The sequence below is a fragment of the Oryctolagus cuniculus genome, chromosome 21 (assembly GCF_051225735.1).
Source record: "Oryctolagus cuniculus isolate XC-2025 breed Fujian yellow rabbit chromosome 21, ASM5122573v1, whole genome shotgun sequence".
NCBI lineage: Eukaryota > Metazoa > Chordata > Mammalia > Lagomorpha > Leporidae > Oryctolagus > Oryctolagus cuniculus.
In genome coordinates this window covers 49,104,416-49,176,504 of record NC_142887.1, presented here as the reverse complement: position 1 = coordinate 49,176,504, position 72,089 = coordinate 49,104,416, and positions in this window count along the sequence as shown.

Genomic DNA, 72,089 nt, shown 5'->3' with positions numbered 1-72,089 from the left:
TGTTCAACACTCATCTTCACTGCATATGAACCACATAAATTATCTGTACAGTCCTCACTGTGAGCATGGTTCCCACTGATATTAGCTGCTCCCAGAAATCAAGGAACTCCAAGAGTGTGCTGCGGTACCCAGTGATTGCCAGAAACCCAACCATACCTTTTCTCCACTCATGCATTCACAGTGCTTTCTCAGTCTCAGTACCCAGGGCTCCCATGGCCAAGGAGTGCAAGAAGGTCCTCTCTGCCCTGCTAGCCTGTCCCATTTACAAAGAGGCTGAGGAGTTCCCAGAGTCACTGTCAATGTGTGTTCCACCCCAGCAGATTGAGCCTGATCCTCCTAGCCAGACACAAAGTCAGTAGGGAACATGAGTTTTTCATCCTGGTAAAATTTCTGGATCACACAGATACACAATACCTGCTGGCCCCAGCCCCACCGGCTTCACAATTGTGCTGCGCATGTACAAGAGTCCCCATAGGTGGCACTTCTTTTCCATCAGGATGGCTCAGCCTCCCTACCCATTGCCAGGTAGTTGCAGCTGGCAGGGTGGAGGCCATATCCAGCAGTTGCTCTTGAACTGTTGATTGGTTAGAGTATCCCCACTAGGAGCTCTGTGTGCACACAAGATCTGGAGCATCTGCTACCTGCTTATGTCCAAAAATGATTCCAGCCCTACTACAGCTTGCCACAGGTCTCTGTTTTATGTGTAGGAGGGAGATGGGGAGAGAGAGATGTGCTGCTTTTTTTCCTCCTCTCTGGGTGAGCAGTTGCCCTGTTCCCCTCAATTTTTTGGGCTGGACTCAAACATGGTGTAGTCCACTAGGCTTTCCCTGTAGCTGTATCAACAGTGGCCTGGGCTTCTGCAGTCAGTAGGTATTTTTCTAGATCCAACTGCTGGGCCCTTTGTTGTGTCCTTACTCATTGTTGTGTGTCTGCACCATCCACACAGGTCCAGGCTGTTTCCACTACTTTCACGGGACCTCCTACTGCAGTTTCCCCTGCAAATTTACCTTAGGAGTGTACTTTCTCTACTTTTCTCCTACCAATTTTGCTTAACCTAGATCAGACTGTCCTGTCACTATTCTGCCACCTTGGAGTCTCCTCCCCTTTGCCTTTAAACCCCCAAAAGAGCCCCTTTCAGACCTTTGTTCCTCTTGGGTGGCTTCAGTAGATTCTGTTGTGGGTCCAATGGAAACTACAGAGACCTAGTACTGACTGAGTGTGACATTTACAAGTGCAAAACTTCATCAGGTTAATAAAGGGCAAGACAAGTTCAGGAGATTATGGAAAGGCACCAGTTTTTGTGAGGTGTCCCATCTGGAAGTCTCAGGATGGTGGGAGACATCCTGTTGACCCTCTACAGACTGAGGGAAAACCTGAAGATGCCTACAGCTGGTCTTTCTTGTCTTGTAGATGGGAAACATTTCCTCAACTATTCTAACTCTGTTGGAATGCATTCTCAACAACTGATCAAAATTTGATCCACAGAACTTGAAAAGGAAGAAGCGAGTCTTCTTTGGCACCTGAGCCTGGCCCAACTACCCACTAAAAGATGGGGAGCAGTGGCTTAAAAGAGAGAGAATATAAATGTTAATACTATTCATCACTAGATTTTTTTTGTAAATGGGAGGGCAAGTGGTCAGAGATCCCATATGTTCAGGCTTTCTTTGCACTAATGAGACTCTATGCAAACAATACTTATGAGACTCATCTCTCCTGACAGTGGTTCAAAAGCAAGAAAAAAGGAGGGGGGTTGATACAGTGGCATGATGGGAAAAAGCTGCAGCCTGCAGTGTCAGCATTACATATTGCTGCTGGTTTGAGTCCCGGGTGATCTACTTCCAATCCTGCTCCCTGAATATTTGCTTGAGAAAGCAGCAAAAGATGGCCCAAGTGTTTTGGTCTTGGTCATCCACATGGGGGACCTAGAAGAAGTTCCTATCACCTGATTTTAGCCTGGCCCAACCTTGGTCTTTGTGGTCATTTGGGGAGTGAACCAGCAGATAGCAGACCTCTCTCTCTCTCTCTCCCTTTCATCACTCCCTTCTCTCTCTCTGTAACTCTGATTTCAAGTAAATAAATCTTTAAAAAGAAAATGAAAATAGGTAAATATACCTTCAAAAATTCTAAAAAGCCAAATTGCCCCATTTTTTTAGTTCCTAAACCTACCTCTTCTGCTGCCACCCCAATGCACCACCCCATTGAGGAAGGAGGGGACACCTGCAAGTGGAAATCCTATCAGGGTCTACTACCCTTTCTCTCTCCAAGACTTAAATCAAAATAGACATGGGAAAATTCTTGATGAACCAGATAAGTATATTGAAACTTTTATGAAAGTTAGCCAGGTGTTCAACCTCACTTGAAAAGATATAATGTTCCTTCTTAAACAGACTCTGACAGCCTCAGAGAAGAAGGCAGTCATAAAGGCAGCTGTAGCCTATGGAGGTGAATAATACAGCCTACACTAGAGGAAAACAGATGAGCCACAGCCCAGAAATCTGACCTGCCCCACTCACAGGAAAAGACAGAAAGCCAGAGGCAAAACTGCAAGAGCTGCAGACTCTTCTGATATAACTGAGAAAGTAGAGGAAATGGGGGCCTGAGGACTGGGGACCTGGAGCTCTATTTCCTTACCCCACTGGGAATCAGAGGTACTACTTGGGACACTGGATGGTCTTCTATGTCCAAAAAAAGAGGCAGTGGAGAGCCCAATATTTTTATTATGCATCATTGAAGGCTTAAAGCGTTGATGCAAGAAGCCTCTTAACTATGTTCCTCTGTCACAGAAAACAGAGGTGAAGAGTTCTCTTTTGAGTTTCTAGAGCAATTCAGAGAGGGTCTCTCCAAACGTACCATCTTAGACTCTGACATTTACAGAGACAAATTAATTCTTAAAGATAAAAACAGAAAAAAATTACAAAAGTCTCCAGACTTTTGAGGGCCAAAAGACACCCTAGATAACCTTGTTTGTATGGCCACTAAAATTTATACAATAAAGAAGAGGAGAAATATAAATTTAAAAAACCTAAATTTAAAAAAAAGACCATTGCCCTAGTAACAGAGGGTAGGGAGGCCATGTTGAGAGAACAAAAGAAAGAACTAGTGCTATATGCTACTTCTGCAGGAGGGATACTTTAAAAAGAACTGTCCTCAAAGAAAGAGGCCACTCAACCCTGTGTGCCAAGGAGACCACTAAAAGGCAGACTGTGTGTGGAGACAAATGTCCTGGGCACGGGTCATGACAGATGGCCTTGCAACAACAGGATTAAAGGGGACTAAAGACCCTCTTATCAGACAACTATCTCTTAAGGGGCACCTCTGGTGGCCCTGATGGTTGAAGGGAAAGAGTCAACTTCTTTTTAGATGCAGGGGCAGCATATTCAGTCCTCATCTCCTGCCATGGACTTTTCCCATCCCATTCAGTAACTGTTAAAGGGGTCTCAGGTCAGGCCCTTACTGCTGCTTCATGCCCCCACTCTAATGCAAATAGGTGAAGTCTTATTCTCCCATTCTTTCCTGGTCATTCCTGAAAGCCCAATCTACTTATTGGAAAGAGACATTTTATACCACCTGTGCACATGTGTCCTAGTGGGGCCTGGCCAGACTTTAATCCTCCCCTGGTGGAAACAGACATTAACCCATCACTATGGACTAAACAAGAACAAACTGAGTGTACAATTGAATAAGAGCCTATAAAGATTCACTTAAAACTTTCCTTAGGGTTTCCCAACCAAAGACAATATCTCTTAAGACTCAAAACTAGACAGGAGCTACAAGTCATTGTAAAAAACTTAAAATGTCAAGGCCTTTTGATCCCCTGTATTAGTCCCTATAACACTTCTATCTTGGGAGTCCAAATGCCTAATGGAGACTAGAGACTGGTTACAGGGCCTACGATTAATAAATGAGATAGGGGCCAGCTCTGTGATGTATTAGATAAAGCCACTGCCTGCAGTGCCTGCATCCCATATAGGCACCAGTTCAAGTGCTGGCTGCTCCTCTTCCAATACAGCTCTCTGCTATGGCCTGGGAAAGCAGTAGAAGATGGCCCAAGTCTCTGGGCTCCTGTACCCACATGGAAGACCTGGAGGAAGCTCCTGACTCCTGGCTTCAGATCAGCTCAGCAGTAGCCATTGCAGCCAATTGTGGAGTGAACCAGCAGATGGAAGACCTCTCTCTTTCTCTCTCTCTCTCTCTCTCTCTGCCTCTCCTTTTCTCTGTGTGTAACTCTACCTTTAAAATAAATAAATAAATCTTTAAAAAAATAAATGAGATAGTCATTCTTACACATCCTATGATGCTCAATCTCTATACTCTACTGTCTAAAATCCCTAAAAGTCAAACTGGCTTACTGTCTCTACTTTAAAAAAACATTTCTCCTATATTCCTTTACACTGAAAGATCTGTTTTTATTTGCTTTTCAGGATCTGACCATCCAGTCCTCCCAAGTCACTTAGTCCTCCCACAATTGTTTCAAGACAGTCCACACCTGTTTGGACAGGCTATATCCAAGGACCTAAGCCTCTTTACATTTCCTTATATTAAGGTTATCCAATATGTGGATGACTTTTTTATATGCTCCCCAATGAAGAAAAACTTACAAAAATGAACCTCTGCTATGCTTAAGTTTGTGTCATCCAAGGGATATAAAGAATCTAGACCAAAAGCTCAACTTAGCCAAAGAATGGTTAGTAAGTACCTAAGCATCAATCTTAACAAGGAAACCTGTACCCTGGAAAAGGAGACTAAAGCCCATCGTCTTTTCTGAGATTGAGGATCCTCAGACAGATTATTAGATTTTGTAGACTCTGGATTTTATATTACAGAGAACTGGGCAAACAACTATGTCAATCCATTAAAGATGTCTGAATGACTGGGACAATTCATGTGGTCTGGGTGCTAAGATACAATATGCATGTGAGTCCTTAAAACAGGTTATGTTACAAACTCTGACTGGAAAAACCTGTAACCTATATATACATAAAAAATGGGATGACTTTATAACTCTGGGAAAGGAACTAATTGTACACTCTCCATGCAATGTATCAAGTCTCCTCACAGCTAAGGGAAGCCTTTCAATCTTTGATAATAGGCTCCTCAGATACAAAATGCTATTATTAGAAGGACCTGTTATCCACCATAAAACCTGCTCCATGTTAAACCCTGCTACCTACTTGCCTTTTTTGTTTGAGATTTTTTGACTTCTTTATTTGCAAGTAGCAAAGACAGAATATGAATATAAATTTCCAAAGTACAGAATATGGATTACAATGGCTTCCCCCCCATAACGTCCCTCCAACCCACAACCCTCCCCTTATCCACTCCCTCTCCCCTTCCATTCACATCAAGATTCATTTTTGATTCTCTTTATATACAGAAGATCAGTTTAGCATACATTAAGTAAAGATTTCAACAGTCTGCTCCCACACAGAAGCATAAAGTGAAAAATACTGTTTGAGTACTAATTATAGCATTAAATCACAATGTACAGCACACTAAGGACAAAGATCCTACATGAGGAGTAAGTGCACAGTGACTCCTGTTGTTGACTTAACAAATTGACACTCTTGTTTATGGCATCAGTAATCACCCTAGGCTCTTGTCATGAGCTGCCAAGGCTATGGAAGCCCCCTGAGTTCACTGACTCTGATCATATTTAGACAAGACCATGGTCAAAGTGGAAGTTCTCTCCTCCCTTCAGAGAAAGGTACCTCCTTCTTTGATGACCCATTCTTTCCACTGGGATCTCACTCATGGAGATCTTTCATTTAGGTTTTTTTTTCCCCCAGAGTGTCTTGGCTTTCCATGCCTGAAATACTCTCATGGGCTTTTCAGCCAGATCCGCATGCCTTAAGGGCTGATTATGAGGCCAGAGTGCTGTTAGTGCCTTTTAAAAAGTAATAAAACATGACTGTAAACAGGTGATAATACATACCTATGCAACTGAAAAATAAAAAACTTAAAAAAAAATTCCCTACTCCTCAATCCTGACCTAATGTTACTTACTGATGGTACTTATTTTGTAAAATGGGATTCCCAGGGCAAGTCATGCTGCTATGCATTGACCTCCCCTTTGGAGATCTTACTGAGTTTATCTCTTTTGGGACATCAAAACTCAGCTGGTGGAACTAATTGCCTTAACTGAAGTTCTGAAGATCAGTAAGAATAAGGAAGTAAACATATATATGGACTTGAAGTATGTTTTTCTGGTATTACATGTACATGCAGACATTTGGAAGGAAAGACATTTTTTGACAGCCAAAGAGTCACCTATTACATATAACAAGAAAATTGACCAACTGCTTTTAGCTGTTCAACTCCCTTCAGAGGTGGCTGTCATCACTGTCAGGGATATTAAAAGGGACATGATGAGGTTGCTCATGAAAATAAGACAGCTGATCAAGTGGCTAGAAAGACAGCTAGAGAAAACCCAGTACAGTAGCCCCTCTTCAAATATAAAAGGTGAAGACCCCATTATGGGTCTAGGGAAAGAGATGAGGCACTAACAGAGGGATTCTCTCTAAAGCCCTCTGGATGGATGCAAAATGAAGAAGACAGGTTACTACTTCCAAAAAATGACTTGGAAAGTGCTTAAAGCTTTACACCTTGCAACCAAAAAAACCCACCAGTGGGCCCAAAGGTTGTTGCTAGCCCTAACTTATCAAAGCCCATCAAATAAATAGTTTACACCTATGAAGTCTGTCAATACAACAACCCTCCCAACAGGAGAATAGCTCCCTCTGAGCCCCAGAGAAAGAGAGGCTATCTTGGAGAAGATTGGCAACTTGACCTCACCCACATGCCTAAGTGCAAAGGATACCATTTATTACTGGTAAGGGTGGATACCTTCACTAACTGGGTAAAGGCATTCCCTTGCAAAATTGAGTGAGCTATAGAAGTATCCAAAACCCTTACTGAAAAGATTATTTCTAGATTTAGATTCCCCAGAACTTTACAAAGTAAAAATAATTTCTCATTTAAGGCTGCTGTTACACAAGGATTGTCTAAAGTCTTGAAAATTTAATATCACTTCCACAGCTCATTGAAGCCACAGATAATATATTTAAGAGACACCTCAAAAAATTCACCCAGGAAGTACAATTTTCTTGGACTTCTCCTCTTCCTACGGCTTTGTTTAAAAATACTCCCCAAAATATAGGGCTAAGCCCTGATGAGACGATATATGGGTGGTCTTTCCTTAGCAATAACCTCCTCATTGATTAAAAAAAATCTTATTTCATCTCTGACATTGTTTCCCTCACCACATTCCAAGAAACTATCCAAACAACTAACTCTAAGCCTCAAAAAATCCACTCTTTAACCCAGGAGATAATGTACTGGGGAAGACTTTGCCCTCTGTATCCCCTTCCTTAAAACTGATCTGAAAGGGACCATATATCATGATCCTGTCTTTACCCATATTGTCAAGGTGAATGGGACCAACTCCTGGACCTACCACTCCAGAATCAAACATGGATGTCTTAACACAAAAAGCCAGATGAAGAAAAGACAACCCACCCAGACACCTACACCCTTGAGCCCATTGAGGACCCAATTCCTCTTCAAAAAAATTACATCTGATGATCAGTCAAGACCAGTGTCTTCCTCTGCTAATATTACTAACAAGAGTGACAGTGTTGACTCTGTTGGTGAAACTGGGAGTAACATCCCCTTCTGATTAGACAGCTGACAAATGGATCTTAATAGTTCTGCTTTTCTTCCATTTGGTATTTTTTCCTTGTTGTGTATAACATTGATGGGCTCAGAAATTGGTTCTTTTCACATTAACAGATTTAAACACAACTCCCTTGTCCTCCTGGCAAATGTAATCACCAACTTAAATAATTACTGGATGTGTTTTTTCTCTTTAAAAACAGCCACTGAACCTCAGTGGTTTAACATCCAAATTAAAAATGGGTTGACAGCAATAGTAACAGGATCAAACCAATCCTTCTCTAACTCTACAATACCCATAGATCAACTCTCATGAGAGGGTCAGGTAACTTTTTATGTAAATGATGGAGGATTTTATTGCTACACTTCAATTCTTGACTTGGGCTCAGTCTGCAGGAGCATCTGTGAAAATAAGACTCATATTACTCTATCTGTTGGCATGATAAACCATACTATAAGAGAGTGAGGTTAAAATGAATAAAGGTAAGGTCAAGAAAACCCAAGGTATCCAAAATCTTAAAAACACTCTAGGACATAATTCACCACTAAATAACAATGTTACTCAAGTCCTTAACATTACTGGAGATTTAAATTTAACAGTATGGCCACAAAAAGGCTTCTTTGTCTTCCATGAGGGATGCTCTTTATAGGTTACAATAACCACTCTAAAAAGGCATGGGATATAAGATGCCTCCATTCAGTTAAAATCTGAGGATGTTCAACACTGGGCCAATTGGTTCCAGGTCTGAAAGAATCTTCTTTTCCAACTAGACATTGATTGAGAGAAGACATACCAGGCCCCCTCAACAACTGACCATAAAGTCAAAACAAAACAAAAAGTAGTAATCTTGATTACACTGGATGTCCATGCCCTAGTGACATCCCTGGCTGGGGTAACATATGGAGTAGTTAGTACTCATCTACAATTCTCTAACATCACCAAAATTGTGGGTGACATAGCTCAGAAAGATGGCCTTAACTTCAAAGACATACAAAAATCTCAACTCACTAATACAGATATTCTTAGACCACAGACTTGCTTTGGTATATATGGTAGCTGAACAAAGAAGAGTATGTACAGAGGCAAACACCTCTTGCTGCTTCTCTATCAGTGACTCAGGAACTGTAGAAATCCAAATAAGTCAAATCCTACAAAAGGCCATGTGGTTAACAAAACTATGTGGAGAAAAAATTACTGGTCAATTCTAGGAAAAAATAATCTTGGTTGCCATCCATGATGTGGATACTTCTCTACTGGGCTCATTGTCTATGATAATGCTTACTCTCATTTTTGAGTCCTGCATTTTAACCTGCTTGTTAGATTTGTTTCTTCCAGACTTGAAGCAAAGACCAGACATTTATGCAAATGGAAACCCAAATGGAAACACATCGGTTCTGCACATTGGTTCTGAGGTGCTCTGGAAAGGCCACATTCTTCTGGAGCCCTAGTCTGACTGAAGAACCCTATTTTGCCCCTACTTGGCTTAAAAAAGCTGGAGCAGTCATCACCCTAACCCCTGTTGGTCCCAGGGTTTCTATAAGCAGAAGTGGGAATGAAGGGGCCTGGGACTGGAAGCAGGGCAGACTGCTCCATCCAGGAAGCTCCTTGACGGCATGTACACTGCTGCTTCTTACCAGCACATACATGCTACACAAAATAGGATAGAATCCCCTTTGTACAAATATTTGCCTTTGAAGAAGATTTAGGTTTTGAAAAAAAAAACAAGTTAGAAAGGGCACCACTAAAATTGCACCTGTGTTCAGAGTAGCTCATGTATAACCAGAACAATTGTTCCTTGGAGATAACATGCTAAAGACATACAAATACCCCTAGAGTGCAAGCCCCTGTGGATTGATTTCTCTTTCTACCAGTCATTCCATTTGTTCAGACCCTCTTTTGTTCTTAAATAAAGCTTCATTTCTACTCTCACCATTATGCCTGGTCTTATAAATTGTCATCGACACCAGGACACAAACCTGGACTCATCTCACCTGTTTTCCCACAATATAGTTATAGCTGGACCCATCTACCTCCAGATACTAATTCCTTAGCAATGAGGAGGTCACCAGCAATGGTTATGTCTGCAAACCCCTGCACAAACTTCTTCTAGTCAAAAGGATATAAATATGAAGGCAACTGTGGAACTTTCCTTTACTTCAATAAAACTTTGGGTTTTTTTAATTCTTTTTGCTTAATAAACATTTACATTTTGTTCACTCTCCTTTGTCTTCCTCAATATTCTAGGTCATGGGACACCCACCTGAATTTCTGGAACTAGACTCCTTCAACAATATGACCCATAGTTGTGAACCATAGCCACCTGCACTGTGTTATGGAACATTCAGGATTGTTATTTCTCTCTGACTGGTGCCTATTCCTCAGCCTCTTTCTAATCCCCACCCCAAGATTTGCATATTTAATGAGAGAAAGTATAAAATAGAGGATGTTGCTATGGTGCAGCAAGTTAAGCCACAGTCTGCAGTGCCAGTATCCCATATGGGCACCAGTTCAAATTCTGGTTGCTCCACTTCCAATCCAGCTCTCTGCTAATGCACTTGGGAAAGCAGTGGATGATGGCCCAAGTGCTTGGGCTCCTGCACACATATGAGAGATCTGGATGAAACTCCTGGCTCCTGACATCAGCCTGGCCCAACTTCAGCCATTGCAGCCATTTGGGGAGAGAACCAGCAGATGGAATATCTCTCTGTCTCTCCTATTTCTCTGTAATTATGCCTTTTGAATAATTAAATAAATATTTTTAAAAAGCAAAGTAAAAAATAAATACTAGATTTTAATAGTTCTGATTTGACCAAATAGATATGAAATGTTTCAACATGCTATCCATATTACAGAAATTAATGACTTATTTTCCACTCATTTTGGAAGATGGATTTGGATCCTCTGTGTAGTTTATACTCATATCACATCTTAGTTTAGATGAAGCACATTTCATATATTTGACAGCTGTGTGGGGCCAGTCATCATCACATTGGACAGTACAACACTAAGTGTCATAGAATCTAGTGTAGATCAACCATTTTCTATTCCAACACATCTGAAGGATCAAATCACATTCCCAACCAGGGTACAGCCTCACCAGACAACATATAGGCAGTCCAGCTCCTTCCCCACTGTATTAGGTATGGATAGAGCAACTATGAGAACATGGAGTAGTTATAACACATTTGACCCAGAATGTATTGCTGTATTTTGGGCAGGAGGGTCAATTCCAAGTACAGCTCAATGATCTTTGTCCAGTTGTAGAGTGTGGCATCATAGGAGACAAGGGAAGGACAAAAATGTTAGAAGAAAGAACTGTTGGGGCTGGTGTTTTGGCACAGCAGGGTAAGCTACAACAGCAGAATCTGATATCAAAGCTTAAATTTGAGCCCAGATTGTTCCACTTCTGGTTCAGCTCCATGCTAATGTGCCTGGAAAAGCAGCAGAAAATGACCCAAGTGGCACCTGAACATGACACAGTTCTGGCCATTGTGGCCATTTGAGAAGTGAACCAGTGTATAGAAGATGTCTCTGTTACTTTGCCTTTCAAAAAATTTTTGAAAAGCTTTCTTTAAAAAAAGAAAGCACTATTTAATGGTGCCTTAAAGACACTTAAAGCATTTTTTGGGATCGTGTCTATTAGAGTGGATTCCAACTCTTCAGCAAGAAAGAATGATCTATTTACTTTACATTTTCTGTTGCTGTAACAAACAAAATACATTTGACTGCGCTATTTATAAAGAATACAAGTCGATTTAGCTCATGGTTCTGCATCCAGGAAGTCCAAGAATGTGGCATTGGTATTGCTTTCTGGTTACATCACACATGGCAGAAGACAGAGCAGGGGCCAGCATTGTGACATAGTAGGTTAAGTCATTACCTGCAATGCCAGCACCCCATAATGCACCAATTTGAGTCCTGGTTGTTCCACTTCTGATCTTGTTCCCTGCTAATGGCCTGGAAAAGCAGCAGAGGATGGCCTAAGTGCTTGGATGTCTGAACCCATGTGGGAGACCTAGAGGAAGCTCCTGGCTCCTGCATTCAGCCTGATTCAACCTTAGCCATTGCAGGCACCTGGGGAATGAACCAGTGTTTGGAAGATCTCTCTATCTTTCTCTATCCTCTCTCTCTCTCTTTGTAACTCTGACTTTCAAGTAAATAATTAAATCTTGTAGAAGGAGGAGGAAGAGGAGAAGGAGGAGGAAGAGAAAGAGAAGGAAAAGAAGGGGACAGAGCAGGCTTATGTCAGCTCATGTCCTTTATCATCCTCTTAGAAGGTCACAAGTCTCATCACTCATTCTGAAAACATTTTCCAATCCTAAAAGCTCCCAAAATCCCACCTCCAAATACCACTGATATTGAAGCAACACCTTGATAGTAGGGACTCCATTTTAGAGAACCTAAGACTCCATCTTGAGAAAGCACCCCCCACCATGAGACTCTGGTCTGAGGCTATGATCTAAAACTCAGACAATAACAGTGCACTGCATCCCACTTGTAAGAGTATAGAAACTCCCTAGCATGATTGCTCAAGCTTAAGACAGATAGGGTACACCTGGATTAATATTAAGATTGTAATTTGTCTATTGTCAAGATTGCAATTGATATTAGTTTAGCATTGGCATTGGGTCAGCTTGACCATAGTAACCACGTATTCCCTCCATCCTAACAACCAGGTATTCCCCCTCCCTTTCTTGTAGTTTTTGCCTTTATAAACCCTGTTGCTTTGAGCTTCAGGGTTGAGAGTTCTTTAGGGTGTGAGCTCGTTCTCTACTACCAGAAATAATGAGCCATCAGATTTTATCATGTGTGGTCCTTCTCTGTTTGCACTTGCTCAGGCACAACAATATATGCATTTGTGGGACTGAGTTTCCAGCTCATAGTGTTAGATAGGAAGTTAGAAACCAGCCTATGTGGTGTGAGGGGCCTAAGGAAAACAAAATTTCTGTGGAAAGTAATGTAGCATACTGAGAAGTGCACTTTGGTAGCAGCCCAGTATTTTATACTACAAAATCCTGTCAGTTCCTCCAATACCTTTACAACTGGTCCCAGCCATCCCCTCCAAGGAAAGGTTCCCAGGAGAATCCTCTCTGCCCAGGCTTAAAAGACCACTCTGATAACCCTAGGTAATAATACTTTGGGAGAAATTTTGCTTACTTCACACAGCCAGCAAACACTTTTTTGGGAAAGAACTAAACCACATTCCCTTATAAGCCCCAGTCTGGATATAGACTGTGTCTCTGTTCTTTATCAAGATGCCTACCTTGTCAGGTGTATTCTCCTCATTACTTTTTTTTTATTAAACTTGGGAGCATGTATGAATTCTTGTATGACATAAGAATCCCTAAATAGCCAATCTCTGGTAGCATATTCAACATCCAATGTGGGGTTAAAAGGAGAACAGCATAGGTCATGGACAATCTCACACAGAGGAGTGCTCCATTTCTAGCCTTCTATCCTTTCCCCAGCCCTGTCTAGTCATAACAAGTCTCTGACAGTTCTTGGAGACAGAAGCGTGACCATTTTCTTCTAACCTGACACCTGGTTTTTTCCCTGCTCTGCCTCTTTCAGCCAAATTCTCTTTGCTGCACTCACACAGGGTATCTTGTGGGATCCTGAGGCCAACCTGCCATTATTTGAACTCTCCACCTGAGCCATCTTGCCCCTCATTGTCTTGTTTGACCTGCCCAGGGCCTGGTCATCTTCACCTCAAATGTTGGGAAGTAGGAAGAATGTTGCATCTACTCAGCAGTCAGGGCTCAGTACCTGGTCTCAGTCATTCCTTTTTGGTGAAGGATACCATGTACCTCATTTCCACTACTCTTTGCAAGGTATCAGGCTGGAGAGCTACCTCATGGACAACTGTTCCTATTCTACTTACATGAGTTAGGCTTTTGAGAGGGAGCTTCTCAGTTATTTTTTCCATTGCCCTCTGCAAGAATTGCTCCCTTAGCATTACTGAGACATAAAGGAGGGTAATTCCTTTTTTTTTTTTTGACAGGCAGAGTTAGACAGTGAGAGAGGGAGAGATAGAGAGAAAGGTCTTCCTTCCATTGGTTCATCCCTCAAAATGGCCATTATGGCCAATGTGCTGCACTGATCCGAAGCCAGGAGCCAGGTGCTTCCTCCTGGTCTCCCAAGGGGGTGCAGGACTCAAGAGCTTGGGCCATCCTCCACTGCCTTCCCAGACCACAGCAGAGAGCTGGACTGGAAGAGGAGCAACTGTGACAGAATCTGGTGCCCCAACCAGGACTAGAACCCAGGGTGCTGGTGCCACAGGTGGAGGATTAGCCTAGTGAGCCGTGGCGCTGGCCGGGTAATTCATTTTTGATTCTTCAACATTGTCTAGTCAAAGAAACATATTTTATAAGTACTCTTTCTGTGTACAAAATGTTAAGCCAAGTAACAACCTCCTCAGCAGGGCTCAAACATCCTGGGGACAGAGGCAAGGGGTGGCTGAGTATAGGTAAGTGAGTCTACTATTTGCCAACCTCTCCTTACTGTGGGCTCTGTGATATGCTCACACAGCCCAGGGTTTGAAAGACATTTCAAACAAGGAACAGAGAAGGAGACTTGGGGACACTCTAGTCTCTACATCTCTCATTTCAAAAGGTATCCATAGTGGGCTGCTACGATGTGAATTCTGAGAATTCCTTTGACCCTCAAATCTTGACTTCCTTAAAAATGCCAACCTACTTATCTGAAGATCAAGCCAGGGAGAGATCAGGAGAATTAAATCTTAAGAAAATTACCCTCCAACTGGATCCCTGAAACTCTCAAATGGTAAGACTCAGACACAGCTCAGGATTGGCATCTTTTTCCATGGCCTAAAAATCCATTATGGTATTGTGGAAGTAGTGCCAAGGTTATGTTGTGCTTATATAAAGGTCTAAAGGGTTTAAATTCTACTCATAGGCTTCAGAAAATCTGTAATTACTGATTTAAACTCTTTTTATTTACTTTAAAACTGGCTTGCAGCTTTTTGGCTCCACCATTTTGCCTGGTGGGAGAGGAAAGAGGGAAATTGGTTATCTCTCAATCTGGGGCAGCCATGTATCTCTCAATCATGTGGCAGCAGAGGTATTTGGCAGGAATCTCCCTTGAACAATTCTTTTTTCCACTCTCTAAAATTTGGATGTAAGTTAACAATGTCCTATAGGCAACTCATCCATGGCACAGCAGTCCCTAGTCCACAGTCACTCTTGAGAACTGTCCTGTAGTTTCCTGAGCACTTGCTTGTCTCAGAGACAGCATCAGATTAGCTGATTGTTCACCAGGCATTGTTGACCTAAAGCAATTATAGGGTGAAGAAAAATAAAAACTATGTCCAAATTCTTTTAAAATAATTTTAGTTTTTAAAAAAGATTTGTTTTATTTATTTGAAAGACATAGTTACAGAAAAAGAGAGAGAGAGAGAGAGAGAGAGAGAGAGAGAGAAAGTCTTCCATCAGCTGGGTCACTACCCAAATGGCCACAACTTCCAGAACAGGGCCAATCAAAAGTCAGGAGCCAGGAGTTTCTTCTGAGTCTCCCACATGGATGCAGGGGCCCAAATACTTGGGCCATCCTCTGCTGCATTCCTGGGGAAATTAGCAGAGAACTGGATCAAAAATGGAGCAGCTGAGCCTCTAGCTGGCACTCATATGGGATGCTGTTGCTGCAGGTGGTGGTTTTATCTGCTACACCACAATGTCAGCTGCCCAAATCCATTTTAAAATCTATGTAGATATTTTTGGTAAATGATAGACTCATACATGATGACGCCAGGGTACTATCTCTCATGCTAATTTGGTTTAGTTGTAAATAGATATTGGATTTAAAGAGATTTAGCCCTTTGGGAGCTAAGAAGGTCCCTGCCTTAAAAATAGCTTTATAACTTGCTAAGCTTGTATGTCACTCTTTTCTAGTTAGAGTTGCTTTATTTTTTTATTTTTTAAAGATTTATTTATTAGGCAGAGTTACAGAGAGGGAGAGGCAGAAGGAGGTCTTCCATTTGTTGGTTCACTGCCTAAATCACCCCAATGGCCAGAGCTCAGCTGATTGAAGCAAGGATCCTGGAGCTTCTTCCAGGTCTCCTACATGGGTGTAGAGGCCCTAGGACTTGGGCCTTCTATTGCTTTCCCAGGCCATGGCAAAGAGCTTGTTTGGAAGTGGAACAGCCAGGACTTGAACAGGCACCTATTAGAGATGTCAGCACTGTGGGTGGTGGCTTTACCCAGTATGCCACAGTGCTAGCTCCTAAAGTTGTTTTATGAAAAATATTGGAGTACATTTCATATATGCAAGCTATTATGTTGCTATATCAAAGTAAACCTATAGATATTGGTTCCAAAAATATTAATTCAAATGCCTGTCAGTTCACATGACTTGCATGGATTTTTATTTGCTTTAAGTTTATTCTTTCAAGAGATAAATACATTTTCAAAGTTATTAACAAATATTTGAGCAAATTTGCTAGTTGGAAAGTGTTACACTTACTATTATAATTTATTTAAAAATCATGAAAATATAATTTGACCTTAATTATATTTCAGATAAAGGTATTGTATCATTGATGTTGGTATTCATGGTAATCATTGACATCTTAGTGTCTTAATACACCAATTAAGGTTAAAATTTGATAAGTTCCTTTTTTAGGAAAATCCTTGTCTTAGTAGATTTTAAGGAATATTTCAAAAAGCAAATTATGAAAATCAGAAGATAAGGAACAAGGAAATACTGAAAAATTCTTAAGCATGTGAAAAATTCTTAGCAGGTTTAACTAAGTTGTAGAATCAGATTTTTCAAAGGGATTGAAGTCTTGATCTTGAATGAGACAGGTATATCCTGGAAAGGTGGATGCATCAAGATAACAGTTAAAGAGATAGTTACATTGGAAAGTTGAAAGAATTCCAACTCATCTAAACTTTAACAGTCCTATTGCACCATAATGATGTCACAATATAACCATCTCTTTGCTCTTCCCCAAATTTCCAGGTCCCAAACTCTTCTGAAGAAAATGAAAATCAATTAAAGAAAATTAGCACAAAATTTTCTTCCTCAGAAACTCAGCCCACAAATCTCTAGTTAAGGAAGACTTCTTTTTACTATATAAAGAGGAAGTTCACATCCTTTTCTAACAACTATCTCTATTTAAACTTAGCCTGGTATTATCTCAGAGAAAGAATTACAAAGTTCTTCAAAGTCTCCCTAATACAAAGGCATTTTCTTATAAAGATTGGTCAATGATCTCCCTTGAGTAGCAGTCACAATCCCCTCTGAAGTATTTGCTTCTCTGCCACATGAATCCTTACAGCCATTTACAAAAGATTGTTTCCCAAACTGGTTAATCCAGGCAGCCAACTTGTTGGTTTATGCAACTTTATTGAAGAGAAATAAATCAATTACTAGCAGATATATAAGTTGATCTCTTATCCATTGACAACTTGCATCATTTATTCAGTGTTATCTTAAACAATGTATTATAAGATAGATTAACTAATAGCTCCAAGCCTCCTAACAATTTAAATGAAAATCGCAAAATTTTTGAGACCCTATTTTGGAATACAAAGGTGTTTGACCTCCAATTTCCATTCTCTGTAGAACAAGCACAGGTCGTTCCTTTATTGACATGAATAAAATACATCACCATTTTATGTTCTGCTGGTGCTATAAATTCAACACCAAATCTCCAGCCACATCAGTTATGAGCATAAAGTACATCATGTAACCTCAAATCTCTAACAGTGGAAGTCTTAAACATAATGGATGCTGCTAGAATAATGCTGCTTCCTGTGCTGTGACAACTGAGCATCCATCTCCCTCACCCTCAGATGATTTCTTCAGCATATTAGAGCAGTGAGGAATTGTTTTAGTCTCATAACCAAGTTAGAGTGAAGACATTGGCCTCATACTACACATGCTCCATTTAAAAAAAAATCTCAATCTTGGGCAACTGTTCTCTTGTAACTACTTTACAGGTTTCCTTTTAAGACTTATTTATTTGGGGGCCAGTGCTGAGGTATAGAGGGTCAAGCCACCACCTGCAGTGCTGGCATTTTCTGGGTGCTGGTTTGAGTCTCAGCTGCTCTACTTCTGATTCAGCTCTCTGCTGTGGCCTGAGAAAGCAGTAGAAGATGGCCCAAGTCCTTGGGCCCCTGCACCCATGTGGGAGACCCAGAGGAAGCTCCTGGCTCCTGGCTTCAGATCGGCTCAGCTCCAGCCATTGCAGCCAACTGGGGAGAGAACCAGCAGGTGGGAGACCTCTCTCTCTCTCTCTGCCTCTGCCTCTCTGTAACTCTGTCTTTCAAATAAATTAATTGATTAAAAAAAGAAATGCCTTATATCTTATCCCAGTTTCCATCATATTTTGATTTATTATTATTTACTCAGTAGCCACACATCTACAAAGCAGTGAAAATCTATCCAACAGATATTAAGACCTAGGTGCTCCTGTGCCTCTCCTTCCTTCCCATCTCACAGCAATATATCTCCAAGTTTTTTTCTACAACTCCAAAACAGATTTGGTGTCCACACACTTGCCTCCATTTTTACAACCACCATTCATGCTTGCTAAACTTTCCACAAGCCTTATAGGATTTCTGTTCTCCTCCCACCACATACCTGCAACAAGTCTCCACCACAGCCATAACAGGGGTGATAGATTTCACAAACAGAATACAGGACATTCAGCTAACTTTGAATTTCAGATTAACAAATAATGTGTTAATAAGTAAAACATGAATAGCATTTTGCTTGATTTTGCCCCAAATTATTCACTGTTAAGCACAATTTGTAGGCGGCCATTGTGTAAGGCTGAGCTCCTATACTGAACTCAACATACCAGACCAAACCAGAGTGGAGTTGATTGCTGCCTGTTATATGCTCAAATACAACTGTGAAATGGGCCATTTTCAAACAACCAAGGAAATTGGCAGCAGCAGGCAGAAAGGGCCCAGGTTTCCTGAGCCTGCAAAGGAAAGAAAGTCCCCTTAGTCCTAATTCTATCAGGAAAGTAAATTTGAAAGAGTCCAATGTACTCTGATCATTTTCTACTCTCTTTAGTGGATTTCCTCCATAAAACCAGCATGCTTGTGTGTTGTTTTCCAGCGAGGTTTGGAACTGTAAGTTGAAGGTTGGGCAGGGACTACTGTCAGAGCAATAGTCTAATTTTATTAGTTTTACAAGGAATTTTATACTCACACAATCACAGCATGCTTCTTTATCCAGGGGGTTAGTACAAGATTAGTTCCAGGAAATATGTTTTCTGTCAAAAGAGATAATATTCATGTTTTGCATAATCTGAAGGAACTATCCATATTAAAAGGGCTGGCCAAAATATTTGACTTCAAGTACAGATATAGCCTGAAGCTGCATGAGAAAGGCTGCTTGTGGTATCCGACCAAGGAACATTCTCAGATTAGTATATGGTTCACAGTGACTTTTGCCCCAGTTCCCTGAAGTGTCCTTTAGGCTTCTAATGTACATCTCAGATTTGACTTAACCCAGTCTCCACATACACACACACACCCTTTTTTATTTTTTAAGCACAAAACTGCTAAGGCAGTGGCCGTTAGTTTCATTTGGTGTTTGATGATTTGTGGAGACAGACATAACCTGAACATAACAATAAATGTGCCCAGAAAGGGAAGATTGTATTATACTCTGAAACCAAGAGTGAGAGTCCATTCCCTGTAATGCCTCAGCAATTCCAGTAGCTAATCCTTCATAAGAAATACTGTGCAATTTGAGGCCGGCGCCGCGGCTCACTAGGCTAATCCTCCGCCTAGCGGCGCCGGCACACCGGGTTCTAGTCCCGGTCGGGGCGCCGGATTCTGTCCCGGTTGCCCCTCTTCCAGGCCAGCCCTCTGCTGTGGCCCAGGAGTGCAGTGGAGGATGGCCCAAGTGCTTGGGCCCTGCACCCCATGGGAGACCAGGAAAAGCACCTGGCTCCTGGCTCCTGCCATCGGATCAGTGCGGTGCGCCGGCTGCAGCGCGCCGGCCGCGGCGGCCATTGGAGGGTGAACCAACGGCAAAGGAAGACCTTTCTCTCTGTCTCTCTCTCTCACTGTCCACTCTGCCTGTCAAAAAAAAAAAAAAGAAATACTGTGCAATTTGAGAATGTATCTATTCTCCCACTGAAGAGCATACACATCTAAAGATTGATTAGCTGATAGCCTCTTTATATGTCCCTTGACAAGAGCCTATTGATATTTGGTTTGGTTATAATGGATAGGAGTTACACAATATTGGGTAACATTTCAATCACAGTGTAACATTATCTGTAGCTGTAAAGCTAGAAATTGATCTCCCAACCATTGAGTGGCTTGTTGCAATTTTTCAATTTTTTTCTTCTAACTCACTATCCATGTGAGTCTGTGGAGCCCACAACTTTCTAGTCTTGTTGCCATTTGGTCACAAAATCATAGGTTTAGATAGATTCTTGTAAAGCTTCACCTGCTGCAGTGGCAGTAGCCACAATCATAAACCTATGGTAGCTAGAATAATCCACCCTATCATTCTTTTTGTTCAATGTAATAAATGCCCAAGCATCTGAGAAATAGTCCCTATGGCAAGAGATTCTTCCCAAGATCTTGTAGAATTAACCAGAAGCCAAAGATGTGTTCTAGCCTTCAATATTAGAGTAGAATGTATACTTCTGTTAAAATGAATCAAGGGATTAAGACATGTATACAATTTACAATCTAACAATCCATTGTTTGATTACTCTCATCAAATTGTAAAGAACTGCGCTGGCACACCAGGTTCTAGTCCCAGTCAGGGTGCCAGATTCTGTCCCGGTTGCCCCTCTTCCAGGCCAGCTCTCTGCTGTGGCCAGGGAGTGCAGTGGAGGATGGCCCAAGTGCTTGGGCCCTGCACCCCATGGGAGACCAGGATAAGGAGCTGGCTCCTGCCATCGGATCAGTACAGTGTGCCAGCCACAGCGTGTTGGCCACGGCGGCCATTGGAGGGTGAACCAATGGCAAAGGAAGACCTTTCTCTCTGTCTCTCTCTGTCTCTCTCTCTCACTGTCCACTCTGCCCGTCCAAAAAAAAAAAAATTGTAAAGAACCCACAGCTAACACATACAGCTTTTACACCAGCTTGAATATAAAAAGTAGTATTATACTCAAAAGAATAATGGGCCATAGAGCAAGAAGTGCCAGAGAAATTTCCTTTCCACCAAGCCAGTCCAGACAATGCTATGAGAAGCTTCCATTGTTCTGGCCCCCAGGCCTATTCTCCTGGAACATGCAGTCTTGGTCAGGGGGTAGAGGGGAAGTGCCCCATTGTGCCGAGCCATAAGTTTCTCATAATTAGCTTCAACATGATGGTGGGAAATATTCCAAACCTTTTTAGTAATATAATCATACATAATATCATTACCATATTCTGAATAATTAAGAAATTTTCCATGAGAGCCCCAATCAGCAACAAGACTTTCCAATAAGACCTCTCCACTTTGTCCAGTGAGTGAATACACACAATGTTCACAAGAGATTTTTATACAAACTTTTTCATCCATTTTGCCTTCATCATTTGTGTATTAATTGCCATAAAATTTAATGAATACACAGTAAGCAACCCCATGAGAGCATGTAAATCCTTTCTAAGAGGTAAAATATGGGCCTAGACTTGTCTTGCAATAGAAATGCAAGAGGGCAACCAACATATAAGGGCAAATATTCATAGTCTAAAGAGACATTAACAGGTCTCCCTTCCTCTGAAGGGAAGGCTGAACATCCTTCGACCATGGGGAGGGCATATTCCAAGAATCATTTGTAAAAATAACAGGTCCTGGCTTAGCCCAGTCCATTGTTTCCAACAGAGGAGGATGAAGAATGTAAGCCCAGTGGATATGTTCAGCACTTAGGGAAGCACTGGTAACCATAGTGACCAAAGCCAAAAATTTCTCTGGTGTCAGTGGACTTCTTGTGGAGTGCAGGACTTGCTCTCCTTTATTGGAAGGTGCTTGATTTGTCCCTATGTTGGTAGATTGGGTGATATCATCCATTGTCTTTTCCTCCGAGGTTTCAAAGATAATCCCATAATTTTGACTGTAATTTCTGGGTGTATAGTCTTGTTGCTTAGTGTCATCAGTGTCCCTGTGCCTGATATGATGAAGGGAAACCCAGAATGTTTTGGAGGATCCATCTGGAATGACAGAAGCATACCCTTTCCCTATAGTTTGGAGAGAAGTGGGAACCCATCTGTCCCATATCTTTGCCCAAACCTGTAAGTTAAGAAGACTAGTTTCTTGTGGTGATGCAAAATGTTTTCCTGCTCTCATGATAATATTTCCCTGTGGCAAATTCAAAAAATTAAGTGTTAAGAGTGTGAGTGCCAATACATCCCTCAGGGTTCCCTCTTTTTTGTTGTTTAACAATTGTATTTCTAGTGTTTTATGAGTACGTTCTACTATAGCCTGGCCTTGAGAGTTATATGGTATACCAGTGACATGATGGATATCCTGTCTGTACAGAAATGCTGAAATGTTCTGCTAGTATGAGTTGAGCCAACATCAATTTTTTTTTTTTTTATTTTTTGACAGGCAGAGTGGACAGTGAGACAGAGAGACAGAGAGAAAGGTCTTCCTTTGCCATTGGTTCACCCTCCAATGGCCGCTGCGGCCAGCGCGCTGCGGCCAGCACACCGCGCTGATCCGATGGCAGGAGCCAGGAGCCAGGTGCTTTTCATGGTCTCCCATGGGGTGCAGGGCCCAAGCACCTGGGCCATCCTCCACTGCACTCCCTGGCCACAGCAGAGAGCTGGCCTGGAAGAGGGGCAACCGGGACAGAATCCGGCGCCCCGACCGGGACTAGAACCCGGTGTGCCGGCGCCGCTAGGAGGAGGATTAGCCTAGTGAGCTGCGGCGCCGGCGCATCAATTTTAATACTTGTTGGAATTCCCATAATAGCAAACATTTGTAATAGAGAGGAGCAGACTTTTTCTAGATCCAGAGGACTCAGGTATTGCCCTAAGAAAAGCAGAATAAGTATCTATTACTACATGCAAGTAAGGTTGATGAGGGAACAAAGAGACATGAGTAACATCCATTTGCATAACTGATTAGAAGACATTCCTTGTGGGTTAACCCCCACCCCCTGAGAATGGATTGAGAATGAAGAGGGGCACAAATTTCACAAGAGCAGATAATTTTCCTGGCTAGAGATAGTGGAATATGATATTGTACATGTAATCTGTTAGCATTTTAGTATGTAGATGTGTATGTTCCTCTTGAGTAGATGAAAAAATTGGAGCTGTTGTAAGTGCATCAGTGACAGCATTATTGGAAGCCATAGGTCCTAGAAGGTTAGAGTGAGAGTGGATATGTCCTATAAATAAGGTATGATTACATTGTTGAACAATGTAATAAAAGATAAAAAATATCTATGTGTTTTCTTGTAATGAAAGTCATCTCAATAGCTGGCAAAAGACCAACAACATATTTTGAGTCAAAAATAATATTGAAGCTAGTAGAGTATAATTCTAACAGTGTGATGAGGGCATACATTTCTACCTGCTGGGCTGTGGTGGAATGAGAAGGCCATGCCAAGGTGGCCACTGGCAAGTGAGCATCAGTTACTCAGGAATGGCTTTGAAACCCACCTGACAATGGAGCCTGCCTGGCAACAGGCTGTGATTGGTTGGGGCATAGACCACCCCTTGACCAGATTGGCTGGTCTTGGCTATATAAGATGTGGTTCCAACCGTAATAAATGAGTCTGTGGGCTGCTCGCCTCAAGCCTGCTTTCACCCGACTCCCGGGGTCTGTGTGGTGACTCCATGCCTCTTGCTCCCACCATGCTGCTCCTCTCAGAAATGAATCCACTGCAACATTGTTGAGAAATCAATGGCAACATCTGGTGCACCAACGTGACTGAGAAAGAGACAGCATGTTGGACTTGGCGAGGTTCCCCCTGGATTTCGGCAAGAAGGCCCCTCGGTGTTTTGTGTGCTGTTCAGTTCTGTGAGGGTGAGCACAGAACCCCCTCCTATGCCCCTTTCCTTGTCCTTGTCCTCGGTCTAAGTGACCCCAGGTTAGGCACACACTGCCCAGAAGCGTACATCGCTTCTCGGCTCCTCCTTTTACTTTTGGTTTGCCCAGCGAATTCACATAAGGGACTGATCATCCCAGAATTTGGAACCAAGTCATCTTCCCTCACTCGACAGAGGTGATGCTCCAGAGACACTGTGTGGGCATACAGCCTTGACCTAACAAATCAAGGAAGTCCCCCACTAAGCATAGGACATACTTACAATCTGATACACCACTATCTGTTTGTCTAACGTAGGGAAACCTCCTGCAAAATGTCATCAACAGCTGAGGTACTAGGAATTTGCTTTGTTATGGCAGCAGTGCTGTACGTGTCTTTCCTTTGGCTAGAGTTGGTGTGCCATGCTGCTCTTAAGTGCTCAGACATGGGAAAGATACCCCCCTCTCAGAATCCTGTACAGATTATCAAACATAGTGAATCTGTGAGTGATAAGAGCCTGTCACTCCAGGCATCTGTCTCACAGACAACAGTTGATGACTTAGGGAGAGAGAGCTTGGACATTGAAAATAACAATGTAGCATACAAGGTAACAAACAATGTAGCAATGCCTAGTCAGCCACCCCCCACATACCCGTGGGATGAACTTAGAGGACCTCTAGACAATAATTCATGTGAGGTCATACCATCTGCACCCAGTGAGGATCCCCACATTTGTGGCAGCACTCGGATACCCCAAACTCTTAGGGCAGCAGCTGGACCCCATCCCACCTGCACATTTGCTGTTAATGTAGGAGCGGATGCAAAATTCAGGCCTTGGATTCCAACACCTGTAAAAAGATATGCTTGTGTCTTTCCAGAGAATGCAGAACAGCCCATTTGGGTACCAGCCAGAAACATCAAGCCTGCAACTGACAGCCAACAAGAACCAGTTGAACAAGACTGAGAATCTGCCTTGTTAGCAGATGCACCTGCCCTATCATCCTACCGTGAGAAACTGCCCATAGCCACCTCTGTTACTGGTTTATACCCCACTAGCTCTGGTCAGCCACTCAAATGGCCCACAGCCTGTGTGCGGTCATGCCATTCCTGATAACCATTATTCCTCATTCCTACCCCTATCAGAGCAAACAATCCTGTGGTCTTTCAATTTGAGTGCTGGTTAGTCAATGACGGGTAAGATCCCCTGGGGGACAACCTAAGACAGGCATAGCTGCATACGGAGACCACATGGAAATGGGGTCAACAATGGTATAGCCAAGAATCATGCCTCCCATTGCTCAAAACTAAATGAAAAGGGAGAAATGTGGTGGAATGAGAAGGCCATGCCAAGGTGGCCACTGGCAAGTGAGCATCAGTTACTCAGGAATGGCTTTGAAACCCACCTGACAATGGAGCCTGCCTGGCAACAGGCTGTGATTGGATGGATTGGAAACTGCCTGGCAACAGGCTGTGATTGGTTGGGGCATAGACCGCCCCTTGACCAGATTGGCTGGTCTTGGCTATATAAGATGTGGTTCCAACTGTAATAAATGAGTCTGTGGGCTGCTCACCTCAAGCCTGCTTTCACCCAACTCCCGGGGTCTGTGTGGTGACTCCATGCCTCTTGCTCCCACCATGCTGCTCCTCTCAGAAATGAATCCACTGTAACATTGTTGAGAAATCAACTGCAACGTCGGGCAGAAGTATAAGGAGTTGAAACAGTTTTGTGAATGTCAAGGCCATGTATACCTCCTTTACCTGTGGAAGAGCCATCAATATAATAGGTGGGAGCATTGGAAATAAGTGCTGGTTGAGTAATTTGAGGAATAATGAAGGCAATATTCTTCAGAAAGTCCCACAATTTTCCAGCAGGGTAATGGTTACCTATTTAGCCAGAGTATTCCACAAAAGCAATTTGTAAGTCAGTGCTGAATTCCATAGTGCAAGAAATTGCTTATTTCTAATACTATAATAATACTATGAGGATCAAAACCGTGTAGTTGGACACACCGTTGTCTGCCCTGAAAAACTAAAGTAGCAATCATAGTGAGATAAGGGGTTACAACCTTAAAGCCTTTATGGTGTGAATATATACATTCCAATGGTTTATCTTGTGTGTCAATATTCCAGTGAGGGACAGTAAAGAAGGGAATATCAGTAAGTTAAGGGATAAAGAGAGGTCAAGGTGATGTAAGAAGTCTTATTGTAATCTGGATTTTCTTTCTGTGCTTCATCAGTCAAATATTGTAGGCTGCCTAATTGACTATCCCCTTCTAAAACAGAGAATAAATTTGTTAATTGGTAGTTTGGTATGCCTAAGGCAGGTCATAGCCAATTTATGTCTTCTAACAGCTTTTGAAAAATCATTCAAGGTTTTTAATGAATCTTGTCAGATATTTTTTGAGGGCAATCAGTGGTTCGATCAACCATATACCCTAGGTACTGTACAGGGGTCTGCTTTTGTACTTTATCAAGTGCAATAACAAGTCCATATACAGCTATATATACGTGTGTGTGTGTGTGTGTGTGTATGCTGTAAGTCTAGCTCTTGTCAAGTAGCTATTAAGATATTGTTCACATACTGGATAATATATAAGCTGTGATAAACTTGTCTCTTAATGGTTATAAGACTTTATCAATATAAAATTGACACATAGTAGGGGAATTAGTCATCCCTTATGGCAAGACCTTCTATTGATACCATTTCTTTTTCTTTAACTTTTATTTGATAAATATAAATTTCCAAAGTACAGCTTATGGATTATAATGGCTTCCTCCCCCCATAACTTCCCTCCCACCTGCAACTCTTCCCTCTCCCATTCCATTCACATCAAGATTCATTTTCAGTTATCTTTATATACAGAAGATCAATTTAGCATATATTAAGTAAAGATTTCAACAGTTTGCACCCACACGGAAACACAAAGTGTAAAATACTGTTTCAGTACTAGTTATAGCATTAATTCACACTGTACAACACATTAAGGACAGAGATCCTACATGAGGAGTAAGTGCACGGTGACTCTTGTTGACTTAACAAACTGACACTCTTGTTTATGGTGTCAGTAATCACTCTAGGCTCTTGTCATGAGCTGCCAAGCCTTTGAGTTCACCGACTCTGATCTTATTTAGACAAGGTCATAGTCAAAGTGGAAGTTCTCTCCTCCCTTCAGAGAAAGGTACTTCCTTCTTTTATGGCTCATTCTTTTCACTGGGATCTCACTCACAGAGATCTTTCATTTAGGTTTTATTTATTTATTTATTTATTTATTTTGCCAAAGTGTCTTGGCTTTCCATGCCTAAAATACTCTCATGGGCTCTTCAGCCAGATCCAAATGCCTTAAGGGCTGATTCTGAGGCCAGAGTGCTGTTTAGGACATCTGCCATTTTATGAGTCTGCTGTGTTTTGATGCCATTTCAATGATTGTTGTTGACTCAGAGATAGAACAGAGAATGCAAAGTGAGGACTGTCCTCTGAATGAATAGAAATTGGGTAAAAACAGTCCTTTACATCTATAACAAACAAAGCCCAGTCTTGGGGATAGCATAGATGTAGGAAGGCTACATTGCAAAGCACCCATTGGCCACATGGTTGTATTAACATTACCCAAATCAATTAATAATCTTTGTTTATCAGACTTCTTCTTGCTAACAAATACAGGGGAATTGTTCTAGGGGGAGAAAAACTCTTCAAAGCAATTATTTTGTAGCTGTTCTTGCAACAAATCATGTAAAGCCTGTAATTTTTCTTTCATTAGGGGAGTCCAGAGAGGAGTCCAGAGAGGCTCAGAATATTTTTATGGGTGGAATAGTGGAATGTTCCTCAATGGCCCTGACAAAAAACCCAGTACCTGTCTAGAACTATTGCCTTGAATTTTAATAGGCTCTGTTATTCCTTGTGAATCTTCTCCTAATCCCTGTCCTACAGTATATCCCATTTTTCTCATCATATGTTGAGGAGCTTTAGAGTAATTAACTTTAGACTGTGTAGGTATATAAATAAAGGCTTCAACTTGTTGATGGACATCTCATCCCCAGAGATTCATAGAGATTGAGGTCACAAAAGATTATATGACTGCTTTTAACCCTTCTGGGCCTTCACAAAGTAGTTGAGTCACACTTTGATATACTTCATTGGTGTTTTTGGTCCCCAACTCAACAAATGCGGTGTTGGCAGCCTGAAGAGGCCACTCCTTCAAAGAGATTATACTAACATTGATCTCAAATCTAACATGCCAGTAAAAGTTTTCCCTTGAATTTTCAGACCCAAAAGTGGATGTTAATACTACGATTCTATCCATGCTACCAAATCCTCTTTGACATTCTTTGTCCTGTGTTTTAGGTTTTATATGAGTAAATACTAGCACCTGAGCTATTTTTTTCACCTTTTGTAAGGGCCCATGAATCTGGCACTGAGAGCATCACAGCTATTTCCCCTTGATAATCTTAATCTATGACCCCAGTATGAACTATAGGTCCTTTCAGGGATAAGTTGCTTTCAGAGATAAGATGAGACCCACAGTATTGGGTTTTATAGGACCCCAGTATCCTAACGCAAATTTATGTGGACATTGGCAAGGGTTAATAGTAACATCTTGGGGGCGTATTAGATCAATAGCTGCACTTCTAAAAGTTTCCACTGTTAATTCCATGATATTGGGTCACTTTATATCAGAACTTTCAGATTCAGCGTGTGTAAACATAATTGTCTCCCTTAGTTTGATGGGGCTGAGAGAACACCCCTTGTCCAGTTTCCCTGTACGATAGTAGTTAGCAGTCTACCATCTTTATCATATTTTGATTTATATTCTTTGGCCCAATGCGATCCTTTTTTACAGTGGATGCATAACCCAGGCTCCCTCTTGTTTACTTCTGTTGACTTAATTACAGGCAAGCGACATTGTTTCTTTCAGTGTCCTGGTTTATTACAATTAAAGCATTTTTGCAATTGTTGTTCTTGAACCAAGTACTTAGCGGTGGCATTAAGTGAGGCTTGATACTTAAATGAGCTGACATTTCTGCATGTCTTCATATAATCTAAAATGCTGTCTGAATCTTTAATGGGTCTGATTAAAGCCTGACAATCTTCATTAGCATTATCATAAGCCAATTGTTGAAGTAACGTAGACTGGGCATGAGAATCTATCACCTGTTTAGAGATAGAAGCCTGGAGATGATTAATAAAATCTGAATAAGATTCCTTTGGCTATATGAGTGGTTTCTATCAATTTTTTCCATGCTTTGAGGGCCACCTCTGTAATTATTTCTGTAGCTTCCTGTGGTATGCTAATAACCTGCTGTTCTCTAGTGGCCCATTGATTTATTCTCATAATCATAAGTAATGCCACTATTTCATTGTCTCTGATATAATTATCTAATTTTTGCATGAGCAGCATCACTCAGCCACATCTGTCACTGTAAAAACTGTCCGCTTGTAAATGATGTATCTGAGTGAATACAGAGGAGCACCACACACTAATAAAACTTGATGAACCTTTGTTGTTGGTGATGGAGACTGGGCTCATGCCCTAAGAACTCTCAACCTTGAAGCCCAAAGCAACAGGGTTTATAAAGGCAAAAACCACAAAATTGGAAGGGGAATACATAGTTGCCAGGAATGGAGTCAATACATGGTTGTCAGTATTGGGGGGAATATATGGTTACTGGGGTAAAGCTAACCTATGTGAAACTAATATCAATAACAATCTTAACAATACAAGTTACAATCTTTTTTTAAAAGATTTATTTATTTATTTGAAAGTCAGAGTCACACAGAGAGAGGAGAGGGGGAGAGAGAGAGAGAGAGAGAGAGAGAGAGAGAGGTCTTCCATCTTATGGTTCACTCCCCACTTGGCTGCAATGCCAGTAGCCAGGATCTTCCTCCAGGTCTCCATGTGGGTGCAAGGGCCCCAAGGACTTGGGCCATCCTCCACTGCTCTCCCAGGCCACAGCAGAGAGCTGGATTGGAAGTGGAGCAGCTGGGCCTTGAACTGGCACCCATATGAGATGCTAGCACTTCAGGCCAGGGCATTAACCCACTGCACCACAGCACCGGTCCCACAATCTTTTTCTTTTAATATTTTTTATTTATTTATTTGACAGATAGAGTTACAGACAGACAGAGAGAAAGGTCTTCCCTCCATTTGTTCACTCCCCAAATGGCCACAATGGCCAGAGCTATGCCAATCTGAAGCCAGGAGCCAGGTGCTTCCCTCGGTCTCCCATGCAGGTGCAGGGGCCCAAGCACTTGGGCCATCTTCCACTACTTTCCCAGGCCACAGCAGAGAGTTGGACTGGAAGAGGAGCAACCAGGACTAGAACTGGTGCCCATATGGAATGCCAGCACCACAGGTGGAGGATTAACCTAGTGTGCCATGGTGCCAGCCCCAATATCAGTTACAATCTTAACAATTTCAATTATAATCTTGACCTTAATCCAGGTATTGGCCTAAATCATATGTAGGACATAGACAAATTATAATTTATCATTAATCCAGGTGCAGCCAATCTGCTTCCAAACTTGAGTGATCATGCTAGGGAGTTTCTATGCTTTGCCAAGTGTGATGCAGTGTACTACTATTGTCTGAGTGCTATATATCATAGTGTCAGACCAGGGTCTAATGGGGTGGGGTGTTTTCTCAAGATGGAGTCTCAGGTGCTCCAAAATGAGGTCCCTACTGTCAAGGTGTGACTTTATAAGAACCATGTGAGCAACTAAATAAAAATCAAAGGGGTATCCAATTAGCCTCATAGGACTATCACTTCAGTAATTCCACACAATATGGGGAAGTTGGTCCATAGGCAGAGCAAGGCTTTTTAGATTCTTTTGTGGTGTCTAAGGTCAATCTTTCATAATCATTACCAGCCATGCTGTAAGAAACAGGAAATAACAGTCACCATTCATGTGGCCTATTGTCAGGCAGATGCTTAATCATGGGTTTTCAAAAAGGTTTTGGTTTCACTTTCAATTTTTTGAAAGCAGTTCCTAAATTATCAGATGGAGGCTGTACTGGAGGGATTGGAAAGACATCCTCTGCTTGTCTATCCAACTCATCCTATTCCTCCTCCACATCTGTGTCAGGTAAATCAGGGTACAAGGGAGGAGCAGAAGGTGAGATGACACTCCTGGACTTCATCTGTTTTCCTGGCTAGCTAGTAGTTATAGGTGTCACAAATTTTGTAATTGGCTCAGGTGGAGATTCTTTAGGTTTACATTCAGGCAATAATTCCTTTGCCCTTTGCCGTAGTTTAGAATCCATTTCATCATCTAACTCATATTCACGTAATGAAGAAGCCACATTATCTTGTGGATCAGCTTCTAATGCAATGCCTTGTAAGGAGTAAATCACTACCTAATTAAAGCCCAAGTTGGCCAAAAGGACATAGGGATAGATTCCCCTCATCTATATGCTTTATGTACGTTATTTTTTACACGTTCCCAAACTTCCAAATCCAAAGTCCCTCATCAGGAAGACATGAAGTATATTCACATACCATCTCTAGACATTCTTGTAAATGAGATTTTGAAACTTGAACACCAATGCCTTTCAAACAGTGAGAGACTAAATCTATGAGTAGAAAAGCTCGTGAGGTTTTCTGACCCATCACTATCCCACATACCCCTTCTGTGGGGACTCACCAGCTTTTTCATGAAGTCTGCCCTGCAAACCTCTGATACAGGTCTTCTTCAGGGGACCACTTGTGCTGTTTTCCAGCGAGATTTGGAACTGCGAGTTGAAGGTTGGGCTGAGATTTCTGTCAGAGAAATAGTCAAATTTTATTAGTTTTACAAGGGCTTTTTTTTTCTGACAGGCAGAGTTAGTGAGCGAGAGAGAGAGACAGAGAGAAAGGTCTTTCTTCTGTTGGTTCACTCCCCAAATGCCTGCTATGGCTGGCACGCTGTGCCAATCCAAAGCCAGTAGCCAGGTGCTTCCTCCAGGTCTCCCATGCAGGTGCAGGGCCCAAACACTTGGGCCATCCTCCACTGCTTTCCTGGGCCACAGCAGAGAGCTGGACTGGAAGAGGAGGAACCAGGACAGAACCAGCACCCCAACCAGGACTAGAACCCGGAGTGCTGGTGCCGCAGGCAGAGGATTAGCCTATTGAGCCATGGTGCTGGCCTACAAGAGCTTTTATACTTGCAAAATCTTAGCATGCTTCTTCACCCAGAGGGTTAGTACAAGATTAGTTCAAGGAAATATGTTTTTAATCTTAGGGGATAATATTCATGTTTTGTATAATCTGAAGGAACAATCCATATTAAAAAGGTGGCCAACTCATGCCTTTGTAATAGCCTCTACTTTAACATCAATTGTTCTGCTCTCCAGCAGATTTCAACAGGTTTCCTTTTTGGTGTTCAGTCAGTTGTCACTGATCAGGGAGAACATATGGTATTTGTCCCTTTGGGACTGGCTTATTTCACTCAGCATGATGTGTTCCAGATTCCTCCATGTTGTTGCAAATGACTGGATTTCGTTGTTTCTTACTGCGGTATAGTATTCTAAAGAGTACATATCCCATAATTTCTTTATCCAGTCTACCATTGATGGGCATTTAGGTTGGTTCCAGGTCTTGCTATTGTGAATTGTGCTGCAATAAACATTAGGGTGCAGACCGCTTTTTTGTTTGCCAATTTAAATTCCTTTGGGTAAATTCCAAGGAGTGGGATGGCTGGGTCGAACGGTAGGGTTATCTTCAGGTTTCTGAGGAATCTCCAGACTGACTTCCATAGTGGCTTGACCAGTTTGCATTCCCACCAACAGTGGGTTAGTGTCCCTTTTTCCCCACATCCTCGCCAGCATCTGTTGTTGGTAGATTTCTGTATGTGAGCCATTCTAACCGGGGTGAGGTGAAACCTCATTGTGGTTTTGATTTGCATTTCTCTGATTGCTAGTGATCTTGAACATTTTTCCATGTCTCTCTTGGCCATTTGGATTTCCTCTTTTGAAAAATGTCTATTGAGGTCCTTGGCCCATCTCTTAAGTGGGTTGTTTGTTTTGTTTTTGTGGAGTTTATTGATCTCTTTGTAGATTCTGGTTATTAACCCTTTATCTGTTGCATAGTTTGCAAATATTTTTTCCCATTCTGTTGGTTGTCTCTTCACTTTCCTGACTGTTTCTTTTGCAGTTCAGAAACTTCTCAATTTGATGCAATCCCAATAGTTGATTTTGGCTTTGACTGCCTGTGCCTCCCGGGTCTTTTCCAGAAACTCTTTGCCTGTGCCAATATCTTGAAGGGTTTCTCCAATGTTCTCTAATAACTTGATGGTGTCAAGTCATAGATTTAGGTCTTTAATCCACAATGAGTGGATTTTTGTGTAAGGTGAAAGGTAGGGGTCTTGCTTCATGCTTCTGCACGTGGAAATCCAGTTTTCCCAGCACCATTCATTGAATAGACTGTCCTTGCTCCAGGAATTGGTTTTAGATCCTTGATCAAATATAAGTTGGCTGTAGATGTTTGGGTTGATTTCTGGTGTTTCAATTCTGTTCCACTGGTCTGTCCATCTGTTTCTGTACCAGTACCATGCTGTTTTGATTACAACTGCCCTGTAGTATGTCCTGAAATCTGGTATTGTGATGCCAGATTGTTTTTGTTGTACAAGATTGCTTTAGCTATTCGAGGTCTCTTGTGCCTCCATATGAATTTCAGCATCATTTTTTCTAGATCAGAGAAGAAGGTCTTTGGTATCTTGATTGGGATTGCATTGAATCTATAAATTGCTTTTGGGAGAATGGACATTTTGATGATGTTGATTCTTCCAATCCATGAGCATGGAAGATTTTTCCATTTTTTGGTATCCTCTTCTATTTCTTTCTTTAAGATTTTGTAGTTCTCATCATAGAGATCTTTAACATCCTTGGTTAAGTTTATTCCAAGGTATTTGATTGTTTTTGTAGCTGTTGTGAATGGGATTAATCTTAGCAGTTCTTTCTCAGCCGTGGCATTGCTTGTGTATACAAAGGCTGTTGATTTTTGTGCATTGATTTTATATCCTGCCACTTTGCCAAACTCCTCTATGAGTTCCAATAGTCTCTTAGTAGAGTTCTTTGGATCCTCTAAGTAAAGAATCATATTGTCTGCAAAGAGGGATAGTTTGACTTCTTCCTTCTCAATTTGTATTCCTTTAATTTCTTCTTGTCTGATGGCTCTGGCTAAAACTTCCAGAACTATGTTAAATACCAGTGGTGAGAGTGGGCATCCCTGTCTGGTGCCAGATCTCAGTGGAAATGCTTCCAACTTTTCCCCATTCAATAGGATGCTGGCCGTAGGTTTTTCATAAATTGCTTTGATTATACTGAGGAATGTTCCTTCCAAACCCAGTTTGCTTAGAGTTTCCATCATAAAAGGGTGTTGAATTTTATCAAATGCTTTCTCTGCATCAATTGAGATAATCATATGGTTTTTCTTCTGCAGTCTGTTAATGTGGTGAATCACATTGATTGATTTGCAAATGTTGAACCATCCCTGCATACCAGGGATAAATCCCACTTGGTCTGGGTGGGTGATTTTTCTGATGTGTTGTTGTATTCTATTGGCAAGAATTTTATTGAGGATTTTTGCGTCTATGTCCATCAGGGATATTGGTCTATAATTTTCTTTCAGTGCCGCATCTTTCTCTGGCTTAGGGATTAAGGTGATGCTGGCTTCATAGAAGCATAGATTGATGGAACAAGGACATAAGCCTCAGCCATCTTGATTCTTTACCTGAAAGCAAATCAATTTTCCTGATGGACTCCTTTACCCTTGCATTATTTCAAGAGAAGAATTCCCCACCCCACCCTCTGCATTCTTTTCCAGGTTTGTAATCCCACAAAAAAAAAAAAAACTTGAAAAACCTGCAAAAGAAACTCATCTCTGACTACTGCCTCCCACCTCATGTCTACACCCTTAACCTACCCTAAGATATATAAGGCTTGGCCCACTAGAGGACTGTGCCCTCTGCCATGTGTTTGATCTGTGTTCATGCCACCAGTTGGTCACCTCTGAAAATTTATTTTTCTCTTTGAATAAATTCATTTTGGTTGTTTGTATCCTGTGTCCTCTCCATTCTACTCTCATTTCTCTTACAATAACAATTTTATAATTGAAAAAGCAGCAAAATCATTTCTATTTTTTAAAAAGAAGTATACCACAAGAAACTTGGTATACTTTTATAGACAAAAGTGTACAAACTGATGCTGACAGACATAGGCAAAATGCATTTTAAACATATGAAGATACTTTCATTTTCAGGGAAATGCAAAATAAAACTGCTCTGATAAACTGTTTTCACTCATGTGTTTAACAAAATTCCAAAGCACAATAATATACTTCATTGCAAGGTTGAGGAGAAAATAGCAACACATATGTAATTGGGAGAAATATAAAATGACACAGCCTATATGAAGTTCAGTTTGAAAAAATTGCTCAAAGTCTGTATTGTGCATACACAAGGCTGGCAAATTATATCCCATGACCACCACTGACAGCTTTGCCTAATCTGCTAGGCTTTATCCAATTGCCCTGGGTAGGATGGGGAGTAGGTGTGAAATGATAAGCCTTGGCCATTGCAAGCACTTATGTTTAGGTTGTTGACTTTCCCCTTTTAGTCTCTACATATGACAACCTACAAAATTATGTGATTGGCAGGATAGAAGTAATTACTGAGTTGTATCATTTGGAAGACAATTCCAATCAGGTGTCTGCAAGGCTGAAGCCATCATCAGCCAAGAACTCTGACTGTAAGAATATTCAGTGCATTTGAAGTTTGCAGGGTATTGCTGAAATTCATCCCTACTTTTCTCTCATGAGAACACCCACTAACTTGTGTTGCAGAACTGTTTCATGAGGGCAGCTGTTGCTCAGTGGCCCTGGGTGGCTGCGTATCCTGGTCTCTGAGGCCTGTAGACTTCACAGTAGCCCTTCCTCCTGCCATGGCAATGAGGTGGGAGCACCCTGGAACTGATGTCTCCCCAAGCCCCAGGACTGAATGGGGTAAATCCAAAGTGAGGGTCAGGCACATCCACTGGATCATCCAGAAAGAGAAACATGATTCACTGATGTTGGTGCAAGTGTGGAGAATTAGGAATCCCCTTGCAGTACTAATTAGAATGTGATGTGGTGTAGCCCTTATGTACAGCCATGCAGCACCACCTCATAAGGTTAGGGAGACATTGACCACAGGCCCTCACCATTCCAGTCCTTAGGTATTTACTGACATGAAATTACAATCCATGTACACACAAGCATATTCCAAAGTGCTCATAGCAACTTTATTCATTAAACCAAAAGCCTGGGAACAACTCAAATGTACACCAATTTATGAGTGGATAATCAAGTTGTGGGGTCCCCACCCCACAGATTAAGGGATGAATACACAATGATTAGGGTTGATTTCAAAACATTGTTAAGTGAGCAAAGCCAGGTTTGGAAAATGGGTTTCATCAATACAAACTAGATTAGAACTGGAAACAGAAGGCATCAGAGGCTCACCTGGGACTGGGAGGTTGAGATAGAGGGTGAAGAGCACTGAGGTTTGTGGGGTCTTTTAAGAGCCATTCTCCACTCTGATTGGGCTGCTGGTGAAACAAGTTCCAAAATTGATCCAAATGGGTACTGAATATTGGTCATCTTTAGTATGTGTAAATAAAACATAAGCAAGAAAAAGGGTGCAGGACAAGGAGAAAGGCAGCAAAATATTGAGCACACTGAATGCAGCACAACAAGTCTCCACCATTTTCCAGGAGTGAATTATTTGTGATTGCCCCATTCCCCAACAACAACAGCTCTATCAGTAGCTCAGTCCCAGGCCCACCATGATTCTCTCCCCATACCCTAGCACCCTTTGCAAAACCAGTCATGCAGCTGAATCCTGCCAGGACCAAAGCTATGATTGCTTTTGTGGCCAAGATTGCTGCTATGGACCACCTGGTACTCTGAAGCCAGTGGCCATCCTGGCATAAGTATTTCCCTGGAGCAGCAGCCACCAGCTGCACCTATGGACACTTGCAAGCTCAGGCAAGTGTGGGTCCCACTCCTGCTGTATTTGTTCTAGTATTTTGGGCAGTGTAGGGCTTCCTTATTTCATGTCTTACATCAGTGCCCTACTGGGTGTTGCATCTATGCTTAGGTGCCAGGTGTCAGGTGCCAGGTGCACCTGGGTACCTCCTTCATGTGCTTTCTCCTCACTTCCACTCCTTTGGCCCATTTCTGCATTCTTCCCCACAAAGTCCCATTCTCAGATGGGAAATTAAGAGGCCGAACTGAGCCTATTTCCTATAGGGTCACCACATTGTCTCACCATGCACCGTCAAGGAAAAGGATTTGACCATCAAGAAAGTTTGATTCCCTGCTCAGTCCCAGACTCTACAAGGGATGAATTTCATGGGCACATTTGGCTGCTGCCAGAGTCAACCATCTTGTTTACTAAATTTGATTCTTAAAAAAATCTTCTAACTTCTCTTTTTTAAAAGAGTTATTTTATTTATTTGAAAGGCTGTGACAGAGAGAGGAAGAAACAGAGAGAAAAAGATTTTGCATCCACTGTTTCACACCTCAAATGAGTGCAACAAACCAGGAAGCTGAATTTCATTCAGATCTCCCATGTGGCTGGTAGGAGCCTGAATTCCTGAGCCATCTTCAAGGTTTTCCATCTTCCCAGTAGAGCATCTGGGACTCAAATCAGCACTTGGATATGGGATGCTAGCAACACGATGGCAGCTTAACCCACTGCACACAATACCAGCCCCTCATTGTAACTTTAAGCAGACATAATGGTAAGTTGAAGCAGTGTCAAAGGTGTTCAATGGCTAGGCTACTACTGTCCTGTGAATTGTCCTGTTAATTTGCTGTGTCATAGAGAGCTAATAGGTCAGGGCCTTCATACAATCATTCTCTCCACATTGTTCCCACATCTGTTGCACCACATTTCAGGGAACTTGTCAGAAATGCACAGGTTCAGGCCCCACTCCCGACTTAAGGGGATGATCTGGTACAGTTAGCGAACATTTAACATGTAACAAGCTCTCCATGCAGATGCAGTGGGCTCATGGGTCTTGCTCTGTTTTGCACCTCACTGTTTCCATGTGCCTTAGTTTACTTCACTAATTTAAAAAGACAACAGGCTTCCAAGCTGCATTTAAATACTGAATCTGACTAGCAAAAAATTTTACTGTAATGAAATATTGGAGAAAAACTGTTTTACAAATGAGAGAAGTTTACTGAGAAGATCATTTTGGAAGCTGACAGTGACAACTGCATGGCACAGGTTCTTATGAGAACCCTCACTTCCTGGCAGATGGTCTTCTTCTTTTTTTTTTTTTAAATTAATGTATTTCTAAAATGAAGGTAGTCTCTACTTTGCAATAAAGTTAAAACCCCACTAAATTAATACTACCATCTGAGATTTCCTAGTAATAATTCATTCATTTTGTCTGAAGCAATTTGAAAATCCTTTATAGTTCTACATTTATGAATGAATAGATTGATTTCTGCTGTAGGTTCAATGAAGCCAAGGACCATGTTTTTCTAGCCCAGCATCATTTCTCTACCATTTAACATAGAGGCCCGCTGGTATTTTGATTTGAGATTATCCTTAGCCACTTTCCAAAAGAAATTCAGCACATTTGAGATCTTCAGTTTTCAGTATCTCTCTGGCACTGTAAACAGCAATGAGATTTCCTAAGTAATCATTAAAATAGTCAAATAAATTAAAATCCAGTCTATTCCAAAAAGGGTATAACTTTTTCCTCCTCCTAAATGTCAATTCTACTCACATCATTTATTATTTTCTCTTATCCCTTTGTCTCTAATAGCTTTTACTATCTTAGTAAAAATGCATTCTTCTCAAAGCTAAAGTCATTATCTGGTTCTAAATTATATCTTTTACTTGAACTCACAGAAACCACTGGAATATGACAAACTTCACTGATGAGTTTAGTTTCCAGATACAGTTTTAGTGGTAAGGAAGAAAACAAGTAAACCAGAATTAATTTTAACTCAGCACATAAAACATCCATCAGAAAATGCCCCTTTCCATGAGTTGTAAAAGCACTGACAGGGGCCATCATGTGACACAGCAGGTTGAGTTACTGACTCTGATATCAGCATCCCATATGAGTGCTAATTTGAGTCCACACTGCTCCACTTCTGATTCAGCTTCCTGATAATGTGCCTGGGGAAGCAGTGGAAGTGGCCGAAGACAGGTGATGTACATGTCTGTTGGTGTCTGGTCTGGTCTCTGTTCCTTTTCTTATGAAGCCACTGGAATCAAATAATCAAGGTGTGACACTAATGATCTCATCTCAATCCAACCACTTCCCAATGGTGGGTGTTTCTCCCCTCAATGTCACAGTTGGATCAAGTTTCTTTCCTGTTAATAACATTAGCCTATAACACAGTAGCCTCAGAAGCATGCATTGGAATTGGTCAGGTATTCACACATTGAAATTCATGTCCATGTTTGGTGACCTTGCTGTTGTTGGTGGTGGGGTCCCTGTTCCCAGGGTCTTTCTAAGGAACTAACCATTCCTGGTCAAGCACCAGGAGAGTCGCTTTGTCTGATAACTCTGTAAAATAATACCCCAGAGAGATTTTATACATTTCAGGCTGGGAAAGCCCTCTGCCTGGCAATATCCCAGAAGATGGAGAAGAGAAACAATGGGAAGAAGATGTGCCCCAAACTCCACCTCTTTTAACTATTCAGTTAGGCCCTATACCAGGCACCACCCCTATCCTATAAGAGGATGATCCAAAATCTTGAAACTTACAATACTCATTTTCAAGATCATTATTGTGGCACAGTGATTTAAGCCACAACCTGCAATGCTGACATCCAGTATTAGCACTGTTTCAAGTTCCAGCTGCTCTCCTTGTTATCCAGCTCCCTGTTACTGCACCTGGAAAAGTGTTGGAAGACAGCCCAAGTCCTTTGGCTCCTGCCACTCCAATGGGAGACCTGGATGGAGTTCCAGACTCTTGGCTTTGGTCTGGCCATTGCAACAATTTGGGGAATGAACCAATGGTTAGATTTCTCTCTCTGTCTCTGTCTCTCTCTTCTCCTCTCCTTCCCCTTGCAACAAAAGCATAAAACCTGTCACCACACATAGGTTTGTGAATCAACCAGCCCAAGCAACTGCCTGGAAGTTTCTGGGTTGAAACCTTCAGTTTATTGCTGAATAAACTTCTACTATGATTTCTCAACCAGAGTCTGATGATTGAGTTAATGGGCAATCTGGGAAGGCCTCTTTACTTCAGGAAGAACAGGGGCCAGGGCCATGGAAGAAGAGGACATCACAGCTGCATGGCCAGCATCAGGGCCTGAAAGCCACATGGATAGGACTGCCACATCTGAGAGTGGAGTGATGAATGGACAGAGAGGAAAGGGAAGCAGAAGTCAGAAATACTATGGCTAACTGTCTCAGATGGAGTCAGAAGTATATGCAGCTACAGAAGTTTCTATGGTGGCCTATAGCAGTGGAGTCATCTCTTATCTGAAATCCTTAGCCTCATGAATGTGTTGGAAGGACAGTAATCACTTATTATTGGAAAGGGCTGTTCTCAGGCAGCCCTGATTTCAACTGCTCAAATAGATACCATAGATAATGCAATTTGTTGAACTTGGTTTGTTTTAACTGGTTCCTGCTTTCTTTCATGGAATGGGCAATATGCCATAAGCATAAGAAATCTGCTTTAATTCTTATATCTTTCACAAAGGTTTTCAAAAAACAAATATGCAACTGAAAAAAATTTCTTATGGGGCTAGCATTGTGGTGTAGTAGGTTAAGCCTCTGCCTGCAATGCTGGCATCTCATATGGTCACCGGTTCAAGACAAGGCTGCTCTATTTCTGAACCAGCTCCCTGCTAATGTACCTGGGAAAGCAGCAGAGGATGCCCCAAGTACTGTTCCCTTGCACCAATGTGGGAGACTCAAGTTCCTGGATCCTGGTTTTGGTGTGGTCTAACCCCATATTGTAGCCATTTGAGAGTGAACCAGCAGATCAAAAATCTCTCACTGTCCCTCTGCCTCTCTTTGTTACTGCATTTCAAGTCAATTTTTTAAAAATCTTAAAAGAAAATCTCAGGGCTGGTGCTGTGGTGTAGCACATAAAGCCAACACCTTCAGTGCCAGCATCCCATATGGGCACCTGTTCAAGACCCAGCTGTTCCACTTTTCATCCAGCTCTCTGCTACAGCCTGGGAAAACAGTAGAAGATGGCCCAAGAGCTTGGGCCCCTGCACCCATGTGGGAGACCTGGAAGAAACTCCTGGCTCCTGGATTTGGAACTGCCAGCTCCTTTAGTTGTGGCTATTTGGATATTGAACCAACAAATGGAAGATCTCTCTATGCCTCTGCCTCTGCCTCTCTGTAACTCCACCTTTCAAATAAATAAATCTTTTTTAAAAAAATCTTTCATCAAACAATGCTAATTCCTTGTCAAGCTTGGGCTTGTTTTCACCATAACATTTTAGGAAGCTTTCTAGTGTGCACTCAGACATGAATTCTGGAATGTAAGGACTATTTTCTCATTTTTGAAGCCAACAAGAGTAAGAAACAAGAAATGAGTGTTTGATAAGTCAGTGGCAGCTCTTGTTGTTCATGAAGAATTTTCATCCCATTTCTTTCATTCTCAAATCATTGCTCCAAGTTACTTGTAGATTATGCTATAAAAACCCCCTAATCTGGTCATCTCAGCCACACAGAAAGCCCATCACTGACATCGGGGTGCTGGAAGAAAGTAGGTATTAATTACAAAGCATAAAGCAAGGAGCCAGGCAGCTATTACTTAACTCTCAGGCTTCCTGAGAAGTTAGGCTGATGGTTCTTATAGATTGAAATTGAAGCTAAGAGGTGTGTGATCAACTCATGTCCAAGTTCCTGGTCAGTGGTGCTTGTGACCTTCCTTTGTTCAGTGATGCCATGCTCTCTAGGGACTTTATGATGGCCAGGTGAGCTTCAGTTCACCTAGGAGTTAAATGCAGGTGGTAATTACATTCTTCCCAGACCTGGAATTCCCCTACACAATCCATCCAAGGACAATATTGGTCACCAAGATTCTTATCTACCAGAGAAGCGAATGACTCTTTGAGTCTGGTGATTAGAATCTTGTCAATGTATTGTATAACTCCCTCAAGTTGGTGAATTCTTTTTGGCAAAAAATAGGCAAGGATACCTTGGGCCAAGAGAGCCAGACAAGAGTTTTGGTTCTGCATTTATGTTATAGTGGTTTGGTCTCATAATGGTAAAGAAAGCAAACCAGAAAGTGTGAACATGACTTTATATTTATAGCCAACAACCTGTATCCTAACCCAGACAATAGGTATGGCAGCACAGATTTAAGGACTTCTGGTGAGGGGAGGCTGAGCAAGAGTCAGAGTGAGTGAGAAGGGTCGTAGTCCCTGGGTCAAAGTGCAGGAGGGTTTGGAAAATGTCCTGATCCATCTAGTTGGAAAGAAAGGATAATGTCTGTGGAAGGGCTTGCAGGAGAGTGATTGGCTAAGTGCTGAGCAGCTGAACCTCTTGACAGTGTGGAGGTGGATGGCATAGATGACCCAGGTATGAGGGCCCCTGTCACCCATGTGAGAGACCCAGATGGAGTTCTAGGCTCCTGGCTTCAGCCTGGTCCAGCCCTGACTTTTGCAGTCATTTAGGGAGAAAAACTGTAGATGGAGATCTGTTTCTCTCTGTGTCTCTTTCTTTCTCTCTGTAACTCTGCCTTTTAAATAAATAAATAAATAAATATTTTTTTTAAAAAATTGAAATTCAGAAAATGATTTAGCAATGGACAAGGGGATGCAGTTATTTCCATTGTATATAGTTTTTTTTTTTAAAAGACAATAATGTTTTCCAAAATACTCCACCACTTTAGACAATGATAGGATAGGACAAGTTTAAAGGTCTTTTTAAAATCCTAAACCACTCTTCTTTTAAATTAAGATATGATGGGCCGGCGCCATGGCTCACTAGGCTAATCCTCCACCTAGTGGCACTGGCACACCGGGTTCTAGTCCCAGTCAGGGTGCCAGATTCTGTCCCAGTTGCCCCTCTTCCAGGCTAGCTCTCTGCTATGGCCAGGGAGTGCAGTGGAGGATGGCCCAAGTGCTTGGACCCTGCACCCCATGGGAGACCAGAAGCACCTGCCTCCTGCCATCGGATCAGCGTGGTGTGCCGGCTGCAGCACGCCAGCCGTGGCTGTCATTGGAGAGTGAACCAACGGCAAAAGGAAGACCTTTCTCTCTGTCTCTCTCTCTCACTATCCACTCTGCCTGTCAAAAAAAAAATATATCATGATGAATAAAATCTCATTAGGAACATCAAATCTAAGCATTACATAATCTGTAGAATATTTATGTCATATATGTAAACTAACATAAATGTATCTTAAAGTTTATGATTTTATAACTTGAAAATACTTTCCCTACAATTAAAGTAAGCCTAATTAGGTATTATCTCTGCAAGATGAGAACTACAGGCTTTAGGATTTCCAGGGACTGATCTGTAAATCTCAAGGTCAAAGGACTTACTTTAGAACTTTGATTTTGAGACAACCTGTCAAAGATACCAAATGCTTTGAAAATATTTGATCCAAATAGGATCCCTGATAATTATGAAATAATAATCATTTTTAATTAGAGTGGTTTAACCAGTTATACACCAGATTTAATTACATTTATAAAGTAGTCATTTAAATACATTTTAAAAAATATATCAAATATTATTTTAGCTTTCATCTCTTTTTAAGGAATTTATTAATATGTTAGATTCTCAGAATAATTGCAATTGCATAATTATGACAACAAATTTTAATACTGAGTCAATCTTTAAACACTCAAACCAAACAAAAACAGCAGAGAATGTAAGAGATTATTTTGACAAAATGCAACATTTCTTTTCCTTATTTAATTATCAAAAGATAGAGAAAAACCTCATGTAGTGTATTTGTTCTCCCAATAGGGTGATGCTCATTCAGAAAAGTCAAGTTGATGGAAAAGTACTCAAACTTAATTAGTGGAATAGTATGTGCTAAGTTTTTATAAACAATGTAAACAGTGGAGCTTGTGTTGTCCAGCATGTTAAGCTGTCACCTGCAACAGTGGTATCTCATATCCAAGTGCTGGTGTAAGGACAGCTCTTTAGGATGGGGGGGCTTGTGTCCAGGCTCGGCTCTAGTAAGCAACTTGTCACTGACTGACTGTCTTCTGTTCCCTGGAACCTGGCCAGTTCCTGGGAGGAGAACAAGGCAGAACATGGCAGGTCCTTGAGCAGAAGTCTGAGGAACATCTTGAAATGTGCCTGCCACCTTGGCCCTCTGGCCAAGATCTGGGACAGGACGCACTGCTTGCCATGAATCTCGGCAATGAGCCATCTTTGCTCTTGGGGCTTTAAAAGAGAGCCAGAGCAAGCCTCTGCTGCTGCTGTTTCATCCTGGGAGAACACGCAGTCAAGCTGAATGTTGAATGTGCCCATGATTACTGATGATGTTTGGTTCTCAGTATGGATCCTTTTCTGGGGCTGTATGTTGCCTGTGATGATTACTGATGATGTTTGGTTCTCAGTATGGATTCTTTTCTGGTGCTGTGCTGCCCATGCTGATTACTGATGATGTTTCATTCTCAGTATGGGTCCTCCTCCGGTGCTGTGTGAAGATTGACTAGTGGTAAATTCCAAGGTTGAGTCCCCTACTCCTAGGAACTCCCTCCTCTGTGCTTTCTCTCTCTCTCTCTCTCTCTCTCTCTCTCTCTCTCTTTCTCTCCCTCTCTCTCTTTCCCCCTCTCTCTCTCCTGCTTCTGAAAATTTGCTACTTAAATAAACTGCTTGTTTCTTTATACTACAAGGTTTGCAGCATATTTCTTGTGGATCAAACGGAAAGTAACCAAGTCTGTGCACAGTAGACAACCGAAAAATAATTTGCCATCACAGCTGGTTTGAGTTCTGTTTGCTCTGCTTCTGATCCAAATCCAAGTTAATGTGCCTGGGAAAGTATCGAAAGATGGGCCAAGTTATTTGGCCTTGGCAACCAACTTGGGAAACCCAGATGGAGTTATATATTCTGGCATTTAGCCTGGCCCATCCCCTGGCTATTGTGGTCATGTGGGGAGTGGACCTTGAATGAAAAAATCTCTCTTTATCCCTTTCTTCCTCTCTAATACTCTTCCTTTCAAATAAATTTTTTAAAATCTAAATATATATAAGAAAACTTTGCATAGAAGAATATACCTTATTATCTGATTACATGGGAAAATTTGAATTTATCAAGAAAAGCCAGAGTAAAGAACAAAATTGGCCAGTGCTGTGGCTCAATAGGCTAACCCTCCACCTAGCGGCGCTGGCACACTGGGTTCTAGTCCTGGTCGGGGCACCAGATTCTATCCCGGTTGCCCTCTTCTAGGCCAGCTCTCTGCTATGGCCTGGGAGTACAGTGGAGGATGGCCCAAGCGCTTGGGCCCTGCACCCCATGGGAGACCAGGAGAAGCACCTGGCTCCTGCCTTCAGATCAGTGTGGTGTGCCGGCTGCAGTGTGCTGGCCGCGGCGGCCATTGAAGGGTGAACCAATGGCAAAAGGAAGACCTTTCTCTCTGTCTCTCTTTCTCACTGTCCACTCTGCCTGTCAAAAAAAAAAAAAGAACAAAATTATCTTATAATCATTGGCTTCTAAGATAATATATTTAGTGTCAGGTCACAACACTGTCAGAATCAAGGAGGAGAAAATAGTTTGCAGACTATAGTCTAGAAAGTTGACAGAGGGTCATAAATTATATAGAAACTATTTTTAAAAGTTGCACTTTTAAAAAGGATATTAAAATTAAAGATCAAGACTTTTCGTAGATTTTTACTAACATGTCAACATATATTTTTAAAAATCATGTTGTTTAGCATACATGGCCAAATTCTAGTTATATGCCAGTATAACTTTGGTATTAATGCTTAATTTAAAAAAATGATTATTTATGTGAAAGGCAGTGTTATAGAAAGAGAGAAAGAGGGAAGCAGAGGGAGAAACAGAAAGACAGAGATATTTTATCAACTTGTTCACTCCATAAATGACTACAATGGCTGGGGCTGGGCCATACTAAAACCAGGAGCCAAGAACTCTGTCATTGTCTACCACATGAGTGGCAGGGGCTCACAGACGTGGGCCATCTTCTGCTGTTTTCTCAGGGGCACTAGCACTGTAGCAGAGAAGTCAGGACTTGAACCACTGCTCATATGAGACATCTGTGTTGTAAGCTAAGGCTTACTCTGCTGCACTACAACACAGCCCAGGTCTTTAGTTTTTAAAATGTCATATATGTAATTTGCTCTTCTAACATAGACTTGCTAACTCCATTATAAATTTTGATTTCCATATATTGATTAAACTTATTTCTTACTCTCAATAACTTAAATTTTACTGAAAACTAGCAAGCAGTTTTGAACTACTATGTATCAACAGTTTATGAAAACACACTTACAAAAGGATCAGATGCCATTTATAGAGCCTAAGAAGCCAAAAGTACATAGATTGATATTTGGAAACATTTATCTCTTTTATATTTACCCAATTTGTTTTTAGCAATTATAACTAGATTATTAAGAAATTAAAACAGGGCTGGCACTGTGGCACACTGGGCTAAGCCTCCACCTGAAGCATCAGCAACCCATATGGGCACCAGTTCATGTCCCAGCTGCTCCACTTCTGATCCAGCTCTCTGCTATAGTCTGGGAAAACAGTAGAAGATGGCCCAAGTGCTTAGGCCCCTGAACCCAAATGAGATACTCAGAAGAAGCTCCTGGCTCATGGCTTTGGATTGGCCCAGCTACAGCCATTGCAGCCACTTGGGGAGTGAATTTGTGGATGGAAGACCTTTGTCTATATATCTCCCTCTCTCAGTCTGTAACTTTACCTCTCAAACAAGTAAAAAATCTTTAAAAAATAGACTAAAATATTGAGATTGGCATTGTGGTGGAGAGGGTAAAAGCCACTGCCTGCAGTGTTGGCATCTCATATGGGCAACCGATTCATGTTCTGGCCTCTCCACTTAGGATCCAGCTCCATGCAAAAGGCCTGGAAAAAGCAGAAGATAGCCCAAGTGTTTGGGCATCTGCTACACACATGGAGACCTAGATGAAGATTTTTTGCCTCCTGGCTTTAGCCTGGTCATCCCTGACCATTGCAGTCATTTGTGAAGTGAGCCTGCAGATGGACGATCTGTCTCTCTCTAACTCTGACTTTCAAATAAACAAATAAATCTTTAAAAAATAAGCTAAAATATTAGAAAAGCATGGTAATTATCAAGTCATATTCTTAGCAAAGAACAACATTGGAAACTTGACTGTACCTTATATATGGAAAGATATGAACATTGATTGCATCATACTTCTACTTGCATGATTTATTGCTATGTAACAGTTATACCTTTATGGCCCTGGCCATCTGGTGAATAAATCAGCAAATGGAAAATCTCCTCTCTCTCTCTCTTACTCTCTCTCTGTCTCTCCCTCTCACTCTGTAACTTTCAAATAAAAAGTAACCTTTTTTAAAAAAAAAAAGTTACACTTTCATGGTTGGCACTGTGGCTTAGTGGATAAAGCTTCCACCTGCAGTGCCAGTATCCTATATGGGTTCAAGTTCTAGGTGCTCCACTTCTGATCCAGCTCTGTCCTGTGGCATGGGAAAGCACTGGAAGATGTCTCAAGTCCTTGGGCCCCTGCACCTGCATTGGGAAGCTGTAGGAAATCCTGCCTCCTGGCTTCATATCACCTCAGCTCTGCTGTTGCGGTCATTTGGGGAGTGAACCAGAAGATGGAAGATGTCTTTCTGTGTCTCTTCATCTCTCTCTGTGACTCTGTTTTTGAAATAAAATAAATAAATCTTTTTTAAAAAGTTATACTTTTATGACTTTAAATACCTATTAAATAACTAATGCTTGACTTGCAACCTCAGGCACAAAATATGTTGATGACTCTAAAATCATCTTTAGCTTTATCAACAAATTTTAAATAACCTGTGTATCAGAGATTTAATTAACTCAAATGAACCAAAATGCATTTGGTTTTATTTAATAGTTTTAATTTATGTGCATGGTATTTTATCAGTCTACTAGAAGTTTTTTTTTTAATATTTTATTTATTTATTTGAAAGGTGGAGTTACAGTGAGAGGGAGAGACAGAAAAGTCTTCCATCCCCTGGTTCACTCCCCAGATGGCCACAATGACAAGAGCTGAGCCGATCTGAAGCTAGGAGCCAGGAGCTTCTTCCCAGTCTCCCACACAGTTGCAGTGACCCAAGTGCTTGAGCTATTTTCCACTGCCTTCCCAGGCCACAGAAGAGAGCTGGATCAGAAGAGGAGCATCTGGGGCTAAAACTGGTGTGCATATGGGATGCCAGCTCCACAAGTGGAGGATTAACCTACTGTGCCACAGCACCAGCTCTTAGAAGTTTTTTCTTTAACTTTTTTCTAATTTTAATCTTTAATTTGTTTTTAACACACTCAATGTGCATTGTAGGTACAATTCTATCACAATAATATTCCTTTCCTTCCTCACTCCCTCCTCCCCCCCACTACCCACTCTCCTTCCTTCTTGTTTTTTTTTTGTTTGTTTGTTTGTGAAATAACATTTTAAATTCACATTACAGGGTCAGCACCAAGATGCAGCAGGGGCTGTGGCACTAGCATCCCATATGGGCACCAGTTCTAGTCCTGGCTGCTCCTATTCCAGTTCAGCTCTCTGCTATGGCCTGGGAAAGCAGTAGAATATGGCTCAAGTGCTTGGGCCCCTGCACCCATGTGGGAGACCTCGAAGAAGCTTCTGGCTCCTGGCTTCAGATTGGTGCAGCTCCAGCCATTGCAGCCATTTGAGGAGTAAACCAATGGAAGGAAGACCTTTATCTCTGCCCCTCTCCCATTGTCTGTAACTCTACCTCTCAAATAAATAAATAAAATCTTTTAGAAAAATTACATCACAGTAAAATGTTTGCTATTCACATAATAAGAAATTTAACAAGCAAAAGCAAAAAGGTCCTACTAGTGAGAATATAGACAACAGCTATAAATAATAATTGAATGGAAAAATGACCATTGCACACATATACAGTAAATTTCCAGTGGATGGAAGACCTTTCTCTCTGTCTCTATCTCTCTCAGTAACTCTGTCTTTCAAATAAATAAAATAAATATTTTTAAAAAACTAGATATGCATTTAAATATATATATATATAAACATATTTTAATTCCATTTTGCCACCAACATTTTCAAGGATCCTTGGATTTCCAGTGCATTCCAGATCATGGAATAAAGTGTTGCTGTCTCATTGCTTTCATGTCAGCAAACAAAGTAACTCTGTCTAAGCACATCTGAGATTATCAAAGCCCATCACAAAATAAATAAATAAATAAATAAATAAATAAATAAATAAATAAAACACTTAATGGCATGGAAAGAAAGCTGGAGCATGTGGGAGTCAAGTTCCTGGCATTGACTCTCTGCAGCCACTATGCTTGTGCTTGCCCACCTGTGACCAGGGCTGAAGGGAAAGGCCAAAGATCTGGCAGCTGATCCTCACACACTACCCATTTCTGCAGGCACTGTGGCTTATGTATCCATGACCAGGAAGAATCATGGATCCTTTCTTCTGGGCCAAATCATGTAAAGATGTGCCAGATGTTATCAGAAGTGACTGTTTTAAAAGTACTCCTGGGGGGCTGGCTCCATAGAGCAGTAGGTTAATCCTCTGCCTGCAGTGCCAGAACCCATATGGGCACTGGTTCTAGTCCCAGTTGCCCCTCTTCCATTCCAGCTCTCTGCTATAGCCTGGGAAGGCAGGAGAGGATGGCCCAAGTGCTTAGGCCTCTGCACCCACATGGGAGACCCAGGAGAATCTCCTGGCTCCTGGCTTTGGATTGGTGCAGCTCTGGCCATTGAGGCCATCTGGGAGTGAACCAACAGAAGGAAGACCTTTCTCTCTGTCTCTCCCTCTCACTGTTTGTAATTCTACCTCTCAAATAAATAAAATCTTAAAAAAAAGAAGTACTCCTAGACTCCTTGTTTCCAGAGTGCTGTTCAGCCCAGCCAAGACATGTGAAAACGATGTTAAGTCCCCCGCCAGTCAGACAATGAAGGATTTTTCAGAGAAGAAGGAAGGAAAGAGAGAAAGAGAAAGAAAGTGAGTGTGGGTGTGGGGGGGTTCTATGTGCAACAGTCCATCTACCAGGCTTCCAGAGGCTTTTTTGTCACCTGAAGAGGAATATAAAAAATGTAGTTGATCTTACATACACACACTCATGCACACACACAGATACATAGGTATATGCATGTAAATGCATATAGTTGGTTATTTTGGTTTAAAGGCTGGCTCATTTACCTGGATTCAATGGGTCTACTGCCTGAATCTCATGAAAATTTTCTATATTTTTAAATTCACATCGTGACACCTATATATTGCAGCAAACCAGACCACTGTGTCACTTATAGACACAGTTGACATTGATTAAAGCAAAAGAACTCATTCAAGGGCTACATTCTTGGGCTACAAATTATTTTCCAATAAAGCCTGCTCCATAAAGAAGAGGGGACTATTATGCCAGATGCACAGACATCAGTATAGGGGCACAGAAAATAAGAAGCAGGATACCATGATACCTCAAAAAAAATGGTCCTCCAAAGAAATCAAGATAGAAATTCTCTTCACAATAGCCACAAATAACCAAATATTTAGAAATAAATTTAACCAAAGTGAAAGATCTCTACAACAAAAATTATCAAATATTGATGAAAGGGAACATCAACTATGCTAAAACTGATATTCTTTGCTCATCAACTCAAAGAAACAAAATATCTATACTTCCTAAAGCTATTGTACACCCTATCAAAATACCAATGTCATTCTTTAGAATTAAAGAAAAATCCTAAAATTTATATGGAATCACAAAGGACACCAAATAGCCAAAGCAATCCTAAGTAAGAAAAACCAAGCTGGAGGCATCAGAATACCTGATTTTAAAGCATACTACAAAGCTATGGTAACTAAAGCAGCATTATACTGGCATAAAAACTGATAAATAGATCAATGGAACAGAATAGAAAGCTCAGAAATTAATTCACATACATCAAGTCAACTGATTTTTGACCATACATTAAGGATAATCTCTTCAATAAATGGTGCTGGCAAAACTGGATGTATATATGTAGAAGAATGAAATTAGATTCATACCTCTTATCATATACAAAAATCAGCTCAAGTTGTATCAAAGACCTAAAATTAAAGCCCAAGACTATTAAGTTGCTGGAAGAAAATGTAGGGGAAACATTCCAAGACATTGATGTAGAGAATGACTTCTTGGACAAGATCCCTAAAGCACAGGCAACAAAAGCAAAACTAAATAAATCTGACTATCTCAAACTAAGAAGCTTTTACATAGCAAAGGAAATGGTTAATAGACAGAAGAGGTACCCAACAGAATTGGAAAAAATATTTTCAAACCAACTATCTTACAAAGGATTAAAATCCTGAATATACCAACAACTTAAAAAACTAAACAAAAAGCAACCAATGCCATTGAGAAATGGGCAAATGACTTCAATAGACTGTTCTCAAAAGAAGAGATAAAATGACCAACAAATATATGAAAAAAATGCTCAATATCACTGGCCACCAGGAAAATGCAAATCAAAATCACAATGACATATTACCTCAGTACTGTCAGAACAGCTAAAATCCAAACCAGAGAGTAACAAATGCTGGTTAGGATGTGGAGAAAGGGGAAAACTTATACACTGCTGGTGGGAATGTAAGTTAGTGCAGCCACTGTAGAAAACAGTGTGGAAATTTCTTTTAAAAACAACTAGAAATAGGCTTGTCATATGATCCAGCAACTAAGTACTGGGTATATACCCAAAAAACTTGAACACAATATATCAAAGAGAGACCTACATAATCACGTTTATAGCAGCACTGTTCACAATAGACATAATTTGAAACCAAGATGCCCATGACTGGATAAAGAAAGTATTATATATATATAATATTAAAATATTATATATGTATACAGACAATAGACTATTATTCAGGTATCAAAAAGAATAAAATTCTACTATTTAAAGTAAAATGGATGCAAATGAAGGACATCATGTTGAGTGAAATAAGCCAGACCCAGAAAGACAAATACATGTTCTCCCTTATATGTGGCAACTAAAATTTATTTATTTATTTTTAAAGATTTATTTATTTATTTGAAAGTCAGAGTTACACAGAGAGAGGAAAGGCAGAGAGAGAGAGAGAGAGAGAGAGAGAGGTCTTTCATCTGCTGGTTCACTCCCCAATTGGCTGCAAAGACCAGAACTGTGCCGATCCAAAGCCAGGAGCCAGGAGCTTCCTTCGGGTCTCCCACATGAGTGCAGGGCCCAAGGACTTGGGCCATCTTCCACTGTTTTCCCAGGCTATAGCAGAGAGCTGGATTGGAAGAGGAGCAGCTGGGACTCAAACCGGTGCCCATATGGGATGCTGACACTTCAGGCCAGGGTGTTAACTAGTTGAGTCAGAGCACTGGCCCATGGCAACTAAAATTTAAAAAACAAAAAAGGAATGTCTGCTTGTATCAGTACTGCTGCAAATAGTGCTTTGCAAATTTGCTTTATAATTTTGTCAAACCGTGGTTAATAATGTTATACTGATCACTAAGTAAACTGAAAGTAGATTTTTGTAAAAATTAAGACTGAAAATGTGAGAGGGAGGATGAGGAAGGATTGGAGCATGGGTTGCAGGGAGGGTAGGGGGAGAATTATCACTATGTTCCTAAATTTGTATATATAAAATAAATGAGGGGCCGGCACTGTGGCATAGGGAGTAAAGCCGCCGCCTGCAGTGCCAGCATTCCTTATGGGCACCGGTTCAAGTCCCAGCTGCTCCACTTCTGATACAGCTCTCTGCTATGGCCTGGGAAAGCCTTAGAAGGTGACCAAGTCCTTGGGCCCCTGCATCCGCGTGGGAGACCCGGAAGAAGCTCCTGGCTCCTGGCTTCAGATCGGCACAGCTCTGGCTGTTGCAGTCAATTGGGGAGTGTATCAGCGGATGAAAGACCTCTCTCTCTCTCTCTCTCTCTCTCTGCCTCTCCTTCTCTCTGTGTAGCTCTTTCAAATAAACAAATAAATCTTTAACAAAAATAAATAAAATAAACTAAAATACATGAAACCGATAATGTAAATAAATTTTAAAAGAATTTTATACTATTATAGTTTTAATAATCTGTGATAAGATTTACTTGTCATTTTCCATTCAATTACTGTTTATAGCCATTGTAAATATTCACATTAAACTAGAGTCTTTTTTCTTTTTGCTTGTTACACTGTTTATTCATTGAAGTAATAAGCCTTTTTATTTGAGGTAAGTTTAAAATGTTATCTCAAAAGCTAAAAAAATAAAAATAAAAAAATGGAGAAGGAAAAACAGTGGGGGGGGAGGAAGGGGAGTATTGTTATGTTCTTAGAATGTATCTGCAAATCACACTGGATCTATTAAAAACTAATCAATATTAAAATAAAATTTTTTAAAATATTTATTTATTTGAAAGAGTTACACAGAGAAAGGAGAGGAAGAGAGAAAGAGAGGTCTTCCTTCTGCTGTTTCATTCCCTGATTGGCTGCAACAGCTGGAGCTGCGCCAATCCATAACCAGGAATTTGGGCCATCTTCTACTACTCTTTCAGGCCATAGCAGAGAGCTGGATCAAAAGTGGAGCAGCCAGGACCCAAATCAGTGCCCATATGGGATGCTGGCACTTCAGGAGGCGGTTTTACCTGCTACACCACAGCGCTGACCCCAAAATAAAATTTTAAAATAAATGTAAGTATATAGCTAATACAAAAAATTATAATTGTTGAGGCTGGCACAGCAGATTAATGTCCTGGCCTGAAGCACTGGCATCCCATATGGGTGCCAGTTTGAGACCCAGCTGCTCCACTTCCAATCTAGCTCTCTGCTATGGCCTGGGAAAGCTGTGGAAGGTGGCTCAAATCCTTGGGCCCCTGCACCTGCATGGGAGACCTGGAGGAAGCTCCTGGCTCCTGGCTGTGCGGCTCCGGCCATTGCAGCTAATTGGGGAGTGAACCATTGGATGAAGACCTCTCTCTCTCTCTCTCTCTCTCTCTCTCTCTCTGTTTCTGCCTCTCCTCTCTCTGTAACTCTGACTTTCAAATAAATAGATCTTTAAAAAATTATAATTGTATCTTCCATGTTCATTAAATTACATGTGTGGATTAGGTTTAGTAGTCTGTTGTGGTTCCCTTCATCTTTACAAGCTGGTGTATAATTTTCAGTGTTAGGCACATCCCTTATATACATGAATTTTTAAAATTAATATATTAACTAGTTTTTTTTTTTTTGACAGGCAGAGTGGACAGTGAGCGGGAGAGATAGAGAGAAAGGTCTTCCATTGCCATTGGTTCACCCTCCAATGGCCGCCACAGCCGGCACGCTGCAGCCTGCGCACCGAGCTGATCCAAAGGCAGGAGCCAGGTGCTTCCCTGGTCTCCCATGGGGTGCAGGGCCCAAGCACTTGGGCCATCCTCCACTGCACTCCCTGGCCACAGCAGAGAGCTGGCCTGGAAGAGGGGCAACTGGGAAAGAATCTGGCACCCCTACCGGGACTAAAACCCAGTATGCCGGTGCTGCAAGGTGGAGGATTAGCCTATTGAGCCACAGCGCCGGCCTTAACTAGTTTTGATCTATAAATAACAACAGGTTTTCCTTCCTTATAGTCAGTCTCTTTCCCTTTTCCTTGATGTCTGTCTCTCAGGCCTACTCTGTTCTTTGTCCTGCCCCAGTTCATTTTCACATGCTTCCTCCTTTTCATGCTTCATATACCTCTCTTTTCCCCTGTCCCCGAAGTCTCTCTTTGTAATATTCCTGTGATTATATTGGACTCACCTGACAATCATCCCCTGTAACACGCATGCTCCATTTGCCCATATGACTGTGTTCAACCAAACACAAGTTCTAAGTTAAAATTATTAAGTTTGGAGAAGGTGAAATCAAAATCAAGTGCAAAGTATTTCTGAGTGTGGGATCCTGTAGCAGCTGCACATTCTTAAAGCTGGCACAGGTTGAGAGTTACTCATCAAATTTCTCTGGTGCTATGTAAGCATGCTGAATATTTTAGAGTAACTGTCAAAATTATAGAAATTCAGGTTGTAAAAAACAGACAATAGAACAAGGGTAGGTTGGGGAAAGTAAAGAAAACTGCTCCAAATATGGAGGAAGCATTATAAAGTGAAATAATTCTCTCCACATTCACAGTGTTCAATTAAGTTTAAACCTGAAGTTGCTTTTATGTACGTTTTTATGTGGCAAACTGCAACCTGGCTTGACACCCAGCCCAACTGAAAGCCTACCTTGTGATTATATGTTTAGCAAGTGGCTGCCTAGTAGCAAATCACAGCGCTGAGCATCAGTCAGTCTCAGGTGATCACCTGATTCAAATAGGGTAAAACACTCAGCTGTAACCCATTGCATCATCGCCAGAAATTTGTTGGCTCCATTGCAGTTCTGAGGGTTGCTGGTTCTAGAATTATGACTAAAAGCCAGTTAATATTTTTCTTTCTTTCTTTTATAATTTGTTGTAATTTTTTGTTTTGCCAATCATTATGGTTATTGGAATGGTTTGAGGACAGACTAAGAATTCTGTCAGGGGAAAAAAAGATGTGGGTTTACCAATTTGTCTATTTAATTTCTTTAAATGAGAAATACAAACAGGCAAAATAAAAACTATTTTAGGCAAAAAAAAAAAGGTAAAGCCTGTTAGGACCCTAGGTACATGGTATGCACTCAACAGAACTCACAGGAGCTGCTGCTATTACTGTTGATATTCTTGTCAGTGTTATTTCACCTGAATAAAAGCAAGGCTGGAAAGAACAACAATCTACCTCTCCCCATCCTGTGCTCAAAGAAAAATGGCCCAGAGAATCACTCCTAGGCCTCCCTCTACCTCTTATTTTTAGAAATCACATTGATGAACATTGACTCCTCTCCCACTGATGAGATTCAGAAATAGAAACAAAGAGGAGAGATGAAATGGCTGAAATTGTCCACATAGGTATTGCAGATCAATGTCAAGTTGAACCAGTAGACTACAAAGATGATGAAGATCCAGAATTATTCCAGTCACTCAAGGATTTTTTTTTTTTGACAGAGTGGACAGTGAGAGAGAGACAGAGAGAAAGGTCTTCCTTTGCTGTTGGTTCACCCTCCAATGGCCGCCATGGCTGGTGTGCTGCAGCCGGTGCACCACCACAGAGTGGACAGTGAGAGAGACAGAGAAAGGTCTTCCTTTGCTGTTGGTTCACCCTCCAATGGCCGCCGCGGCCAGCACGCTGCGGCTGGTGCACCACGCTGATCCAATGGCAGGAGCCAGGTGCTTCTCCTGGTCTCCCATGGGGTGCAAGGCCCAAGCACTTGGGCCATCCTCCACTGCACTCCTGGGCCACAGCAGAGAGCTGGCCTGGAAGAGGGGCAACCGGGACAGAATCTGGTTCCCCAACTAGGACTAGAACCCTGTGTGCCGGTGCCACAAGGCGGAGGATTAGCCTAGTAAGCCATGGCACTGGCTAGTCACTCAAGGATTTTAAAAGTCCCCGTGAGGCCCTTTGGGGCCCAGCGGGAAGAAGGATCTGGCAAACAAGCCTAACTGTCTTCATATGTGTTCCTATAAGCTGGTGATCATCAAGTTCAAGTGGTGAAGGCTACAAAGAAAAGTAAAAAACTTCATTCAGAAGCAAGAAAAATAATATTTATGAACTTTCATTGCCAACTTTTTAACTTTTTTGTTAAATTGACAAGAAGATTGAGCTGACAATAGAAGACATTAGGAGAATGACAGATGATACTCAGGAAGAATTAGAAATAGAGCACAAGAAAGGTTCCATCTGAGGTATGTCAACTGCTGATATCTAGATTAGTGTTCTGTAGGGTACAAGACAAAATCAAACTATTTACACAATGAAGGTCAAATGAGTGGAAAAAGTGCATTCAGATGAGTGAAGAATCTGACTAGTCTTGCAGTGTCAACATCTATAATACATGCACTGGTGACTATGTACACACATGCACAGATTTTCAATTGTGTGTGTCTGTGTGTGTATGCAATTGCCTATAAAATGTGTGTAGAGCTACAGATCCATAGGCCCACATTTGTGTATATTTTCAAGCAGGCATACTGAATGGATTGGTCCAATGTCTCCAAAGTACTATATATATCTTCAGCAAGAATGTAAGAAAAAAATTTTTGAATATATATGGAACAAATTTTAATAATAATTATCAGAGTAGTATCAATAGTGGACTAATTGACTGCAATGTATTCCTAGCTGTTGTGCTCCATAAATGTCAAGTTGTGGACCAACACAGATTTTTCTTATTTTTATGTTCTTTTAAATTGGTATCTTATAAAATTTTATTTATAAGCAACTGATAAGCAACTGACTCCCACAGGAAAATATTTTTGTAATTTTTTGGTGTCCCAGTGAGTCTAGACTATAAACTCTGAATATATTTACTACTATTTCTTTTTAAAAATATTTATTTACTTGAAAGCTAGAGCTATAGAGAGGCAGAGGCAGAGAAAGAGAGAGGTCTTCCATCTGTTGGTTCACTCCTCAATTAGCTGCAATAGACAGAGCTGTGCCAATCCAAATCCAGAAGCCAGGAGTTTCTTCTGGGTCTCCCATGTGGGTATGGGGGCCCAAGCACTTGGGCCATTCTCTATTGGTCTCCCAGGCCATAGCAGAGAGCTGGATCAGAAGTAGAGCAGCTGGGATGCTGACACCACAGGCAGTGCCTTTACCCACTATGCCACAGCACTGGCCCCACCACTATTTATTTCAAAATGGTCATTATCTTATAGCCAAATTTGACAATGTCTTTTTTTTAATTTTTAAAGATTTATCTATTTGAAAAGCAGAGTTACAGAGAGGCAGAGAGAGAGAGAGAGAGAGAGAGAGAGGTATTCCATCCTCTGGTTCATTCCCCAAATGACTGCAATGGCCAGAGCTGCACTGATCCAAAGCCAGGAGCCAAGAGTTTCTTCCAGGTCTCCCACATGAGTGAAATGGCCCAAGGACTTGGCCCATCCTCTACTGCTTTTCTAGTCCATAGCAGAGAGCTGGATCAGAAGTGGAGCAACTGGGACTCAAACCAGCACTCATATGGGATTCTGCCACTTCAAGCAGTGACTTTGCCCACTATGATGTAGCACTGGCCCCTTGACAATGTCTATTAAGAAAGAAATAGAGTGCAGGTCATTGTTTTATTTGTTTTCCCTAAGAGGAAAATCCTTTTTAAAAATTTACCAATTTGGGGGCTGGCACTGTGGCCTAGTGGGTAAAGCTGCTGCCTGCTGAACTGGCATCTATATGGGTGCTTGTTCAAGTCCCAGCTTCTCCACTTCTGATCCAGCTCTCTGCTATGGCCTGGGAAAGCAGCAGTAGAATATGGCCCAAATTCTTGGGCCCCCGCATTCACGTGGGAGACCGGGAAGAGCTCCTGGTTCTTGGCTTTGGGTCGGTGCAGCTCTGGCCTTTGCTGCCAACTGGGGAGTGAACCAGCAGATGGAAGACCTCTTTCTTTTTTCTCTGCCTCTCCTCTCTCTGTGTAACTCTTTCAAATAAATAAATCTTTAAAAAAATTTACTGATTTTTATTGTAGTTTTGTATTTTAAATTTCAAGTGTTTCCTACACCAAACTTAGCAAAACTGGAGATGATAGTTTGTGATTTATAATAAGCACTAGACAATTTACAGTTTCCTGCTTCACAAAGAAATTGATAAAAAATTAGTATTAATAGCATTGTAGGCATGTAGAAAAACTGGAAGTAGAGCACTTCTGCAAGTTTTGTTCATGAAATGTCTGTTTTCTGGAGTTGAGACTTGGAAGCTGCAAATGCTCAAGGTTCTCACATCTCAAGGATAGAATGTGTTGGAATCCACTTCAAGGGGGAACTTTAATATAGTGTAAGCCACAGCACAGGGCCTGCCAACCCAGGGTTAGGAGTCTCTGTCCAGGGGCCAGAGCCTAGGTCCATTGAGACTTCAGCTGACACCATCTGAGGTCTCCAAAAACATATCACCTAATAGGTGTGGTACTACAGAATAGACTGACCTTAAACAATGTTGTTATTACATTAACCAATCAGGCCAGGTAAAACTACATCCATCAAACAGTCTTCAATAGGGTACAGAGACCCCATTCCCCATTTCCTCTCCTCTGTGAAATCCTCTCATCACTTGGTTAATGCCACTCTTAGGATCGTTGGTTGCTAATCTCTCCCTGTCTTTTATGCTACCATGTCTGTTTAAGTGTTTACAGGAGGTGATAATGGAATGAACCAAAGCCTTCACCAACCAGGCAGTCAACCAAATGCTGCTACAGGGATACACTGGTCTCCCCACTCAGGAGACAGTCTTGAGACATATCTCTATGCCAGAGAGAGTAACTCATTGCCCCATGTCAGCAGGAAGTAGCTCTAAAGACAGATCATTGTCCCTCTACCACTCCTGGAATTTGGGACTGATGTAATCCATACAACACGTGCTTTATAAAAAGCAAAAGGGGGAATGTTAGTAAAATGGCACAGTCTTATCTGTGGTGCCATCTATGCCTCAGATGCCATCTTAGGCTCTAGCCTCAGCTGGCATTGCTAGAAGCCAGATGACCAGATGGCCCAACCACAAGTGTCAGCTGCACTCCCACCCTAAGGGGATTCACTGCTCCTATTTCCCTGCCCACCCCCCTGGCAAAGGTTTAACAGGAACTGTTCCAGAACACATGCTCTCTTTCTTATTCTCCCTTACTCTCTCTTTCTGTCTTACACTCTCGCCCTCTCCCCTCAGCCTGTCAGTTTTCCCCCACCAGACAATAAAAATAAAATGCCACATTTTATTTTAAAGAAGGCACAATATTTAGGTAGTTTTTGTCAGCTCTCTCTGTCTAAATTAAATTTTTCTTCTGTCAGTTCTAGCATCTGGAGTAGAATGATGATGTTGACACCTTCAGGCCAGAAAATGTCTTCTTTAACCTTCTATGCCTCCTAAGGCATGCAAGCCCTGCAATCAGATCCCATTAGTAATCTGCTCACTGACAGTCTTTTCTTCTTTGTCCCTTGTTTTGCCACATGGCTTGTGTCCTCACTGGAGTGATGGCTGTGAATGAGACAAGGATGTTTATGATGACTGCTTCATAATGAGACATTGTTGTCCTCATCCAAGATTTCATTTTATGCCCTCCTTGTACTTGGGAGGAAGATCCAGGTTACTCTCTGGGCACTGTTGTAAGATAGGTTTTGTCAGCACCTACTCATTGTCTGCAGTGTTTGGTGTGGTAGAGACTACTGCTAAAATTGTGAAATAGTCTAGTCCCCTCCTTTTCATAAACTTGACTCTCATTGGTATCTGTACTATCTTTCAGAGCTTCAGCATACATGGAAATGAGAGCTTGGCACATGTATCTCAATCTTTTTCTAACTACTGGGCAGATTTGAGAAAATGTGTGTTGATTATGTAATACCTAGTTTATTGGCAGGCACTTGCATAAATTACAGTAAACCAAATTAAATGAAATTTAAACAAAAATAAATATGGTCACAAAATGTAAATAAGAGAAATGGACAAAGTCTTAGATACATGTAATCTACCAAGTTTAACTCAAGAAAACATAAACAGACTATTAACAAGTGATGTGATTAAAGCAGTAATTAGAATTCTCATTTCAAGGAAATGTCAAGGACCTGATGGCTTTCCTACTGAGTTCTACAAAACACTTAAAAAGGAACTAACTCCAGAGTTACAGAAACATTTAAAGAGGAACTAACTCCACTATTTTTGAACTATTCCAAAATATTGAACAAGATGGAACTCTGTAAAGCTCTTTTTACAAGCCCATTATTACTCTGATACAAGAAAGCAAAGGCATATCACAAAAAGACCATAGATGCAAAAATTGCCAACAAACAATTAGCAAAACAAATCCAAAATCACATCAAAAAGATCATACAGCATAACTGAGTAGATTTATCCTAGAGATGTAAGGGTGATTCAGCATTCACAAATCATTAAACATCATACATCACATCCATAGAAGAAAGGATAGAACCATATTGTTATCTCGATAGATTCAGAGAGCATTTGATAAAATTCAGCATAATTTAATGAAAAAACTATCCTCAAATTAGGTGTAGAAGGAATATGGTTCTCACCTTACTATGGGAAAATATCTTAAGCAGAATACAATGGGTATAGAATCTCTACATTCTTCTTTTCCAAATTCATTTTTATTTATTTTTTTTTGTCTCAACAAAAACTATACAGAATCAGCATCACCATACTCTGTGAAAAAAAGAAAACTTTCTGCCCCCATCACTCCGCTGGAAGCCAGAGGGTACTGGGCTCCTGTAGAGCAGTGTATAGAACTCTAGCTTTTTTTTTACATTTCACTCTAGATTGTATCTCTATGTAAACACAGAGAGTTAGCATTTACCAATATGTGTCCATATTTCTGGTGTTTCTGTTCTGTTTCATTGGTCTACTTTGTGCCAGTACTAGGCTGTTTTGATTATAACTGCTCTCTAGAATGTCTTGAAATCTACTATTGAGATGTCTGTAGGTTTCTTTTAGTTAAGATTGATTTACCTCTTCAAGGTCTCTTGTGTTTCCATATGAATTTTAGGATCATTTTCTTGATCTGAGAAGAATGTCTTTGGTATTTTAATTGTGATTACAGTGAATCTTTACATTGCTTTAGGTATTATTAATGTTTGATATTAGTTCTTACAATCCATGAACATGGGAGATTTATCCTTCTTTGCATTTTCTATTTCTTTCCTTAATATTTTTCAACTTTCACTGTAGATATCTTTAACATCCTTGGCCGGTCAGAGCGCCAGCCAAGAATTTCTTATGTTGCTAATTCCTAGATTCATTTAATTGTGGTCAGAAAAGATACCTTTATGATTTTAATATTTTTGAATTTGTTGAGATATTTTATGGGGTTATGTATGACCTATTCTATAGACTGTTTCATGCAATGATTAAAAGAATAGGCCAACGCTGCAGCTCAATAGGCTAATCCTCTGCCTGTGGCACCAGCACCCCAGGTTCTAGTCCCAGTCAGGGCACTGGATTCTATCCCTGTTGCCCCTCTTCCAGGCCAGCTCTCTGCTGTGGCCCGGGAGTGCAGTGGAGGATGGCCCAAGTGCTTGGGCCCTGCACCCCATGGGAGACCAGGAGAAGCACCTGGCTCCTGCCATCGGATCAGCACAGTGTGCCAGCTGTAGCATGCTGGCCACGGCAGTCATTGGAGGGTGAACCAATGGCAAAGAAAGACCTTTCTCTCTGTCTCTCTCACTGTCCACTCTGCCTATCAAAAAAAAAAAAAAAAGAATGTGCATTCTGCAGCTGTGGAATAAAATGTTCTGTAGATATCAATTAGCTCCAATTGATCTATATTGTAGATTAGCTCCATTGTTTTTTTGTTGATTTTTTTGCCTAGTTAATCTGTCCATTGCTGAAAGTGGAGTGTTGGGGTCCCACATTATTGTATTGGAGCATATGTCTTTGGATCAATTAACTTTTGCTTTACTTTTTTTTTTTTTTTTTGACAGGCAGAGTGGACAGTGAGAGAGAGAGACAGAGAGAAAGCTCTTCCTTTGCCGTTGGTTCACCCTCAATGGCCACCATGGCCGGCATGCTGCAGCCAGCACACCGCACTGATCCGATGGCAGGAGCCAGGTACTTATCCTTGTCTCCCATGGGGTGCAGGGCCCAAGCACTTGGGCCATCCTCCACTGCACTCCCAGGCCACAGCAAAGAGCTGGCCTGGAAGAGGGGCAACCGGGACAGAATCCAGCACCCTGACTGGGACTAGAACCTGGTGTGCTGGCGCCGCAGGTGGAGGATTAGCCTAGTGAGCCACGGTGCCAGCCTGCTTTACTTTTTAAAGATTTATTTATTTGAAAGAGTTACACAGAGAGAGAAGGAGAGGCAGAGAGAGAGAGAGGTCTTCAATCCACTGGTTCACTCCCCCAAGTGACTACAATGGCCGGAGCTGTGCTGATCCGAAACCAGGAGCTTCTTCCAGGTCTCCCATGTGAGTGCAGGGGCCCAAGGACTTGGGCCATCCTCTACTGCTTTCCCAGGCCATAGCAGAGAGCTGGATCAGAAGTGGAGGAGCAGGGACTCAAACTGGTGCCCATATGGGACCCCAGCACTGCAGGCAGAGGCTTTACCTGCTATGCCACAGTGCCAGCCCCAAAATTTGTTTTAAATAACTGGGTGTTCTAGCAGTCATTGAATGCATATACATTTACCATAGTCACATCTTCCTGTTGAGTTGACCCTTTGATACATTATATGCTTGACATGCCACCTTCACATCCCAGGTCTTGTTTTGACATCATCATTCATCTTTCTATTTGAAAATAATATTGTTTTTGATGTCAAATATGATATCATCTTGGATAGTTATAAATCCAGGATTATTTTGCTTTCTTACACCTGATGGCTTTTCATTGCATCATTTTTGGTATGCTTAGCAAATGTCTCTTTTGGAATCCAATAAGTTTATGAGACCTAGTCTTTGTCTAATAATGTGAATAATTCAGGCAACTGTGATACAAATATCAATTATTCAAGTGAAAAAAGCCAATCCCTTTTTTTAACCTTTATTAATGTATGCAAGAACTCTTTAGAAAAAGTACAAAAGCACAAGTCACTGCTGGTTAACAAATAGCCACAGTAGCAACACATTACAGTCTGTCAAGCAACAGTGCTGTTAAGAACACATTGCTTCATAGTTTACATTGTCACAGTGTGTTATTTATAAAACAGCTACTTTTGAACATTTGAAATCAGTGCTTTTCTCAAAATAAAATGACAATGTAGTTCTAAAAAATGTTTTCATGAATGTATTTCTTTATTTTATTCTTTCTTTTTTTTTTGGACAGGCAGAGTTAGACAGTGAGAGAGAGAGAGAGAGAGAGAGAGAGAGAAAGGTCTTCCTTCCATTGGTTCACCCCCTAAATGGCCGCTATGGCCAGCGCACTGCACCAATCCAAAGCCAGGAGCCAGGTTCTTCCTCCTGGTCTCTCATGTGGGTGCAAATCCCAAGCACTTGGGCCATCCTCCACTGCCCTCTCGGGCCACAGGAGAGAGCTGGACTGGAAGAAGAGAAACCAGGACTAGAACCTGGAGTGCCAGTGCCACAAGAGGAGGATTAGCTTAGTGAGCCATGGCGCCAGCCCTATGAATACATTTCTTATGTGTCAGTTATGTCTGGAATCTTTTCTTCAGTTGAACATTTAGTAAAACACTTTAGAAGCAAACTGTATGCCATTGTCACATGAATTTGAAACTGCTTGCACTCTAATCATTCACTCACTACTTTTCTCAAAATAATAGAACTCTACAAACATAATATTTATTTCAAGGTAACTATAAATAGTATGTTTCTTTCTCCATTTAAGCTTTCAAAGTGTCTTACATATGGGATGATGTAACATAATCGATCATTAAAGGTTTGACAAAAATACAGAATTAACTTCAGGTACCCAGAGAACTTTCCTTCTCTATCACAGTCTGAGAATTAACTGCATCCTCTGAGCTGATTGTAAGACTGAAGAATATTATTGGCTTATTGGTAGATTTTCTTGTGATGAGGGACTCAGGTCTGTTGTCATAAAAATGGGTTAAGTCCTGCTGAGATGTGTTTCTACATCCTGAAGGAGGTCTAGGTTAGGAAAAGTAATGTCTGCAGATACACATTTTTGAGTCTGGGTGTCCTCCTATGTATCTGGAGTTAATGATGTGAGTATCTGGTCTCCTGACATGAGGAAGCTCTGATTCATTGAGGAGGCCCTTTCTGGAAAAATCCCTAAATGTTTGCATCTCCACAAATTCCATTTTATGTGGACAATTTTTATGTGTCCACACTGATTTCTTTTTTTTTTATTTGACAGGTAGAGTTATAGACAGTGAGAGTGCTAGAGAGAAAGGTCTTCCTTCCATTGGTTCACCCCCAAAATGGCTGCTACAGCCAGAACTGTGCCAATCCAAAGCCAGGATCCAGGTGCTTCCTCTCGGTATCCCATGTGATTTTCAGGGATCTCTGGAGCAGAATGAAGCATTTAACCAAATATTGCATCTTGTGTTTGAAGTATAAAGATCAGATCCATGCACTTACCCTATCTGGAACCAGGTGACTGGGCCACATTCTATTCACATTCCCCCAAACATCAAGAAGGAGCATAACTGCAAAAGGCACTTGGTGGCTCTTAACATCATCCATCTCATTCTTGAGATAGCACCAATACCAGGATATTTGATCTACATTCCTATTTTGTCCCATGCTGATCAGGACAGGAAGCCTCATTAAGTTAAATCTAAATGTCTATATCTCTTTTAACATTCCTCTCATTTGAGCCCAGACATATGTTTCTTATCCTCCCTTAATGCATTATCCTATGTGTATGGGCCACCTAAAAAGACTTACATTGAGTGATAAATATATCATGTATGATAAATTTGAAATAAATATATTGTTTAAATATTTGTTAGAATATTTGGAATTTAATGGTTAAGGAGGGTTCAACACAGGAGAACTCCTATAGTACTAGGGCCAGAAAGAACAATTTTCAAGACTGGCATTGTGGCATAGTGGGCCAAGCTTCCACCAGTGGCACTGGTATTCCATGTGGGTACTAGTTCTAGTCCCACCTGATCCTCTTCCAATCCATCTCTTTTCTATGGCCTGGAAAAACAGTGGAGGATCACCCAAGTTCTTGGGCCCCTGCACCCACCTGGGAGAACTGGAAGAAGCTCCTTGTTCTTGGATTCATATCAGCCCAGATCTAAGCATTGTGGTCATTTGGGGAGTGAACCAGTGGATGGAAGACCCTTCTCCCTGTCTCTCCCACTCTCTGTCTGTAACTCTACCTCTTAAATAAATAAATAAAATCTTTTAAAAAAGGAAAGAATAATTTTGTGGGAAATGGGCATCTTCCTGAATTTGAGGCCAAATATTGCCTCCAAGGAAACCATCCACATCCTCAGATACACTTGATATTAGCAGAGCTTAAAATGCAAACACATGTCTCAACCCTCACTCATTTATGTGGATCCAGACCAACACAAGTATTGGACTCAGTCTGCTCCTCATGTCCCAGGACTCTTGTGATCACAGGAAAAGCATAGGATACGTGTATTAGCCTCCCTTTAAGATGCATAGAAGTTTCTGGAACAGAATTGGGGATTTTGCAAAAGATTGCATCTCTTCTAGTTCACAATGTTTGAGAATAAAACAAGTTCCCTACACATTGGTCTTCTCTGCAGCCACAAGATTTGGCTATATTTGTTGCATATTTCTCATGAAAAGCCTTGGAAGCCACATTCTCCTGAAAAAGCAGAGACCAGTTGACTCCTAAAAAAACCATCCTGTTCTTGAGATAGCAACAATTTCATGAGCTTTGATCTACTTTTCTTTTCTTTCCCCAGCTGATTGGAAGAGGAACTCAATGTAGGATAAAGCCTAAACATTTGCACCTCTACAACACTCATCTCACTTGGATAGCTTGGAAGCAGCCCACTTGTTTCATATTCTGCCTTCAGGAACCTTCCATAATAGAAAATTCTAAAATCACTTTGTGTCAGAATAAATTATTTTCTGAATGTGTTGCCAAATGTGGCCCGTGGAATCTGCTCACTGTAGGACCCCAAAAGCGGTGTCCTCTTGTGACAACCCCAGAAACACAGACTCCAGACCAGACGATGCAATAGAACAGGAGGTAATTTTATTTCATTTGCGCAAGTGGGCCCTCTACTGCTGCAAGCAGCAAGCAAGCGAGAGGAGCCCCGAGCAGTTATCTTCCACAGCTTTTAAAAGGCAAAACCACAAAATTAACATACTATAGACTGGCGTAAGTTCATTGGATAATTTTCAGTAGCGGGCCTTGTATGGCAGTCTAAAAGTGGTAATGTCTGTGGAAAAGTACTAGGTCAAAGGGATACATTAGGGGAGGGGGTTTTTAGGAGAGAGGAATAGGTTGCTACGTGCCTTGCAGCTTTCTTAGTTAACCTTGAGCAAGCGTAGGGAAGGGGCTTATCTACAAGGCAGGTGTTCTGTGTATCTCTGGTTAGTAGCTGACTGCTTTCTCTGTGAACCGGTTTACTCCCCATTTTCCAAGGCCGTCTCTGGAATGGTTTGTCTCAGGAGTTTTATTTATTTTTTTTTTTTAAGAGGCTATTTTTATAGTGGCTCACAGCCGCTTCTTTCATTCCCCCATTTTCTCTTTGAACTAATTTTAATCCTAAAATTGTGTGCCCGTTAATGAGGGGTTTCAATATGGTCACTGGTGGCCAGGGCTTGATACTGTTGTGTGAGGACTAATGCCTGTACGGTGGACAGCCTATCCCTAACAAACTGGAGTAATCGGTTTATAATGCATGGCCCGAAGGTCAGGATTAGGAACAGGATAATGAGGGGGCCTGCTATGGTGGAGAGCAAGGTTGTCAGCCAGGGCGACCTGTTATACCATTCCTCAAACCAGTTTTGAGTCTGTTCTCTTTCTCGTCTTTTCTTTTCTAGCCGTTTTCTTAGTTTGGCTAGAGAATCTTTTACTACTCCGGAGTGGTCTATATAGAAGCAGCATTCCTCTTTTAGGGCGGCACATAGCCCCCCTTGTTTTAGAAATAACAAGTCTAGGCCCCTGCGATTTTGGAGCACAACCTCTGAAAGGGAAGTGAGGGACTCTTGTAATCGTTGGAGGTTTTGTTTTATTTCCATGATGTCCGCGTCCACTGTCTGCTGGAGGACTGCCAGCCCGCTGCTCCCCTGGGTTAGGGCAGCCGTCCCTGTGCCCAGCCCGGCGGCCGCTACCCCAAAACTCAGTAGAACTGCTAGGGTCATGGAGGCTGGCTCCCTCCGGAATCTAGTGATAGTGCTGTCATACTGTTCTTCAAGTGTGTTTTCCGGGTGGTAAATCACTTTCGGGACGACTACCACTAAAACACAGAAGCCCCCGGTCACGTTGAGGACAGTGGTGGACACACAGGGAGTGAGGCCGCCGTGTAAGCATGCCCACCAGGTTCCAGGGGGTGGCACTAAATACGAGTCCCGATGTATTCGGGAGGGGTTGGTGGTGCTGTTACAGAGGTGCCTGTAGGCCAGGGGTGGCTTGCCAACAAAAGATCCCCTACCCGAGACCTCTGTCAAAGTCATTAGGGGGTTAGTGTTAGCACACTGCCGATGGGACAAGGAGGTGTTAAAGGCCCCAACAACAGCTATTCCTTCATAGTAGGGTGGCCTTGCAGACAAGCATAGCCAGCAGGGGTCTATCAGATCAGGGTGGGTTTGATTCATCGCCTTAAAGGCACCCCGTATCAGCAACATTGTTCTTTCTCCGGCAGGCAACCTTGCGGGGGGGGGGGCGATGGCCCCGTCCTCTTAGGGGTCTGTGTCGGCGGGCCTATTTCCCTAGGGGCCGGCTGCTTGGTGGTCTTAAGCCGTGGGTGGCTCGGTTGGTAGGCGGGGGTGAAAACCCTGTTAGGCTCTACCGGTAGGGGGTCGGGAGAAGTAATTTTTAGTCTAATTTTGAATCAAAACCCAAAATCTTCACCAGGGACGTAATAGCGCATTCCCCAAATTTTCCCTTTTATCCAACTAGACAGCGCTGCGTATTGTTTTCCTGAGGCGGTGAAAGTGATGTTAAGGGGATTACACATGGGGGAACTTGCACATGGGGAAGCGGGCCCACGACCTCCCGGGAGTAGGTTCAGACACTGATCTCTTCCCTCAGGAGTGAAGTTACATTGTACAGTAATCCAGTCCCATTTAGAGGATGGCCTCCAGTATGCTGTCCCCGTAGTTTCACACCCCCAGTTTTTACAGTATAGAGACTCTGGCCCCCCACACCGGTAAATCTGATCCCGCCTTTTACCATCCTTGGGGCACACATAAAATTCAAGCTGACGTAGTCGGCACCTTCGGTATCGGTATCTGCATCCCAAGGGACCAGGCTCTCCGCCCGGACCCGTTGGATTCAGAGTGAGGCTGTCTTGATCGGGTAGATCCCAGGTATCTAGCCCCAGGACCATCTGGCATACGTCTGGGTGGAGAGATGGCCACCACGTCCCTGGGATGCGAATGTCGCTGGTGGACCAGGCCACGCTACCCAAAGGGGAGATCACTTCCCAGGTGAGCTTTCGTGGGGCATGAGCGTTTGAGAGGGACAAGCTGGATAGGGTGAGACTAGGGTGAGTCATAAGTAATACAAGCAACAGGCTAATGATTACAAACATTAGGCAGTTTTTAAAAGTCTTATCTTGAGGGGGTTTTGAGTGCGCTGGAGCGTCCATCTGGCTGAGTCGTCCGCGGGGCCTTCTCCTTTTGGCAGTGCCTTCTTGACGTGGGAAGCGTGAATCCAAGTGGCGATCCCGTCGACCTTCACTGCAGTGGGTGTCGTCAGTAGCACCGTGTAAGGTCCCTTCCAGTGCGGCTCGAGGGTCCTGGACTGATGTCTACGGACGTACACTGAATCTCCAATCTGGAACGGGTGTGGCACTGCAGGGCACTTGGATTGGTACACTGCTGCTAGAGGTTTCCACACGTGCTTTTGAATCAGCTGCAGAGCTCTCAGTCGGGTCTGCAGACTGGGGGAAGTGGCATAAGAGTCAATGCTAGGCCCCAACAAGTCAGCTATTGGGGGAGGACCCCCCATACAATATTTTATACGGAGTTAACCCGAACGTGGATGGGGTGTTGCGAGCCCGGAACAGGGCCATAGGTAATAGCTCAACCCAGTCTCTAGCGCCAGTCTCCATCATTAATTTAGTTAAGGTCTCCTTAATTGTTCTATTCATGCGCTCTACCTGTCCTGAGCTCTGGGGTCTATACGCACAATGCAATTTCCAATTAATCCCCAGTACTTTAGCCACCAACTGACTTACCCGGGAGACAAAGGCTGGCCCATTGTCGGATCCCAGTACCTTAGGCAGGCCAAACCGCGGAAAGATTTCTTCCAAGATTTTCTTGACCACCACCTGCGCTGTTTTCTTCTTTACCGGAAAAGCCTCTGTCCAGCTGGAGAAAGTGTCTACAAATACTAGAAGGTACTTAATTCCACATTTACCGGGACGAATCTCGGTAAAGTCCACTTCCCAGTTCGTTCCTGGGCATGCCCCTCGCATCCTTGTTCCCTCTGGTACTTTAATGCACTTTGGATTTACTTTTGCACAAGGAACACAGGACTCTATCACTTGTTTTACCAATGAGTCCAGTCCTATTATGAAATAGGTTAGTTCCTCTCTGTCCAGTAGGGCCTTTAACTTTTTATGTCCCAAGTGGGTCCATCTATGGAGGTCTTTTATAAGGTCTTTGGCTTTCTTTTTCGGCAATACTGTTTTTCCCTGGATCTCCCAGACCTTACGCTGGTCGTTGTACACGCCTCCCAGTCTCTGGATAGCCGTCATATCTTGCTCTGAATATGACCACCCAGGGTTATTTGTGGTTTCAGATGACTGCGTTACTAGAGTGACGCTATCCAGGGCCCTTGTTTTAGCTATCTCATCCGCCATTCTATTCCCCTTGGCCACTGCATCATCTCCCTTCTGATGGCCTGGGCAGTGGATGATGCTTACTTTCTTAGGAAGGTGGAGGGCTTGTAGGAGGTCTAGGATCTCCTGCTTATTTTTAATATCCTTGCCCCCTGAAGTTAGCAATCCTCTCCTCCGATATATTTCCCCATGTATATGTGCAGTGGCAAAGGCATAACGGCTGTCTGTATAAATATTTACTCTCCGGTTCTCAGCGGCACGAAGTGCTTGAGTGAGGGCCACAAGTTCAGCCTTCTGTGCCGAAGTCCCTGGGGGCAGAGCAGAGGCCCATATGACAGTTTCCCCGTCAACCACCGCCGCCCCTGCCTTTCTCTCACCTTGGTGCAAGAAGCTGCTCCCATCCGTATACCAGGTGACTGCGTCTGACATGGGTAGATCGGTCAGGTCTTCTCGGGTCCCATGCACTTCGGCTAACACTTGGTGGCAGTCGTGGTCGACTTGTGATTCAGACCCCGGCTCAGGAAGCAGGGTGGCCGGGTTGAGCGAGGCAGCAGTCCCATACCGGACCCATTCAGGGTTGAGCAGCATGGCCTGGTAGTGAGTGACCCTGGTGTTCGAGAGCCATCTATCTGGCGGTTGGCGGATGACGGCCTCGATGGCATGGGGTGCCACTATGGTGAGTGGTTGCCCCAAGGTCAATTTGTCCGAGTCTTTCACTAAGACGGCCACAGCCGCAATCATGCGGAGGCAAGGGGGCCACCCCGAGGCGACACTGTCCAGTTTCTTTGAAAAATACGCCACAGGTCTTTTCCAGGGCCCCAAATTCTGAGTCAAGACACCCTTTGTCATTTCCCCTTTTTTATCCACATAGAGGGTAAAGGGCTTAGTGGGGTCCGGGAGGCTTAATGCAGGGGCCTCCAAGAGGGCCCGTTTTATTCTGTCAAAAGCTAATTGTTGTTCCCTTCCCCAGATGAACAGGGAATTTGTCCTGGTTAGGGGGCACAGGGATGCTGCCATTTCCGCAAAACCCGGTATCCAGAGGCGGCAGAAACCAGCGCTGCCCAAGAACTCCCTGAGGTGACGAGCATTTTTAGGCGGTGGAATGAGCGCTACGGCCTTTTTCCATTCCTCAGTCAACCACCTCCGACCCCCCTCCAATACGTAGCCTAGGTAGGTCACGCGTTGAGTGCAAAGTTGGGCCTTTTTCGCGGAAGCTCTATATCCTAGCTCTCCCAATCTACAAAGTAGGGCCTCTGTACCTCTGGTGCAACCCTGCTCAGTCTCTGCAGCTAACAATAGGTCATCCACGTATTGTAGGAGAGTTAACTCTGGGTGGCTTACCCGGAAGTCCACCAAGTCCTGGTGTAGGGCTTCATCAAACAGCGTAGGGGAGTTCTTGAACCCTTGGGGAAGCCTGGTCCACGTTAGTTATCCCGAAGACCCAGTCTCCGGGTCTTTCCACTCGAAGGCAAAGAGAGGTTGACTCTGGGGACTCAGTCTTAGGCAAAAGAAGGCATCTTTTAAGTCAAGCACTGTATACCAAGTTCGGGTCGGGGGCAGGGTGCTCAACAGGTTGTATGGGTTAGGGACCGTAGGGTGAATGTCCTCAGCCCTACGGTTTACTTCCCGTAGGTCTTGCACTGGCCTGTAATCATTAGAGCCAGGCTTTTTGACTGGTAACAAAGGGGTGTTCCAAGGTGACCGACAAGGTCTCAATATGCCCAGTTTTATCAGTCTCTGTATGTGTGGTCGAATTCCATCCTTCGCCTCCGCCTCCGCAGCCATAGGGTATTGGCGGATTGATACGGGAGTGGCCGTGGGCTTCAGGTTTACTATCACCGGGGGCTGTCTGATAGCCAGTCCTACTCCTCCCGTTTCCGCCCAAGACTGGGGAAATTTAGTAAGCCATTTAGATGTTACTT